This window comes from Phaseolus vulgaris, chromosome 3, assembly GCF_000499845.2.
Source record: "Phaseolus vulgaris cultivar G19833 chromosome 3, P. vulgaris v2.0, whole genome shotgun sequence".
Classification (NCBI taxonomy): Eukaryota; Viridiplantae; Streptophyta; class Magnoliopsida; order Fabales; family Fabaceae; genus Phaseolus; species Phaseolus vulgaris.
Genome location: NC_023757.2, coordinates 20,600,640 through 20,670,249, shown reverse-complemented (window position 1 = coordinate 20,670,249; position 69,610 = coordinate 20,600,640). Strand labels below are relative to the sequence as shown.

Sequence of the window (69,610 nt, the reverse complement as noted above, 5' to 3'; positions counted from 1 at the left end):
TTGTGCTTACAACATCAGCCCAAAAATATTTTGGTAAAGGGGATTCACTTAACATGGTTCTAGCAAGTTCCTCAAGAGATCTGTTTTTCCTTTCCACAACCCCATTTTGTTAGGGAGTTCTAGGAGCAGAAAAGTTATGGAAAATGCCAAATTTTTCACACCAAAAAACTGAATTTTTCATTTTGAAATTGCCCTTCATGATCATTGCGTATGGCACAAATGTCACTGCAGTTTATGTTTTGTAATCTCTTGGCATACTTTTTGAATGCAGAAAATGCATCACTCTTGGATTCCAAGAACAATGTCCATGTGAATCTAGAGAAATCATCAACTATAACAAGAGCATAGTAGTTACTGTTGAAGCTGAAGGAAGCTTCTTCCCTACCAAGACTTGATGTGTGTTTGATGAAGAAAATGGCTTGAGTGCTTTGAAGATTGTAATAGGTTTTTAGATTCATTTGTAATTAGGCTTGTAAATGTGTATGATTGTCTTTTGCTGTGTAACCTATCCTAGATGCCTAACCAAGTCTAGATCAAGCACATGATGTGGTTAAATGGTTTTTGAAAAGCTTTTTAAAATGTTTTTAACAGTTTTAAAACAGTACACAAATAAATCTGTTTTATGGAGAAAGAATCTGTTTATTTCTTCTCTGTTAAAAAGGCTTTTCTAAATTCCTGTTAAGGCACCAAGGGAAAGCTCAGTTCGTTATTTCAGTTAAGCTGAGTTGGCCTGTGTGTTATACTTTAATCTGTTTTACTATGAAAGAACAGGTTTATTCTTTGGTCTGCTGAAAGGTTTTTCACAAGTTAGTTAGGGCACCAAAGGTACCACTCAGACAGTTATTTCTGTTAAGCTGAGTTGGCAGTTTTCACAAATAAACCTGTTAAGTTCAAAAATGAATCTGTTGTTTTCTTAACTGCTTTTCAACTATTTTTTGAAAAGAAGTTAGAAACTGTTTTCTATATAAAGAAAAGTCCAGCTCACATGAATAAGTGCTGAGGAATTACGCTTTTGACAGAGATCAAACAATTACCATGTGAGAAGAAGGATTGAAAGAGTTTTTGAAAGGTTTTCCAAAGAGATTTTCAAGTGTGCTTGTTCTAGGAAACCTTTGATCTTGGTGAAGGTGCTGGTGCAGTTCTGCAGCAAATTGAACTACTGGTTTTGAGTTCTTGCATCTTCTTTTCAGGTGTAATCTTTCCTTTATTCTGTTTTGTAAAGGTGTAAGTGTTAGTCACTCCTTGATAGGGTTTCTTGGAGTGCAAGGTGTGCTGAAATAGGGTTTTTCAGCATTGTGTGTGTTGTTCTTGTAGTGTTCAAGAACTGTTGGTTTTGTAAGTGATTGGTACTGTTTTTAGTGAATTCCACCTTGGGGTAAGGTGAGACTGGATGTAGCTCTGTATGAGTGAACCAGTATAAAAACGTGTGTATCTTGTATTCTCATCCCTGCACTCTTTTCTGATTTTTTGCTTAATTCTGTCAAGAACTAAATCTGTTCTTTTTAAATTGAATCTGTTAATTCTGGGTTAAGTGAAAACTGTTCTTCCTGATTTGTTGAAGTTTTCTGATCATATACAAGGTTGCTGCATATAATGGTTTAAGTGAATTGTGAACAAACTGATCATTCATTAAAACCTAAGAAAGGATCATACTTCTTGAAATCTTGTGTTGTGTAACTTTTGATTGATTTCTAAGCATAGCTGTATCCTTCATCCTCACTATATTAAGCTGATCTGGTTCTGTCATAATTCTCTGTTGATCACAATTTTACATTGAACAAAATTCAAATTGTGCCAAGACTGCTCTGAAGAATCAATCTGTTTCATGTAAAAACAATCTGTTCTTTTTGCCTCTGGAATACTGAAAAATTGTGTGTTCTTGAGAAAATTTTATAAGCTCAATTCACCCCTCCCCTCTTGAACTTAGACACTAATAGACCCAATAATTGGTATCAAGAGTTAGGGCTTGTATTTTGCTCAAGTGTGTGTATGATGTCTGAGTTTAAAATGCCTTTTGCTGAAGGTGCATCTATTAATAGACCTCCTATGTTTGGTGGTGTTAACTATGCTTTCTGGAAAATCAGGATGAAGATCTTTATGGAATCTATTGACATGGGAATCTGGGATGCAGTGGTCAGTGGACCTTTTATACCTATGCAGGTTGTCAAAGATGAAACAATAAAGAAGCCTTGGTCTGAATGGAGTGAAACTGAGAAGAAAAAGGCCCAATATGACTCTTTAGCCAAGAATATCATCACATCTGCACTGAATATGGATGAGTTCTTTAGAGTCTCTCAATGTAACTCAGCAAAGGAGATGTGGGATGTACTAGAGGTGACTCATGAAGGAACTGATGATGTGAAACGGGCAAGGAAGCACTCACTAATTCAGGAGTATGAGCTGTTCAGAATGCAATCTGAAGAAAGTATTGCAGATGTGCAGAAACGATTTACACACATTGTAAATCACCTCACTGGCCTTGGTAAAGTCTTTGACAAGGATGAGCTTAACATAAAGGTACTAAAATGTCTTGATAGGAGCTGGCAGCCAAAGGTAACAGCAATCTCAGAATCCAGAGATTTATCCAAGATGTCCACTGCTGCACTTTTTGGAAAGCTGATAGAACATGAAATTGAGCTGAAAAGATTGAAAGAACAAGAAACAGTGGAAAAGAAGGCCAAAGGAATTGCTCTGAAAACTACCATAGAACATGATACAAGTGAGGAAGAAGGTGATCCAGAACATGATGAGACTGTGAGTCTGCTCACCAGAAAATTCAGCAGATTTCTTAGAAAGAAAAACCGTGACAGAACTCAGCAAAGAAAAAGGTATTCCAAACAACCTATTGATTCAAATTCTTCCAATTACACGTGCTTTGGATGTGGTAAACCAGGTCATATAAAAGCTGATTGTCCAAACAATCAAAGCAAAGAAAAATCAGCAAGCAAGAGGAGTGACAAAGGAAAAGGTAGAAGAGCATATATCTCATGGGAAGAAAATGATGTATCCTCATCTAGTAATTCTTCAACTGAAAGTGAAGAAGCGAATCTTTGCTTCATGGTGAATGATGAGGGATCCAACTCTGATTCAGTGAGTAATTTCTCCAATAATTCTGAAAATTATGATCAACTGCTATTAGCCTTTAAGGAAACACATGATGAAGCAAACAGGTTGGCTATAATGTGCAACAGATTGAATAGAGTAAATAGGGTACTTGAACCAAAGGTTAAAGCTCTTGAAGAAGAACTGCACAAAGCTAAAACTGAATTAATTAGTCTTGAATTGACATGTTTACATGCATCAATTAAAACTTGTGATAATTGCAAAAAGCTGGAAAAACAGGTTGAGTATTTGTTGAAAACGCTTTCAAATTTCACTAAGGGAAGAGAAAATCTTGAAACCTTATTAGGTTCACAGAATGCTGTTTTCAATAAAAATGGTTTAGGATATAATCCTGAAATGAAAGGTAATGTGAAAAAGCTGTCCAGTTTCTTTGTTCCTTCCAAAACAGGTTTTTCCTCCTTTAGTAATTCAAAAACAATGCATACTGCAACATGTTTTTATTGTATGAAATCTGGTCATGTATCTAGAACATGTAAGGCTAGGAGATATCTTGTTCCTAAAGGATTGGCCAAATGGCTTCCTAAGGAAAGGTGTTAATCATGCTGGACCCTAGACTAAAGGGGTACCATATGTGCTAAATCTGTTTTGTTGCAGAAAAACAGCAGGAGAAACCAGTGCTATCTAGACAGTGGCTGCTCAAAGCACATGACTGGTGATGTGACTCAGTTCATAAATCTGAAACTCAAAGCTGAAGGGCATGTCACATATGGAGATAACAATAGAGGAAAAATTCTTGGAAGAGGAGATGTTGGTACTAAAGACTCAACTACTATTGAGAATGTCCTATATGTTGAAGGGCTAAAACATAGTCTTCTAAGCATTAGCCAGCTGTGTGACAAGGGATACAAGGTCAATTTCGAAGCCAATACTTGTACAATTTCAAATGAAAATTCTGGTAAGGTGCTGTTCACTGGAAAAAGGGTAAACAACATTTATCTCCTTGACATTATAAAGAGTTGTTCTGAAAATGAGTGTTTGCTATCTAAAAATGATGAGTCATGGTTGTGGCATAGGAGACTAGCTCACATTCACACAAATCACTTAAATAAGCTAAAATCAAAGGAACTTGTTTCTGGTTTACCAAACATAAAGTTTCAAAATAACAGATTGTGTGATGCCTGTGTAAAGGGAAAACAGATTAGAACTTCTTTTAAATCAAAAGATATGGTTTCTTCAAATAAAGCTTTGGATGTTTTGCATATGGATTTGTTTGGACCATCTAGGACTGCTAGCTTAGCTGGAAATTACTATGCTTTGGTGATTGTTGATGACTTTTCAAGATATACATGGACTTTGTTTCTTGCTTCTAAAAATGATGCATATAAAGCCTTTAAGAAACTTGCTAAAGTTCTGCATAATGAAAATGAAAATAGGATAAAACAGATTCGTAGTGATCATGGGGGAGAATTTCAAAATGCAAAGTTTGATAAATATTGTGAAAAACATGGGATCATACATAGTTATTCTGCTCCTAGGACACCCCAACAAAATGGTGTTGTTGAAAGAAAGAATAGATCACTAGAAGAGTTAGCTAGGACTATGCTAAATGAATCTGGTTTACCTAAATATTTTTGGGCTGATGCTGTATATACTGTGATGTGATTCCAATAGCCACATAGAACAAGATTCTTGACACTTTGAGGAATCACCTTGAGCTGGAAAATGTAGAGGCACTTTCTTAGAAGTTGGATCATAGTTCTAAGATCAAGAACTCACCAAAACAAGTACCAAATCCCAAACTCATTTGGATGAACCAAATATTGTCAAATTGAATCAACAAAGGAGAAGGAAAAGAACAAACCGAACAGAATTGAACTTCAAAACAAAAGAACCGAACAGAATTTAAAAACTAAACAGAAAATAGGTGCTGGAAAATTAAAGGAACCGAAACAAAAACAACTCAAAACTCAAGGCAATAAGAACAAATTGAAGAAGAAGAAAGGAAGGAGAAGAGAATGCTCATGAAGATGGAGGAATGGTTGGATGATCACGCCACTAGAAGAATGGATGCTCCTAGATGAGTGTGGAAGCCGCCACTTGAGGAAACCATGGTCCTTCAAGATAAGACTAGAGAAGAAGCTCAAAGCTCTCCAAATGCTCACTCCAATTTTGAGTATAGTTTCTTTAGATAAAATTCAAATCTGAATTTTACAAAGGAAGCACCTCTATTTATAGCCTAAGGTGCTGAAAAATAGGTGGGAAATTTCAAATAAACTCATTTGAAATTCCCACCAAAAACAAGTCACATGGGAGGTGTGACCTTTTTCTACTATGACACCTCCCAAAAACTACACCTACACCACTCTCCTAAGTCACATGGACAATGTGACTTTATTTTACATTTTCACACACCTTTATTTAATAACCACACCTCCTAAAACTATACAAGAGTATTTCAAAGCTTGGCCTTGCCCCTCATGGGATGGACTTGGGCTCTTTGGGCTTTGGCCTTCTTGGGCTTGGGCTTGGGCTTTGGGCTTGGGCCTCATCTTTATTTTATGTCTTCTTTTAATTTTGAGAAGACTAGAAGGAAGAACTTCAAATGTGAGGGTGGATGTCCTTTTCCTCCATTAATAAAAGCCTCCTTTATTTGATTCTCATCATACTCCTCGAGTTGGAGAGAATTCGTCCACGAATTCTGAATCCCTGCATATAACAAAGTCAGTTTAGTTTTACAATTAAAAGTGGAAGAAAAATGTAAACATGACTTAGCATTTGTAAATAATGGGATTTCAAAAAAGGAGGTTCTATAAATCGACCAAGTTGGAAAAATTTGTTTGGGAATGATGTGATGTTTTGGAAAAAGACATCTTAAATGGTGACAACCATTAGGAGGTATGAACAAATCATCCCTAACATTTTGTAACCAAGATGGTGGTGAAATAGGAACCTTGGGTAATGAAAAAGATAAGGAAGGAAAACACCTTGGAGGTGAAAGGATAAGACCCATGTCAACTTGGCCTTCTTTGTCTTTTTCTTGTTTACTTGTGGTAGGTGGGTGAGTTAGGTCTTGTTTTACCTTGTTGATCTTTAAGATTTGCTTTTGTGGACAATGAAGAGCTATGTGCCCAAAACCTAAACATTTAAAACATTTGATATTTGAAGTTTTGGTAGGTGACTTAGGAGTAGAAAGATTTGTAGTAGAAACTTTGTTTGGAAACATGGTTTGTTTGGAAAAATTGGAAGGAGAAATTTTGTTTGCATCCTTCCTAGAAGAGTTGTAGAAATCATCATCATGAGTATTTTTGAAAGTTTTGTTCAAAAGATATGATTCTACCTTGATGGCTTTGCGAAACACGCTCTTTAAAGAAGAATATTCTTTTAATTCTACAAAATCTCTAATATCTCTTTTCAAACCACGTACAAACCATTTAATCTTTGACTCTTCATTAGCATGCATATTCATTTTAGTCAAAGTTGTTTCAAAATCTTTAAAGTATTCATCTACCATCCTATGTCCTTGAGGAAGCCTTTGGAACTTCAACAAGTGTTCCTTCCTAGAAGGAGGAACAAACCTCGCGCGCATACACTCTTTCAAAGCATTCCAAGAAACCACGGGAGGTTTCTTGCGATATATAATGTCCATTACAATTTTATGCCACCATTCTTTGGCATAGCCCAAAAAGGATAAAGAAACTAATCTAAGTTTTTGGTCATCTTGGACCTTATACACATGAAAATAATGGTCAACCTTAGTCTCCCATTCTAAATACACATTAGGATCACTATCACCATTAAAACTAGGGACTTTTTTACAAGCAATGTTGAACACTTGGTGATATCTTTGGTCACGATTATAGCTCTCTTCATGAGAATGATGGTGATGCCTCCTTCTTCTATGTTCTTCTTCACCAAGGACTGAAGCTTTGGAAGGAGAATGCTGTTTGTAAGATGCACCACTTGAATAGCCAGCCATTTTGCAAATAAAAAACAGCAAACACACAAAAACAACAAACAAGTTAAAAATTAGCAAAAACAGTGAGCTGTAATGAAACTGCCGAAGTGAACTAAGGCTGAAAAAGATATCACTCTCAAAGAAATAATGTTCTTGCTCCAATCTGATCTTGAGGCCTTGGAATCCTCAAATGAAATATGTCAAAGCAAGCACACCAATCTTAAGAGCAAACCACCACAAAACCAAAGAAACAATAAAGACAAACAAGAAAAGGTATAAGCAAGGAAAAGGTAATTGCAAAAGGAATACTATATGTAAGACAAACTCAAAGAGTAAGAATGAAAGACAATCAAGAAAATAAAGAACTCAATGAGAAAAGTAGGCACACAAAAGAATACCTAAGGAAAAGCACTAGAGTAGATGAAGAAAACAAAAAAATTTAGCTACTGGAAATTTTTTTTTAATGCAAACTGTGTTTGATATTCACTGATTTAACTGGAACGTTATAGAGCGAACTGGATTATGAAATTTATACCACAGAAACTTCAAGATGTTAACTCAAAAATGGCACTGGAATCAATTAAAAACAGTAAGCCAATTGAGAGAAATAAATTTTTCAAAATCGCTGCCAGATTACCGTATTTTTTTCGGCAGAAATGTACACTTTTTTTATTTTATTTATCATTTTTTGTGTACTTCATATTTTTGAATGATTCTTTTTTCTATTCTTTTCTAACACTTTGAATATCTCAAATCCAGAATTTCAGAATTTTACAGTACGTAAATCAGTTGCAATAAGGAAAAACAGTAAGCACTTTTTTCAGAAACAGAGGAATCCTAATAGGAATAAAAAACAGGATGATGAACTAGCAAAGACATAATAGAAAATGATGTAGTGGAACTTGTATAGGTCTAGAATACAAGTATGAACTCAATTCTAAAAAGAAAATGCACAAAGGATCAACATCAATTCAGAAAATTATATGACACCAAAGCAAGAAACAATCAAAACAATAAAAGTACTACTAGAAGTAATGACATATATGGAATAACATGACTAAGACACAACTTGACATGATTCAAAAATTAAAAGACACAACACAAATTGTAACAAGTGAAAGGAAGCTTAAGGTAAACTCTAGGAAGGATAATGCCATTCCAAAAGAGCAACCATACTCATAAGAATTATGAGTGCCATAAACCTTTCCACAAACACTTGGAGCAAAAGAAAAAAAAACAGCAAGAATACTCAATTAAAATTCTAAAACAGAAACTTAAATTGCAAGAAATTAAAAAGAGCTCTTGAAATAAAGTGCACACAACTCAACAATTAAACAAGAATGAACCTAAGACTCATGATACCACATGATGTGATACCACATGATGTGATTCCAATAGCCACATAGAACAAGATTCTTGACACTTTGAGGAATCACCTTGAGCTGGAAAATGTAGAGGCACTTTCTTAGAAGTTGGATCATAGTTCTAAGATCAAGAACTCACCAAAACAAGTACCAAATCCCAAACTCATTTGGATGAACCAAATATTGTCAAATTGAATCAACAAAGGAGAAGGAAAAGAACAAACCGAACAGAATTGAACTTCAAAACAAAAGAACCGAACAGAATTTAAAAACTAAACAGAAAATAGGTGCTGGAAAATTAAAGGAACCGAAACAAAAACAACTCAAAACTCAAGGCAATAAGAACAAATTGAAGAAGAAGAAAGGAAGGAGAAGAGAATGCTCATGAAGATGGAGGAATGGTTGGATGATCACGCCACTAGAAGAATGGATGCTCCTAGATGAGTGTGGAAGCCGCCACTTGAGGAAACCATGGTCCTTCAAGATAAGACTAGAGAAGAAGCTCAAAGCTCTCCAAATGCTCACTCCAATTTTGAGTATAGTTTCTTTAGATAAAATTCAAATCTGAATTTTACAAAGGAAGCACCTCTATTTATAGCCTAAGGTGCTGAAAAATAGGTGGGAAATTTCAAATAAACTCATTTGAAATTCCCACCAAAAACAAGTCACATGGGAGGTGTGACCTTTTTCTACTATGACACCTCCCAAAAACTACACCTACACCACTCTCCTAAGTCACATGGACAATGTGACTTTATTTTACATTTTCACACACCTTTATTTAATAACCACACCTCCTAAAACTATACAAGAGTATTTCAAAGCTTGGCCTTGCCCCTCATGGGATGGACTTGGGCTCTTTGGGCTTTGGCCTTCTTGGGCTTGGGCTTGGGCTTTGGGCTTGGGCCTCATCTTTATTTTATGTCTTCTTTTAATTTTGAGAAGACTAGAAGGAAGAACTTCAAATGTGAGGGTGGATGTCCTTTTCCTCCATTAATAAAAGCCTCCTTTATTTGATTCTCATCATACTGCTTCTTATGTGCTTAACAGAACATTGATTAGACCAATTCTTAAGAAAACTCCCTATGAATTGTATAAAGGTAGGAAGCCTAGCATTAGTCATCTTAGGGTGTTTGGCTACAAATGCTTTGTTTTAAATAATGGTAAAGATAATCTGGGGAAGTTTCATCCTAAATCAGATGAAGGAATACATATTGGTTATGCTATAAATGGTCATGCTTATAGAGTATATAACAAAAGATTGCTTGCTGTTGAAGAATCTATACATGTTGTGTTTGATGAAACAGATTTTTCTGTGCCCAAATCTGTTATGGATGAACCTGGTATGGATGATTTAAGAACAATTATGCAACAGAATCAATCTAGTGAGCTTGATGCTACTAATCCAAATTCTGTCAAAGAATCTACTGTGAATGCAGGACTGCCTAAAGAATGGAAGACTCCAAGGGATCTCACTCTTGACAATGTAATTGGTAAAATTGAGAAAGGAGTCTCAACAAGGAATTCACTCAATAACTTCTGCAGAACAGTAGCTTTTGTGTCACAGATTGAGCCTAAAAGCCTGGAAGAAGCACTGCAAGACAGCAATTGGATAACAGCAATGCAGGAAGAGCTGAACCAGTTTGAATACAATGAAGTGTGGACTTTGGTTCCAAGGAAGCATGAGATGAACATCATAGGAACCAAGTGGGTGTACAGGAACAAGATGGATGAACATGGAGCTATCACTAGAAATAAAGCAAGACTGGTTGCTAAAGGGTATAACCAAGAAGAAGGTATTGATTTTGGTGAAACCTATGCACCAGTAGCACGTCTTGAAGCTGTCAGACTTCTTCTAGCATTTTCCAGCATACAAGGTTTCAAGCTGTTTCAAATGGATGTCAAGAGTGCATTTCTAAATGGCTACATCAATGAAGAGGTGTTTGTATCTCAGCCTCCAGGGTTTGAAGATCACAAAAATCCAGAACATGTGTTCATGCTTAAGAAAGCCTTATATGGATTAAAGCAAGCACCTAGGCAATGGTATGAAAGGTTAAGTGAATTTCTGCTGTCTCAAGGTTATAGTCGTGGCAATTCAGATAAAACTCTCTTTCTAAAGAAGAAAAGTGAAGATATCATACTTGTGCAAGTCTATGTAGATGATATTATCTTCGGATCCACAAATGAAGAGATGTGTGAAGACTTTGTGAAAACCATGAAAAGTGAGTTTGAGATGTCAATGTTAGGGGAAATGAATTTCTTCCTTGGTCTACAAGTTAAGCAACTCAAGGATGGGACTTTCATAAGCCAAGAAAAATACTGCAAGGAACTACTCAAGAAGTTTGATATGAATCAATGCAAAGCAATCAGCACTCCTATTTCAACAAGTTGTCAGCTGGATCAAGATTCTGCAGGAAAATCAGTGGATCAAACGAAATATAGGGGTTTAATTGGTTCTTTATTATATCTAACTGCTAGCAGGCGCTGACATTATGTTTGTTGTATGTCTATGTGCTAGATATCAATCTGATCCAAAGGAATCACACTACAATGCAGCAAAGAGAATTCTGAAATATTTGCAAGGATCTAAGGATGTTGGATTGTGGTATCCTAACAAGGTATCTTTGAATTTGATTGGTTTTTCAGATTCTGATTTTGCAGGCTGCAAAGTTGATAGGAAGAGCACAAGTGGGACTTGTCACATGCTTGGATCAAGTCTAATCTCTTGGCATTGCAAGAAGCAAGCTTGTGTTGCTCTCTCCACAGCAGAAGCAGAATACATAGCTGCTGGAAGTTGTTGTGCTCAAACCTTATGGCTAAGGCAGCAGCTAAGTGATTTTGGTATTCTGTTAAATAACATATCTATAAATTGTGATAATACAAGTGCCATAAATCTGTCTAAGAATCCTGTCATGCACTCAAGGACTAAGCACATTGAAATTAGACATCACTTTCTAAGAGAACATATAGCTAATGGAACATGTGATATACAATTCATTGGTACTGAATTTCAATTAGCTGATCTGTTCACTAAACCACTTGCTAAAGACAGGTTTCACTTTCTTTTAAATGAATTGGGTATTATTAGCTTGAATTGTCCTCTGCAGTGAAAATTTCAATCTGTTGTTTTATGTTTTAACATGTTTCGTTCCATGTTTCAGAAATCACAGCTGTGACTAGGAAAGAGAAAGATTTATTTTTCTCTCTCTCACTTTATTGTTGACTGCTTTTACGGTTATTGACCAACAGATCCATGCAAATCAATGTGTGGGTATCCTAACTAATTGGATTTTGTGTAGATGCAACAGATTTGATGTACCAAAATCAGGTTCCAAGATATTCTTACGTGATTCCACACCTGAACCTGCTGCACCATTGGAATAAAATTTGTAGCATATCTGTGGGATTTGATTTTTCTTCAAAATTCATTATTTCCAAAATCTGATTACATTGCCCTGAATTAAAATATGTGCTTTTCAATTTTGGTTTAATAATCCTATATAAACCTAGCACAATTTAGCTCGTCCCTCACACCATCTCACTTGCACTATAAGCTGTCCAGGTGCACATTGCTTCACCACAGGTTTTGTTTCTGCTTTTGAATAATAATCTGTAGTGTCTTTCTTCTAGAATTGTATGGTAATATATTGATGCAGGGAAAAACAGATTAAGCATGGCATCCTCCTCACATAGAAAGAAGAAATCCAAGGAGCAATCTCAAAGCAGCCAAGGTATCCTGGAAAACTGGTTTGCTGGAGATTCAGAGGCAATGACAAGGTTCATACATGAGACTGGTAGAAAGCAAATCAATGTACCCAAACTGCTTGAGTTCTCATGGCTGAGAGAGGAGAATTTGATAGAAGCCAAAGACTTGCTCAAACATCAAAAGCTGAAAGGATTTCTGGAGATGAATGGAAATGTTTATCCAGATCTTGTGAAGGTGTTTTACTGCAACCTTGAACAAGAGGGTAAAAATCTGGTTTCCCATGTAAAAGGAGTGAAGTTGAAGATCACTAGGGAAATCTGAAGCAGTGTGGGTGGAATCAAATATTCAGGACTGAAAGTGAGCAAAGGAAACACTGCTGGAATTCAAGGATTCAACAAATTGCAATTTTATAGAAGCTGTGTGAGGAATCCCACTGAACCAGTAGCTAGGTATCATGCAGGTAGCCTAACTCTAATTCCTAGACTCTTAGCTCATATAATTGCTTGGCAGCTTACACCTAGAGGAAGTAATCATGTTGTACTTCATGAGGAAGACTTGATACTGCTGTATTGCATCATGAACCAGCTTAAGGTAAATTGGGTAAGTACTATGGTTGAACATATGCTGAAATCTGCAAGACTACCTGATTATCGTCTTCCCTATGCAATATTTGTGTCAAAACTAATTGATCACTTTAAAGTGGACACTACCAATGAGAGGAATGACTCTATTAAGGCTGCAAGTGAAATAGATAACTCCACACTCATGAAAATGGGATTTTATAAGGATGAAGATGGCTGGGTTTTTAGAAGAAATGCTGGACAAAGGGCTGAGCAAGAAGCTGCTCCTCAAGGAAATGAAGAAGAAGAAAATGCTGATGGTGTGCAACACATGGACGAATCACCAATACATTCTGCTGAACATGAAGATGTTGCTGCCACTAGTCAGAATGCAATAGTTGCATATGAGGCACCTGAGTACAGGGGTGAACCTCTGTCTATGTTTGAAAGACAGGTGCTAAGCAGGCTGGACACACTCACAGATGAGCAGAAGGCACACTATGAGATGACCTACGCCAGGTTTCAACACTTGGATGAACAACTTGAAGGAGTTCAAGTGCAGCTAGTTGAGCTCTATTACAACAACAAGTGATCCTATCTCCAAGCTTTTATCTTTCATATATTGTTGAACAATTTGGGATTAATCTGTACTGTTTCTTTTCTGCACTGGTTTTTAGTTGTTTTGTGATTTGTAATGAACCTATATGGTTTATTGGTATTATTTGAACTGTTATGTATGGCTATTATTGTTTCTGTGGTATTTTGTGCTCCCATTCTGTTTGATGAATCCAAAGGGGGAGAAGAATAGCCTAGTACAGAACAGCCTAAGAATAGCCTGGTACAGGTTCTGCAGAAGATATTCACAGTGGCTGCTGATATGATTCAGATGTTAAAACTGCAGGTATATCATTTATAAATCTGTTTGTTCTGCTTTAACACCTGTTTTCTGTGTATATAGTTCTGTACAGTTTTGGTCATGATCTTTCTTCAAAGTTGTGCAAAACAAAGGGAATTTGTCTCCATCAAACAGGGGGAGATTGTTGAAGCTGAAGGAAGCTTCTTCCCTACCAAGACTTGATGTGTGTTTGATGAAGAAAATGGCTTGAGTGCTTTGAAGATTGTAATAGGTTTTTAGATTCATTTGTAATTAGGCTTGTAAATGTGTATGATTGTCTTTTGCTGTGTAACCTATCCTAGATGCCTAACCAAGTCTAGATCAAGCACATGATGTGGTTAAATGGTTTTTGAAAAGCTTTTTAAAATGTTTTTAACAGTTTTAAAACAGTACACAAATAAATCTGTTTTATGGAGAAAGAATCTGTTTATTTCTTCTCTGTTAAAAAGGCTTTTCTAAATTCCTGTTAAGGCACCAAGGGAAAGCTCAGTTCGTTATTTCAGTTAAGCTGAGTTGGCCTGTGTGTTATACTTTAATCTGTTTTACTATGAAAGAACAGGTTTATTCTTTGGTCTGCTGAAAGGTTTTTCACAAGTTAGTTAGGGCACCAAAGGTACCACTCAGACAGTTATTTCTGTTAAGCTGAGTTGGCAGTTTTCACAAATAAACCTGTTAAGTTCAAAAATGAATCTGTTGTTTTCTTAACTGCTTTTCAACTATTTTTTGAAAAGAAGTTAGAAACTGTTTTCTATATAAAGAAAAGTCCAGCTCACATGAATAAGTGCTGAGGAATTACGCTTTTGACAGAGATCAAACAATTACCATGTGAGAAGAAGGATTGAAAGAGTTTTTGAAAGGTTTTCCAAAGAGATTTTCAAGTGTGCTTGTTCTAGGAAACCTTTGATCTTGGTGAAGGTGCTGGTGCAGTTCTGCAGCAAATTGAACTACTGGTTTTGAGTTCTTGCATCTTCTTTTCAGGTGTAATCTTTCCTTTATTCTGTTTTGTAAAGGTGTAAGTGTTAGTCACTCCTTGATAGGGTTTCTTGGAGTGCAAGGTGTGCTGAAATAGGGTTTTTCAGCATTGTGTGTGTTGTTCTTGTAGTGTTCAAGAACTGCTGGTTTTGTAAGTGATTGGTACTGTTTTTAGTGAATTCCACCTTGGGGTAAGGTGAGACTGGATGTAGCTCTGTATGAGTGAACCAGTATAAAAACGTGTGTATCTTGTATTCTCATCCCTGCACTCTTTTCTGATTTTTTGCTTAATTCTGTCAAGAACTAAATCTGTTCTTTTTAAATTGAATCTGTTAATTCTGGGTTAAGTGAAAACTGTTCTTCCTGATTTGTTGAAGTTTTCTGATCATATACAAGGTTGCTGCATATAATGGTTTAAGTGAATTGTGAACAAACTGATCATTCATTAAAACCTAAGAAAGGATCATACTTCTTGAAATCTTGTGTTGTGTAACTTTTGATTGATTTCTAAGCATAGCTGTATCCTTCATCCTCACTATATTAAGCTGATCTGGTTCTGTCATAATTCTCTGTTGATCACAATTTTACATTGAACAAAATTCAAATTGTGCCAAGACTGCTCTGAAGAATCAATTTGTTTCATGTAAAAACAATCTGTTCTTTTTGCCTCTGGAATACTGAAAAATTGTGTGTTCTTGAGAAAATTTTATAAGCTCAATTCACCCCTCCCCTCTTGAACTTAGACACTAATAGACCCAACAGTTACCACTAAGACTCATGGTTCTTGAAGGACCAAATAAATCCATGTGTAGCAGTTCAATTGGTTTTGAAGTAGAAACTACAATTTTGAGTTTTAAAGAATGTTTAATTTGCTTCCCCTTTTGACATGTTTCACATATATGGTCTTTCACAAACTTGAGTTTGGGTAAACCTACCACAATATTCTTAGAGATCAACTTATTTAGATGATGCATGTAAATATGTGTTATTCTTCTATGCCATAACCATGATTCCTCATGCTTGGTGAGAAGACAACCAATAGATGCAGAATGTGAGATATCAAGAAGATAAACATTGTTGATTGTTTTACCAATCAACAATACTTCCTGTGATTTGGGCAGCCGTATCTCACACATGTTGGGCTTGAAGGTTACTTGATAACCTTTATCACACAGCTGGCTTATGCTAAGGAGATTGTGCTTAAGTCCTTCCACAAACAGCACATCATGAATCAAGAATGAGTTCTTATCATCAATGGTTCCTCTTCCAAGAATTTTCCCTTTGTTGTTGTCACCATAAGTCACATGACCTTCATGCTTGAGGAGAAGATTGACAAATTTGGTTTTATCCCCTGACATATGCTTCGAACAATCATTGTTCAGGTACCACATGTGCTTATTTTCCATCAAGGAGCCCTGCAAGAGATAAGATCAAGTAGCAAGGATTGGTCCCCCTAACAAATTTGGGTCCATTGGCCTTAATTGGATCATTAGAAGCCTTAGGATTCTTAGGATCCCACTTCATAACACCATTAGGAACACAAAATTTTCTAATTTTACAGAATCTGACAGAATGACCATTTTTCATACAATAGAAGCATGAAACTACGGGTTGTTTCGACTTTTCAATCGGTTGTTTTTGCCTAATGGTTGAATAAGGCTTTGAAACACCACTTTTCTTACTCTGTGGCTTAAAACCCAGTTCAGATTTCCAAAAACACAATTTTGAGATGCCAGAACAGTCTTAAAGTTTGATTTTCCTTTTGAAAGCTTATCCACAGTTTTCACAAGATAGTGAACATTATTTTCAAGAGATTCACAATTTTCACAAACACTTGAGTCACATTTGCAAGAAGAGTTTTTGTAAATTGATAAGTGCCTAATTTCAGTAATGTTTCATATTAAAATATAGGCACTTATGAGGATTTATTGCTAATTTACATATAAAATAATCCCTAATTTATGAATTTATACCTTTTTACATTTTTATGATCTTTATTTGAATAAGAGTATTTTATTCCCAAATTTGGTGTTAATTGCATATTTCTAAGGAAGATTGAAGATTTGGATTTAAGATGAATGATTTGAGCTAAAAAGATAAAGATGGAAGGTCCCAAAATGGAAAAAGATGCAAAGAAAGATTAGGCCTTTTTTATGTTTTATCATTTAGCCCATTAGCGCGACACATGAAACAACCTAACCCTAGAAAACTAGGATAAATAGAAGGCTAGAGGCTCAACCCTAGTGTGCCAGATTGAGAGGAAAACACCATAGAGTGAATTGTAACCAATTGGGAGAATGAGAGGTGCTAGAAGTATGCGTAGCTAATTCTACCTTTTGGGATTAGGAGTAATCTGCTCAACTCTTATGTATTGAGGTGATATCTTATATATTAATATTCAGTTCTTGATAGCTTATTGGTATTGTTGTTTTACTTTTAACTTTCCGTGACAAATTGATAATGTTAAATCTGACCGGGAGATATTTTTAGGGTTTAGACCTAAACAACAATACTTAACATATTTGAGTGTTAGGAATAGACTTGAAATGTTAATTGCTATTAACGTCTGAGCTTCGTTCTAAGTTGTTCTTATAATTATGCGAGGGATCGATAGTTTGGGAACATTCTTAAGGATTTTATATGCGAGGAATTGATATAAATTATTTTTATACGGGCATCAATTTCAATTAAAGAACTTAATATTGACATGTTAATCAAAATACATGAGAGTGAGAGAGATGAAACCTAATCCCTATTTTTCCAATTGAAACAACTATTTCTTTGTCTGTTTTCTTATTAATCATCGCCAACACAACCACTTTCAATACACTTTTAATTGCTTTGTTCTATATTTAGCGATTATTGTACTTGATAATTCACTGTTCCTTGTGAGATCGATATCCGTCCTTAGGGACAATTATTACTTCTGACAAATGCGGTGCACTTGTCGTAAAAAGTCATCATAAATCAATTCCAAATTTTTCAAAATGATGAGTTTGAGGATGAATCATCGTTGCATGCTCTTCTTGATTATCCTTTCTTCTTATACTTCTTGTGACCCTTTTTCTCTTTGCTCTTTTTATTGGGACAATCAACTTTAATATGTCACTGTTCTCCACCTCCAAACCAGGTATATTTGTTAGAATTAAAATCATTAAGTTTCTTGCTATTTTACCCGATGGAAGATTCATTCTTGCTGCTGTTTTTCTTCAGGAATTTTCTGAATTTCCTAGTCAGCAAACTTAGAGTTTCTCCTTCACTGTCATCGCTTGAATCTTGACAGTTTTCGTGTCCAACAGCCTTTAAGGCAATGTTCCTCACAAGCTTATCCCCACTTTCTTGAACATTCAATCTGTTCATCTCTAACTCATGTTCTCTGAGCTTTCCAAACAGTGAGGCAGTAGTCACAGAGGTTAAATCCTTAGACTCAGAGATAGTAGTGACCTTGGGCTGCCATGATATGTCTAGGAACTTTAGATCCCTTTTTTCAAACATCTTCCCAAGACTCATGAGGTGATTGACAATATGAGTAAACCTCTTTTGTACCTTAGCAATTGTCTTCCTTTTATGCATCCTAAACATCTCATATTCTTGGATGAGAGCATGCTTCCTTGCTCTCTTCATATCATTTGTTCCTTCGTGAGTGACTTCTAGAGTATCCCACATTTCCTTTGTTGATTCACATTGAGACACCTTGAAAAACTTATCAGAACTTAAGGCATGTGCAATAATATTCTTTGCAATACAATCATATTGAGCCTTTTTGCTTTCATGCTCAGCCCATTGGAACCATAATTTTTCAGAAATCACTTTATCATTTTCAAGCATAGGAACAAAAGGACCATTTTTAATTGCATCCCAAATTCCTTTATCAATTGATTCTACAAAGATTTTCATTTCTACCTTCCAAAACTGGTAATGTACACCACAAAACAAAGGTGGTCTATTAATATATGCACATTCCCCAAAAGGTAGTTTATCAAGCATGAAAACAAATTTTTGGATCAAAACTTGAATGACTTTCAAGAACCTAGCTCTTGATGCCAATTGTTGGAATTGTAAACCTTAAACAAGAGGGGGTGAATTGTTTATAAACGTTTTTCACAAATATTGAAGGTAGAGTGAAGTTCACTAAAGAATCAAAGAACAAGAAACCAGATCAACCAACAAATAAAATTGTTTTAAGTTGATTCCAGAAAATCAACCGGTTGTTTATGAGAATCAACTAGTTGTTTTTTTCAGCAGTGAATAAAAAACAAGCTAAAACAGATTTAAAGGAGATAAGGGATAGAAAGATTGTTAGAATGTATGGTTTTAAACTAGAGGGGGGTGAATGGTTTAAAGAGGGTTTTCGAAAAATTTTAAGCCTTGAATGAAATTACTTCGATAATGTCTTGATTAAGAAATCAGTTTTTCTAAACACAAAGCAAAAAGCATAGCACCAGAAAAACAATCGGTTGTTTTGCAGAAACAATCGGTTGTTTATACCAGTTTACAAAAAAAAACACTGAATTTAAAGAGTTAAGGGATAGAGAAAATGCACACACAGATTTATATTGGTTCACTCTAAACCCAGAGCTACATCCATTCTTCCCAGAAACTACTGAGGAAATCCACTAAGCAATCAACCCTAGATCACTTACAACACAACCAAAGAAGTGACCTTGATCCCCTCAAGACAGACACTTCCTTTGGTCAAACACACCAACACTAAGAATGCTAATCTTGATCCCCTCAAGAACACACAACACTTCTCAGCAACACACAGAAAGTTTCTTTCAACAATACAAAGAATTAAACTTGTTACAGAATGAATCCGAAATCAATACAAGCAGAAAATCCTAGCTCACACTCTTTGATCAATCTCAATCTCTAAGCAATCTCAACTTTTTCTCTTAATCAAAAATCAGTGAAAAACCCAAATCTGTTTTTCTGTATATAATCAAAGTTGTTGTTTGTTATCAAATCTTAACAAACTATTCATTGCATTTAAAGATTGGTCAAAGCATTAAAAACTAGAGCGTAAACAGTTAGAAAATCATTTAATGCTCAGTCAAAGCACAAAATAGTTTTCTGTTATGGTATCAAAACAAACAATCGATTGTTTCCACGAATCAATCGGTTGTTTTGGTTTTGACAGCTCAACCATTTGAAAAACAGTTTTCAACCTTTTCTAAAAACACCTAAGTATAAAACAATCGGTTGTTTCGACAAAACAACAGGTTATTTTTCACTTAGTTTAAAAAACACTTTTCTTTTAAAAGGATTGAGAGTGTTTATGCTTTGGATTCAATCAAGAGTGGATTATACATTAATTCTACCCCAGAACCTATCTAAAAGACAGCTCAGCAACATCAAGCACATGTAGCCTTTCATCAACCTTCACAGGGTTTGGATTCTTCAAAGCTTGAACCCACTTGGTTCAACAATCTCCCCCTATTTGATGAAGACAAATCCCTGGTGCTTGTGTTTGATTTGATTGAATCTGAAGCAGTATCTGCAAAAATAGCATATATACAGTCCAATGCTTCTTACAGCAGCAGGTTAGATTTTCACACATTGAAAGCATATTTCCTGATAAACAATCGGTTGTTTACACGAAACAATCAGTTGTTTCTATCAGCAGCAGCAGAAAATAGTTTTATATCAGAGATTTTAACAAATTTAAACAGTTTCAGAGAAAGATACACAAGAACCAACTAATTCTCCCCCTATTTGTCTTCACAAATAGACTTTAACATCAAAACAGATTTAGGAGAGATTATTAAGATCAATGATACCTAACTCATTTCTTAGAAAGAAGAACCTCTCTTTTGGTAGTGGTTTAGTGAAGATATCAGCTAACTGCAGTTTGGTCTCCACAAATTTCACTTCACAGTTCCCATTGCTTACATGATCCCTGATGAAATGATGCCTTATCTCAATATGTTTGGTCCTTGAGTGCTAAATCTGATTTTTGGTAAGATTGATGGCACTTGTGTTATCACACATCAAAGGGACTTTGCTGATTTGTAATCCAAAGTCTGCAAGTTGTTGTTTGAGCCACAAAATCTGTGCACAATAGCTTCCAGCAGCTATATACTCAGCCTCAGCAGTAGAGAGAGCAACACATGCTTGTTTCTTGCTATGCCATGAGATTAGGCTTGAGCCAGGAAGGTGTCAAGTTCCACTTGTGCTCTTCCTATCTAGCTTGCAACCTGCAAAGTTAGAATCTGAATAACCAATTAAATGAATTGGAGAGTGAGAAGGATACCATAACCCAACAGTTGATGTTCCTTTAAGATATTTCAGAATTCTTTTTGCAGCTTTGAAGTGTGACTCTTTAGGATTTGCTTGATATCTTGCACAAAGACACACCGCAAACATGATGTCCGGCCTACTAGCGGTTAGATATAGCAAAGAGCCAATCAATCCTCTGTATTTGGTTTGATCTACTCCCTTTCCAGCAGCATCAGCATCCATGTAGCAGCTTGATGGCATTGAAGTGCTTGCTTCTTTGCAACTCTCTATTTCAAATTTCTTGAGAATCTCCTTGTAATACTTTGATTGACATAGAAAGATCCCATCCTTTGTTTGCTTAACCACTGCCTTGGAGCTTGCTTCAGTCCATACAAAGCTTTCTTCAACTTGAAGACATGGCTGGGATGTTGATGATCTTCAAAGCCCCGTGGTTGATCTATATACACTTCCTCATTGATGTAGCCATTCAAGAAAGCAATTTTGACATCCATTTGGAAGAGTTTAAAACCACTCATAGAAGCAAAATCCAGCAGCAGCCTCACAGCCTCACACCTTGCAACAAGGGCAAAGGTTTCACCATAATCTATGCCCTCCTCTTGATTGTAGCCTTTGGCAACTAACCTTGCTTTGTTCCTAGTGATCACACCATTTTCATCCAACTTGTTTCTGAACACCCACTTCGAACCTATGATGTTCATCTCAACTGTTCTAGGGACAAGAAACCATACCTCATTCCTTGCAAACTGATTCAACTCTTCATGCATAGCTTCAACCCACTTTTCATCCTTGAGAGCTTCATCAGTTTTCTTTGGTTCAATTTGTGAGACGAAAGTTGTGTGCCTGCAGAAGTTTGAGATGGAACTACATGTGGAGACACCTTCCTTTATCTGCCCTGTGATGTTTTCCACTAACAGATCTCTAGGAATCCTCCACTCTTTGGGCAGCTCACTCTGTTGCAGAATTCCAATCGGTTGTTTCTGCGAATCAACCGGTTGTTTTTCTGCATAGATTTCCAGCTTCTCCAAACTGATGCTCTGTTCATCCTCTTCAGCATTGGTCTTCGGGATTTGGATGTTTCTGTGATCTACCTCATCAAAGACAACGTGAACTGACTCTTCTACAGTCATCAACCTCTTGTTGTAGATTCTGTATGCATGACTTGTGAGAGAATACCCTATGAAGATGTCAAGATCAGCTTTCTCATCAAACTTCCCCAAGTTTTCCTTTCCATTGTTGAGAATGAAACAACTGTAACCGAAAACTCTGAGATAATTTATGTTAGGCTTCCTTCCATTGAAGATTTCATAAGGAGTCTTCTTTAGAATAGGCCTAATAAGCACTCTATTCATCACATAACAAGAGGTGCTCACTGCATCAGCCCAAAAGTACTTAGGAAGAGATGATTCACTAAGCATTGTCCTTGCTAGCTCTTCAAGAGACTTGTTCTTCCTCTCTACCACACCATTCTGTTGTGGAGTTCTTGGAGCAGAGAAATTATGCAAAATCCCCATCTTTTCACAGAACTTGCTGAACTTTTCATTTTGGAATTCTCCTCCATGATCACTTCTAATAGAGCCTATGTTGTTGTTCTTTGTATTTTGCAACCTTCTTGCTAGCTTCTTGAATGCAGAAAAGGCATCACTCTTTGATTCCAAGAAGAGAGTCCAAGTGAACCTAGAAAAGTCATCAACAATAACAAGAGCATAGTAATTTCCACCAAGGCTCATAGTTCTTGAGGGTCCCAAAGAGATCCATGTGAAGTAGCTCAAGAGGTTTTAAAGAAGAAACAACATTTTTTATTTTAAAAGAGTTTTTCACTTGTTTCCCTTTTTGGCAAGCTTCACAAATGTGATCCCTCTCAAACTTGAGCTTTGGTAGCGCAATCACAAGATCCCTTGAAATTAACTTGTTCAAGTGATTCATGTGAATATGAGCAATTCTTCTATGCCAAAGCCAAGATTCATTTTGCTTGGATAGAAGACAACCAATTGAACATGGTGAAGAGATTTCTAGAAGATAAACATTATTGATTCTCTTACCTACCAACATTACCTCTTTGGTGTTGGGTAGACAAAATTCACATGTGTTTGTCTTGAACATCACTTGATATCCCTTGTCACATAGTTGGCTAATGCTCAGCAGATTGTGCTTTAGTCCTTCTACATAGAGCACATCATGGATTACCAAGATGTCTTTGTCTCCTATGGATTCTCTCCCAAGAATCCTTCCCTTGTTGTTGTCCCCATAGGTGACATGCCCTTCTTGGTTAATGAAGATACTCAGGAACTTTGATTTGTCCCCTGTCATATGCTTGGAGCATCCACTGTCCAAGTACCATTGTTGCATGCTCTCCTCCAAGTTTTCCTACAAAGAAGATTTTCAAGTACAAAGATTTGGTCCCCTTATGAATGTGGGTCCATTTGGTTTACATTCATCAATTGAACTTTTACTGCACTTAGGAATCCACTTCATAAAGCCCCTAGGAACAGCATATTTTCTGATTTTACAGAACCTCACAAAATGGCCTCTTTTCATGTAGTAGAAGCATGTAACAATCGGTTGTTTCGATGGTCCAATCGGTTGTTTTTCTGGCATTTTCAAAAATGACTTTGAAAATCTATCTTGTTTGTTTTGTGGGTTAAAACCCAATCCAGCTTTTCCAAAAACACAGTTTTGAGATGCCAAGACATTCTCAAAGATTGTACTTTAGAAAGCTTATCCACAGTTTTAACAAGATAGTGGACCTTCTTTTCAAGATTTTCGCAATTTTCACAAACAAGAGTATCACACTTGCAAGAGAAGTTTTTGTAAACAATTTCAAGGTTTTCAAAATCTGTTTTTGAATTTTCTAATTCCTCTTCTAGTGATTTGACTCTATTTTCAAGCCAGCTATTCATTCCCTTTAATCGATTGTTCAAGAGGGCCAATCGGTTGGCTTCTTCATGCGTTTCTTGAAAGGCTTGAAGCAATTGACTATAATTTTCAGAGTTTGAGGAGTTAGATGAACTTACACTACTTGAGTCATCTTCCTTTCTGGCCATGAAGCAGAGGTTGAGGCTTTTCTTGTTTTGCCTTCTTTTCCTTCTTGCTTGACTTCTTGACCTTGTCTCCTTTGGTTCATTGATGTTTCCATGAGCAGCCTTGAGTGTGTCCCACATCTCTTTAGCAGTTTTGCATTTTGATACCCTGAAAAACTCATTAGTATCTAGTGCATTATGTTTTGAGCAGTGCAATCAAGCTTGGCCATTTTACATTCATCATTGGTCCATTGGGACCAAGGTTTTGCAATTAAAGAACCATCCTTTTTAAACTTTGGAATGAAAGGATCATTCTCAATTGAATCCCAAATTCCTTGATCAATAGATTCCACAAAGATTTTCATTTTGGCCTCCCAATACTTGTAATTCAATCCACAGAATAAAGGTGGTTTATAGATTGAAGCACCTTCCTCAAAAGATTGTTTTCCAGCCATAGAAAAAAGATTTTTGGATCAACTTGAATAACTTTCAAGAACCAAGCTCTTGATGCCAATTGTTAGAATGTATGGCTTTAAACTAGAGTGGAGGTGAATGGTTTAAAAAGGGTTTTTGAAAACTTTTAAGCCTTGAATGAAATTACTCCGAGAATGTCTTGATTAAGAAATCAGTTTTTCAAAACACAAAGCAAAAAGCACAGCACTAGAAAAAAAATCGGTTGTTTTGCAGAAACAATCGGTTGTTTATACCAGTTTACAAAAATAAAAACTGAATTTAAAGAGTTAAGGGGTAGAGAAAATGCACACACAGATTTATATTGGTTCACTCTAAACCCAGAGCTACATCCAGTCTTCTCAGAAACCACTGAGGAAATCCACTAAGCAATCAACCATAGATCACTTACAACACAACCAAAGAAGTGACCTTGATACCCTCAAGACACGCACTTCCTTTGGTCAAACACACCAACACTAAGAATGCTGATCTTGATCCCCTCAAGAACACACAACACTTCTCAACAACACACAGAAAGTTTCTTTCAACAGTACAAAGAATTACACTTGTTACAGAACGAATCTGAAATCAATACAAGCAAAAAATCCTAACTCCCACTCTTCGATCAATCTCAATCTCTAAGCAATCTCAACTTTTTCTCTTAATCAAAAATCAGTGAAAAACTCAAATCTGTTTTTCTGTATATAATCAAAGTTTTTGTTTGTTATCAAATCTTAACAAACTATTCATTGCATTTAAAGATTGGTTAAAGCATTAAAAACTTGAGCGTAAACAGTTAGAAAATCATTTAATGCTCAGTCAAAGCACAAAACAGTTTTCTGTTATGGTATCAAAACAAACAATCAGTTGTTTCCACGAATCAATCGGTTGTTTTGGTTTTGACAGCTCAACCATTTGAAAAACAGTTTTCAACCTTTTCTAAAAACACCTAAGTATAAAACAATCGGTTGTTTCGACAAAACAACAGGTTGTTTTTCACTTAGTTTAAAAAACACTTTTCTTTTAATTCTACCCCAGAACCTATCTAAAAGACAGCTCAACAACATCAAGCACATGTAGCCTTTCATCAACCTTCATAGGGTTTGGATTCTTCAAAGCTTGAACCCACTTGGTTCAACAAAGATCACACAGGAAATTTATACTACTTCACTCTTAACCAAGAGATACATCCAGTACTCAGAAACCTCTTAGCAATCCACTAAGCAATAAAAAAAAACTTGATTACAAACCACACACCAAAGAGGTGATCTTGAATCCTTAAAGTACACACACCTCCTTTAGCTAACAATACACCACATATCAGAACACCTTCTAGATCTGCACACACCAGTCTTTACAAAATTACAGAGATCAAGAGAGAAAAGGAATGATCACACTTGATACAATCAAAAGATTGAATTGAAAAATACAAAGCAATCCTATTTCACTCTTTAAAAGAATCCAAAGCTTAAAGCAATCTTGGAGAAAACTGATTTGAAAGGTATAATTTGATTTCATAACAACTAGGAGCGTATAATAGATTTTTTATACTCCAAAAAGCTGTTAAAAACATTTAATGCAAGAGCCAAATCAGTTTTGAATCATTTAAGACATATTTAACAAACTTAACAGATTCTATTAAGAATTTTTAAAAATCAATCAGTTGATTTCTCAAATCAACCGGTTGAATTGGTTTGACAACAAAGCCAAACAAAGTCAAGCTTTTCAAATCCTTTTCAAAAACCACTAAGTGTAAAACAACCGATTGAAATGAAAAAAGAACTGGTTGTTTTTCCACTTCCTTAGAAAACATTATTTTTTTCAAAAGATCTTGATTAAAACAAGTTTGGATCATAACAAAGAGTGGATTTAAAAATTCAAACTACCCAGAACACACACAAGCAACACCTAGCCCTTCAAGCAATTTTGTCATAAACAAACCTTAAAGTAGGGGTAAAATCGGTTATTGTTTAAGACCTGCGGTTGTACAACAGTACCATTCGGTTGAATTGAGAATTCTGCCTCCAACCTTTAAATCGCACTCAAGACATTATGAAAGTGACGGGAAACTGTTTCTCCAAACCGATGAAAGAAGAATGAAACACTTCGACTCTTCATATTATGTTCAATAATGTGGAGAAATTTGGAAACTTGTTCTTCCACGATTGATCAATATGCATCTTTAACAAGTCTGGTTTCCCTTATTCATTGACATAATTGAAAGAATGTTTCTTGTCTCATGCGAATAATGTCACAACAACATTCAATGTGCACCTATTACTCCATCAATTGTTGTCTGCGATGCCCTTTTTGTGGTTGGAACTTGGTAATAGAGTTCGTCGTAGTACGTATCATACATAACAAATTCAATCCAAAAACAATCATACAAAGGATCATCACTGATGCATCTTAAGTTTTTTTTTTAATTTTTTTTTGTATTTGTGCAATTAAATTCATGTTCGCAAAACTAAGATCGTTATAAATTTCAACTGTGTCCTCAAAATCTGTCATTTCTACCTCATCAAAATGTCTCGTAGAATTCATATCGTTATCCATCTAATGTTTAGCTTTTCATTGACAACCATAATTACGAGTAAGTGTCTCTACAACATTTTTCTTACAATTACAACCACAAATACGATTATCGTTTCGGTGTAAAACTACACCACTACAGTTACCCTAAAAACTAATTATAATAACTAAATAACAAATTACATAAATATTTTTAATTTAAAATTACTCCATGATTTCAATTCTATAATATAAAAAAGTCATATAAATATTTATAATTAAAAAAAATCAATATAAAAATGGATTCTGGTTAATAAAATAAAAAATAATAATTAGTCAAATTTTTTAATGTAAGTTACTCTATCGGTTCAATTATGATTAATAATAAAAATTAATATAAGTATTTATAATTTTAAAATTTGAATATTAAAATGGACTCTACCACAAACTTAATCAAATTAATCAATTGTAAAATAAATTAACTAAATTAAATACATAATAAATAAAGACATGAATAAACTCATGAATACAATAAAAATAAACATAATATAAATTTCAAACAAAAGTTACCTCTGGAAAAGAACACAAGAATATTATGGATGAAGATGAAGTTGTGCGTCAAGAATTTGCATCAACAAAAGACCTAAAAACACCTACATCAAATTAAAAAACCAAAGAAAAATTTATCAAAAAACTGAAACTGAAAAATTTGAAAAAAATAAGAACATAATTGATTATGTTTTACCTTAAAAAAAACAATATAACCGATTATTTACAATTTTCACGAGCCTAATCGACTATGTCTTGCCTTCGAAAACAAACATAATAGATTATAAAAACAATTTTAACAGCATAATCAATTATGCTCCCATTAACACTCAAAATATATGCTACAAAAAATAGAAGGTAATTGATTATGCCTTTTGCTTAATCGATTATGAATTGTTTTGTAGGACTTAATTGATTGTGTATGATGTGTTTTTACAAGGTTAATCGATTAGGGTGTGTGTAAAATGTAAAACATACCTAACCTGACTTGGAAGATGAAATTGGCACACCTCACTTAACACCATCTCCAACAATTATCACTCGCACTCTACTCACTCTCCAAACGAAAATAGTCAAGCAATAATACAAATACAAATGCAATGTTCACGATAATCTTAGGTTACATAAATAACTCGTGATATGTGTTATATTAATGAACTTCACCTAGACCTAAGCATTGCATTTAAGATAGTCAACAAGATTCTCTGTGTCAAATTTAAGAATCTTTGTATGGAATAAATTTGTGTATGCGTGCAGTGTATGATCAACCCAGGTAAGAAAAGTTGAAAGAATAAAAGGGGCACAAACTTAATAACACAAAGTGTATCCAAACTTAATATCATCCACTTTCGCGCTCTCCCATCGTTGCATACTCATTTATCCAAACAAGGTGTATCCTCACTTCCGTCTGCAACAACAGTGCACCCCTGATCCAAAAATAGTGTAATAGATGATAGGTGGTTATTACTATGTCAACACTAATTAGTCTATTTTATTTTCATCATTAGTGTATATCTTTCTCTTATCATATCTCTTATTCTAATTATTTATACTAGTGAAAACATTATGTGGTTGCTTACACAATCTTTTTATAAATAAAAGGACATATTTGTTATTACTTATAATTACTTTATGTGATTTTTTTATTATATAATGAAAAAAATAATTAAATACATTATTTATTATACATTTTATTGTATTGAAGTAATGTTGTAATATATATAAAAGTTTAATTATATAGAATCAAACATTCTAAACACGTGCCGTGTATACAAGATGTGAGTAGTCAGTTTCCGCTGTAGGTTAATTTCTTTTATATATTTACTTTTTTTTACTTCACTATGCTTTTATTTTATTTTATTTTCATAGTTTTAATTAATGTCAAATTTATATTGTGATTTAAAAATATTATTAAAGAAAAAATAGGGAAATAGTTTGTATGCACATGAAATTATACATGAATATAGAATTGTTAAGGGTAAAATAATAATAATTTGTGTACTAGAGAAATCCTCATTATATATATATTATTATAAATTATTATGGGTAAAATAAGGAAAACAATTTATGTACATTATATGGTAAAATTCCTACTTATATTTTTATAAATATAAAATTATTATGAGTAAAATAGAAAAAAATGTAAATAAAAATTAGAGAATCCCATATATATTTTTATAGACAATCTTATTTCAGCTCTTTGTCTTATATTAGTATCTACCAATGTTTTTCCTAAAGAATGGAAACAAAGTTTACCTAATATAGGCATCACACACTGAAATGAGGTAGGTCTTTCTGTCTGTAGTGTTTTCTTAAATGTTCTTTGGCCACAATAAGAGGGATTTAATAAGATGAGTTAGGTTTGCGGTCCATAAGCAATGGTGGAATGCACCTTATATAACATACTTTGACCAACTTATAAATAATAATAATTATAACAATGCATGATATCACTTTTAAGGGAGCGGCGGAAGAAACTTCCACCACCACCACCACCAAAGTGTGTCCACCTTATGCTTTGAACTTTATACTTTTATATGTATATATTAACTGATGATGATAACTGTACGTATAGGCATATATATTTTCCTAAGTGTTTTGTCAGTTTATGGAAGCTTCTGTGTTGATAATCTTTTTATATATATCAGCTCAAGATTCTTTTCTCAAGAAAACAAAGCTTCTTCCTGGTTATATATGGAGACAATGGTGTTGCATTGATTCATCATGTTTTCTTCTCCTACATTTTTTGTTAATAATATTAATTTCTAGCTAGAGTTTATAATTAAAAATATGTAATTTAAAAAAAAAATGGCACTTGTCATATATAGAAATTAGTTTACGAGAGATAATTCATTACATTCCCAAGACTGGTTTCTAGACATGATTAATTTTATATATATTTCACAAACAATTTCTGGAATGTATAAATCTTCTGGAAAATAATTTTCAAACAACACTAACTTGCATTTCGAAAATTCGTTTTTATAATACATTTGAAAAATCTAGACTTTAATAAATTGGTTAATATAAAAACATCAAAACTATCAGATGAAGAGAAGATACGGATAATTCTTTGAAACCATCAAATGGATAAGGAAAATGGTTGGCAAGGTGAAAATATGAAGATATTGACGTTGAGAGGGAAACAAAGAAGATGAATAATGCATAATTGGGAATAAAAGAGTAAGAGTGTTCCCTCAATATGAAAACAAAAATTAAGGTACAAATAAAACTCCTTTCTTCCAATAATTAATTAGACAACTCAAGTTCTTACCAAAAAAGACAACCCAAGTGAAATTTTGGGCTTGCACTTTTTCTGTATTTTTGTTGTACCTACAAACATTTTTGTCTGGGCTTTGCCATTTTCACTCTTCTTTTTTTGTTGTCAAAACAGGAGACTGCTTCTTCTTGCACCTTGATATGTTTTTCACACCCATAACGAGTATTGTCCTCCAATAAAAATAAATAAAACCATAAAGCCTCAAATAGTGTTTCACCTTCTTCCTTTTTCTATTTTGTCTATAGGGACTCCCTATATAGGGACACTCTCAAAGTCCATTTGTAAAAGGAAAAATAATTTAAAAAGATAAACAAAGCTAGATCTCAAAGATAGTTATGAGAAATCCACAATTTCTATCGCAAACATCTCTCAAGAGTAACCTGACGGTTGAACCCTAATGAGGATTGACATCAACAACAACGTCTTCTGCGGCAGAGCTCCTGGGAGGTAACCCCGCATGTACACCAACATCTCCTTCTCCACTTGCATTGCTTCACTCTCCTATCCATTCGTGGTGATTCCCACCAAAAACACTAAATAAATCAAATATCCAATTTCGAAATACCTTTCAAATGAGCCAATTTATAAGTCATATGGTACAAATTTTAATTTAAAATGTAATTCTTCACGCATTAAATAACTTTTGGATTTCTCAATCCAAAAGTCAACTTAATTACTAAATTCTTCATACCCGATTCGCATATAATCCGTATCATAATTTAGAGTTTATGTACTTTTTAGATTCGCATATTTGAAACTCAAACATTTCATATTAAATCATCTAAAACATAACATTGCATTAAATCTGAAAATACCACAGTAATCTAAAATCTTTTTCCACATCCACAAAAAAAATTTCAAATTTGCCAATAAAAAAAATACATCAACTCTAAAATATGTTACAAATTATATAATTCAAAAATTCAATTTCACAATAAAAATACAAAATATACAGAGAAATATATATCATAACCAAAACTTCAAATATTTTAATTTTTTATATATAAAGGAATATTTGTAAAATTATAAAACTTATGAGGTGTCACGAAAATATACGGGAGTGCAGAGCATTATCGTCACAGAAATATATTTTTGTTATGTAATATATAAACAAGATATATGTGTTTCTATTTATTAAACTGTGTACTGACTGTGCATAAATAAACACCATTCATACTTAATAAAATGTTTTCATTATATATAAGATACATGCATAACTGTACCAAAAAAACAACTTCGCTATCCACAGTATATAGAAGTATAATTTTGTTATTTTAAGAACTTTGAAACACAGAGAGACAAACACACTTTTGTTGTTTTTGGGGGTAAAATACAGTTGTTTTTGGGGGTAAAATACAGATAGAAAACACATTTTCGAGAGGAAAAGAAAAGTTACCTAAAAGAGAAATAAAAGTGATGGTAGATAATATTGACATAAGTAAGTAACCTTCAAAATTGAAATTGTTTATTCTAAAACTGATATAAACCGTCACAAAGCCTTTTGTTTATTCCCTTTCAATACAATATTAAGAATAACGAATTGGTAAAATGATACCTATTATATCACTGTTAATATTTTATTCTCCAAAAATAATAGTTTTAAAAGGCTATATATATCAACACACAAAAGAGTACCACTTCAACTTTCACTTACCTTATATTATTTATTACAGTATATATTTTCATATATATTTTTATTGATTAACATCATTATCAAATAAACCTTTATTAATTTTTTCTTATATTTTATAGATATATAGATTTTTTTTTATTAAAATCCACTACCTAGTTTACTAAACATAAACTGTTCTACTTCATCAATAACTCAATCAAAGATCTTCAAATTTTGGTAAGAATAATAATCATCCTATTAAGATATTTACAATTATAATAACTTGAACCCTATCAAAATTGTTATATTAGTACTGTTGTTTTAACACTATCAAAATTATATTAATACGAATACCAATATAGATTTAAGGTATCAAAATCTTAAAACCCAATAATATTTTTCCTATATTTTTGTATGGAAATAGAAAAAAAATAAAAGTCCTCACTATTGATGTTTGGATAAAGTATGAGTGAGTAGAGGTCAAATATAATAAATTTATATTTCGTAGTAAACAAATCTATAGACTACACATCTTTAATTTGATTGGATATTATATCGAGTCAGCTTAAAAATAAGTATTTTTTAAATTTAAACCATTTAATAAAATTAATTTTAATATTAATTAGTGAAAGTATTTATTAACATAATTATCTATACTTATATATATGAAGGGATTCTCTAACTATTTGGTGTACACAAATTTATTTTTATTTTATCTTTATTAATATTTTATTTTATTAATTTGTTTTGGTTATTTTGTCATTTTGTAATTTCAACAATAGTTTTTAATTTTTATTTTTATTTATTTATTGTCACTTGACTATCGTTAGATGTGGCCATGTTATTTGAAAAGTAGAAAAATTGGTAAGTTACTATTTTAGACTATTTTTTTAATTATTATTATATAGTTTTGAATTTATAAATTTTGTAATTGACTTTAAATTGATTGTTTTTAAGCTGATTGATTATGGTATAATTTTTTTTTATTACTTTTTTAATTTTTAATTTAATTTAAATTAATCACGAAATTTTGAGTTTTGACTTATTTTGGAAACTGCTTCTTTATTTTAAATTGATTTTCTTTATTTTAAAAATTAAAGATATTTATAAATTTACCATATATAACTACTGTACCGTCCGGTCATCGAGCGTTGACCGGCCTAGGGCATTGACCAAAGTCAACATGATGGGACCTCGAAGGTGGGATCCCTAAAAAGTACAACAGGATAAGAGAGTGTCTCCTTACACTCACAAGCGAGGACGACCGTGGAGGGGGCGACATAGAGGCAAGGCATGGAGGTCTCGGGTCTCGACACCTCAACAGTAAAGATAGACAAAGAAATGTGGTTTTCAAGCCACACCCCCAGTTACCAGTAGGGAGAGACCCAACTCACGAGGGATCCGTGCATGGGATGTAGGGACGCGGTAATACGCACCACCATTAAAGAGCCATTAGGACAGAGACGACCCGAGAGAGGGTCACGTCCTAGAGGGTGATCTGCATGCATGGCACGTGAGGAAGGCAGGGGACTCCCAGGACGAATGACTCAGAGATTTGGTGCATGAGTTGACACCCAAGCAGTCATCCCACGCCAGTTGCACTACGGCAGGGCAGTCTTATACACTGGACAAGCCTAAGTCTGGGTGTTAGTGTCGCTAAGACGCGCCTACAAAATGCTTAAGTCATAGCTAAACAGGAGGGCAATAACACCAAAGGTATATAAGGCTAACAACAGACATAACTAAGGTACGTTTTGACATTTTACAAAAAACACTCTACACTTTCATTAGTGAAGTTACGCATTTTTGAGAGTGAACAGGGTGAGAAAGAACACACAGTGATCTAAGAGTGATAGTTTGGTGTTCATTGCCCGAGATACTAACTTGACCGTCGGAGTGCAAACGGCCGCGAGGGCACCCTTTGTTTCTTTGTTTTCAGGTGTTTCCACCGGAGGAAGGAAACGTGGGAGCGAAGGGTTCTTGGAAGCGAAGTCAACAGAAACGCACGAAGACGTTAGGTCAACCGGCGGAAACAACTACTATGTTTCCTTCACAATATATCAGTAGGTGCACTTAGATAATTTTTGTGTCTTCTTATGTATATTTATATTTATTAAAATGTACTATAAATTTATATTATTAATATAAGTGTGCTAATAATTACATTATTTATTTAAATTTTAATATTAAATATAAATATATCTATGTTTATATATAAATGAGATTCTCCTTTTTAACTCTCTCAATTCTTTTCTTATTTTATCTTCATATCAATATTTGATTTTATTTCACTATCATGCATTGCATAATTTCTTATTTTTTCTAAAACATTTAGTATGAGCGCTTTGAATTGAAAGAGATATAAAAGAGTGGATGTTTTGAATATTTCAATCATTTTCTATTTTTTTGTCATATGTCCATCTCTCTTAAAATTTATAATTTTCATCTCTACTTATTATTTAGTTTAGTTGACATCTTTTATTAAATTTTTAATATTAGACATAATTATATATAAATGATAAAAATAAAAAATACGAATATACACACTATTTTAGTTTAATTGACATCTTTATTTTATTTTTGATATTAAATATAATTATATATAAATAATAAAAATAAAAAAATTACAAGCATAATAACGACTATATTTTCACTAATATAAATAATAAAAAAAAATATTTTTTTGGATAAACAGACATTCTCGTGACTATGTTACCGCTACTTGTTTTATAAAAGAAATCAATCCATAAATTAACTATCTAACTTAAACTTTGACCTAAATAAGTAGAATCAAAATAATTACATTTAATTTAATTCAATGTTTTACGGACTTTTATAACTGAAGCAAAAATTCATTTTAAAAGTTGTAAGTTTCAACCTAATAGAGTCCTGGTTCTTTTTTATCATTGAGATGTGTTTATTATTATTTATTGCCACATTTTTTAAGAAGACAGTTCACCCACCGGGTAAGAGTAACTGGCAGCGGCAATCTATTCCGCACGATTTACACGCGCGTGAAAACTACGCGGTCGCGAGCCGGTGACATTCTGATCCAAACTTTCCATAGGTAACCGGTAACCTGCTCTGTCATGATGTGGAACTTGGAGGGATCTTCTTCCGTTTTCGTTCTCGGATCCCAAGACCACATTACGTGCACTATCAGCACATCATGGCTATAATCTAACGGTCCCGCTCACCAGGCAATGAATCATTCTCTCACCTCTTCCTCTTCCTTCTCCTCTTCTTCCTCCACTACATCTTCGTCCTGGTTCTTCGGAATCGTTCGACCCGGTGGTTCAAGGAGTTTGAAAATGTCCACTAACTCCCCCGCCGTCGCTGCCTCCACCGAGTCCGCCGACCCTGTCGTCCGCAGAAATCAGTTCCGAGGAGTTCTTTTCAAGTACGGTCCCAAGCCTATTCAGGTCCGTTACCTTCTTGCTTCTTTTTTATGCGTATACATATGACTTTCTTTTTTATTATTTCGATTTTATCTTCTATTCAATATTATTAATATCGCACCTACTCTTCTACATTGTATTCGACCTTCGAGATCTCTGATTTCTTCGAAAGAAAGAAAAATAGTAATTATCAATGAGTGTGCTACGTAAGCGTTAGTGTTTTCGTGTCTTTCAGTATCGTGTTTTTTCCTTCGTGAATCTCGCGCCTGAGTTGCCATTGTTCAGTTTCTGTCACTGTATCTTTACTTTTCAATTCCTCTTTTGCTTTGTTTATGCTTTCTGGTTTTCTTGGAGGGCATTATGATAGTTTTTTTTTGCAGGTTGCCTTTAAGACTGGCGATTTCAAGCGGCAAGTCATTTTTATTGGTGGATTGACCGATGGTTTTCTTGCTACTTCGTACGTATCATACTGCTCGATTATTTCAAAGCTATTAAGCTGTGTTGTCTTTCATCATCTGACCTAGAATGGTTTTATAACTTATGACTGTTGGATTGGTAATTTCTTAAATTAAATATATTATGTAAAATAAAAAACATTGACTATATTCCATAGATGAGAATAGGAACAGCAGTGATTTTTCAAGCCAATGAATTCTGAGTATTAAAAGAAGAAAAAAAGCTGTGGGATTCCTTGAAATCATTTTCAAGCACGTCAATATATAGTTGTGAAAAAATACTATGCTCCAGTAGTATTAGAAGAAATACAAAATTAGCAGTCGGATACGCTTGGTAGATGAGTGGTGTCATAGAATTTTTCGAGCTTTTGAGTAGAATTGTTCAGAAATATATCTCTTCTATGTGTTGGTCTACATGATTGATGTTTGTTTCCCTCCCCTCCAATGCATTCAAATTGTTTCATTTGATCGCTCTTTCATTCTGGGCTTCAGTCTCGTTTTCCTTGGAAGTAGAATACTATTTCATCTTTTTAAATCTAATGTTTTTAAAGCCAAATTCTTCTCCCTCTAGGTTCGATTGATAATACCTAATGTTCTTTTAAGTGTTGTGTTCTGTGATCGCCTTGGGTTTCTTTGCTTAAAACCCTATCTAGTATTTCTAAGTATTTGATGACTGACATGATTGAGATAAGCGTGCTTGTGGAAAGTAAGTTCCTGCAATCGTATAAAATGAGAGCTTATTCATAAGTTTGGCTTTGAAACTTACCGAAATGAGCTTAAAAAGCTAATAGGAAATCATAATCCACTTTCATAAGATCAAACGTGCTTTTCCATTTTCCCTACAAATATAAGGGAGGAAATGGTGGAATGAATTAAAAAGCCGGTTTTAAGGAAGTGCTTGCAGATATTTATTATTACCCTTTTTCCATTTCTTTGTCATTTTCGTCTGACTGTAGTAACTTGGAAATAGCAATTTGCTAATAGCTACCAACAATTTAATTACTTTATTTAGATTTATATTTTTCTCTACCTATTTTAATGAAGAAGCTCTATAGAATAAAAAATTAATCAATTTGTATGCAGTTGTTTCTTTTGTAAATTTATTTTGTGTGGCAATTTTTCTATAATTATAAATTGGTTTCTTTAAAATAACTATTGGAGCACTTAAATATAATTCTTTATAAATTTCCAAATTTATTATTTTAATCCTATTCCATTGTGTTGCAACAACTTATTTTTAAATTGATTTATGATTTTTTTTTTCATTTAAAGATCAATGTGCTAGAAGTTGGTATTGTTATTAGTTTATCTAATAATAGAAAATTTATACTGGTCTCTACACATTTTTTTAAGATCCACCCGAAGATGCAAAGCTTAGGATAGTGTCTATCTGACATCCATTTTCTTCATCTTCTTGTAGATACTTGGAACCTTTGGCAATTGCTCTGGACCGTGAGAATTGGTCATTAGTTCAATTTCTTATGTCATCTTCTTACAGTGGATATGGCACCTCCAGTTTGCAACAAGTAATCAGTTAAAATTTTAATTCCCAGTGATGCTGTGCTGTTACAGGTTGCTGTGAAGTATTTATAACACATTCTATCAAATAGATTTTGCCTATTAATTTTACATGATTAGCTCAAAATTGTGGAAATTATCAATACAATAGTAAACCACCATATAATTCCACTAACACAAAAGACAAGAAATTGTTTTACTTTAGCAGTGAAATGCCTTTTTCCTTTGATATAGTGAGCTTAGTGTTTGCAGAAAGCATCTCCTTACAGTGAGCAATATGAATCAAGCATTGATCTTGTGAAAGAGAACTCTGTTTTTTGTTTAATAATCCAAAAGAACAAATGACAACATTATGGACTTTTTCATCAGATATTTAGAAGTAATTTATTTTACTGTTAAATTAGTGTGACCTCTGACATTACCTCACCCAACAATATCCTCAGAATTTAGTTGTTTTGTTAAATATGGCAAACTAAGGATCCTAATTCCTAGGAGTCCAGGAGCCTTAAATTTGTTACTGCAGCCTTGAATAACATATTTTAAATATATATGTACCTCAGTATTTTGCCGTTCTCAAGATATAATGTGTTTTTAAAAATATATTATATATTCATTCTTATGATGCAATGTTAATATTTCTATCTGATCGACAAGGATGGTTATCTTGATTCTTAAGCTTGTTAATTTTATGTTGTAGGATGCTAAGGAGCTGGATCAGCTCATTAATTATTTAATTAACAAAGAGGACTCTGAAGGCGTGGCATTGCTAGGGCATAGTACTGGCTGCCAGGTTATATGCTATTTCAAGTGCTAACTATACTTCTACTTCCATTGCTGCTGTTATTCATAGTGAAAATTAAATTTGTTCTTGTTCTTTTTTGACATTTTATTTAGGATATTGTGCATTACATGGGCACAAATTATGCTTGCTCCCGAGCAGTTCGTGCTGCCATCTTTCAGGTACACACTGATAGTGGGTCAGTTGTGAACTTCCTTCTTCCATTTTTTTTTTCATCTGCATGTTTTTTGTAAAATGGTAGCCTAATTTAATTTGGTGCAATTATGCCCCTCAGATGAACTTTTACAGTTAGGGGTCTTATTCTTCTAATTGTCATGTTTTCAGATGAGACTAGTGGCCCAATTAACCTGATTTAGGTTGATATCTTAACGTGCCTAAGGTCATAAGGATATATTGAAAAGGGTTTGAGTCATTTGATGGTATTTAGGAGCCTACAATCTGAAATAACTTTCCTTTTTTCTCCTAAAATCTTCAGAATATTTGTACAAAGATTAATAACATGTTTTTGAAAATGAATTATGTTTGTTACATGTTTTCATCCAAACTGAACTCTTCCATTGCCACCAGGAATTATGTTTGCATAAACTAGCAATTATTATATTTGAAGTTTTAAATACTGAAATCATTGAAAGGAAACGGCATCAATATGTTTAAGTATAAAGATAGTTATATGAATGTGAACATAAATGGTTGCTTTAGTATACTAAAATCTATGTTAACGTATTATTGAGAAACTGATATAAACCGTCGCAAAGACTTTTGTTTATTCCCTTTCACTAAACACTGTTGCATTACGATTTCCATTCACCTGTATTGTTGATGAACTGATAACTTCATCTCCTCACCTCGATTTGCATTGTATATATGATGTAACACATACATGAATGATGCTACTAACCTTTTTGTTCATTTGTATTTAACTTTAGTATGATCAGCACATCACTAGTGATTAGAAAGTTAATATTAGAACCAGCTATAGAAATATATGGGATGTTTTATAGCATATATGGGAATATTGATGTCAGCTTTCTCATTCGTATAACTAATAATCATAATGTTGATAACTACTCCAGATAATGTAATTGTTAACTAATCAACATGCCTGGACCTAATTGTGGATTTGAGCTTGAACTGGTGTAAGCTTTATTTTATCTCCAATGCTTAAGTAGTGATGCATAGAACATAACCTGCATAAGGTGGGGGGTTAACAACATAACAAATGGTTTGTAGTCATCATGTGGACTTTTTGTATTACAGTACCTGCTACATGCTTTGAGAAGTCCACCAAGGCAAATTCAACTAACTCCATTATTTTTAATGAGTATAATATGTAATGTTTAAATATATTGATATTTGATACTATTAGGTGTAAGATATATTTTAGGAACTATATAATAATTAATTACACATTAGAGTTATATCAATTATTTTGTTTTAATTTATTATTTTAATTAAATGATGATTTAATTGTTATGATTGCCTTGTAGAATTTCTAATATTTATTGAATAATGCTCTATTAACAAACATATATCTATGGATTGAAATGCCAGTTTTAAAACCAAAAGAAGAAAGTGGACGTTTTGTTTGATCAATATCAAAATAATATCATTTTATCCCATCTGTTCTTTGACTGAATGTTTAATTTTCTATATCTATTTAATTTGTTTAGGCTCCTGTCAGTGATAGGGAATATCAAGCCACACTCCCTCACACAGCTTCTATGATTGACTTGGCTGCTAAGATGATAAGCGAAGGACGAGGTTTAGAGTTAATGCCAAGGGAAGCAGATCCTAGTTCCCCGATAACTGCCTATAGGTGAGTACAGAATTATTGTCAGAGCACCACCAACACGGAGACAAACTTGATATTAGTCAATAGGTTAAGATTTACAATTAAGATTGATTCCTAAGATGCATTGTTTGGAAACTAGGATGTTATTCAATTGTAAAATAATCTTTGCCCATCAACTATCAGACCAAAGGGGTTTGTATAGAGTAATTCTTAGATTGTCATGGTCTACCACATAGTCTTTTTAGCATTTTTATCATTATTTGATGTATGCAAAGAAATGGTCATCACACTCTTGCACACGTCAATAACATTTGAATTCCTATGGTAGTAGAGCTGCTTACCAAAGAATTATTTGTTAGTATTTAAGCCTTTGAATTTTTGAAATGCCTATTATTTCATTAGTATATCAATTTCTTAATTTATGGCAGTACAAATTTATTTATATGACATTCTGATAGGAACTAAGTTTACTACGGAATTAATTGGGAAAATTATAGAGAACAGTGTTCAGGATACTTGAAGGAGTATATATGAGAAAAAGAGCTTGAGAGATCTTAATTTAGATATCTCTACTGATTTTGATTCATACACACACACACACATATATATATGTATGTATGCATGCATATGTAAGGGTCAGTGGCTTACAACCAAAGCTCAAGGAAGGAAAGAAAAATATAATAGATTTTACCCTAGGATTTTAGGTTGCAAAGAAAGAAAAAATAATAGAGTTTGCCCTAGGATTTTAGGTTGCAGATCGATACAACATAAAACAACCTCTGTTTGGAAGATAATAAACTATTCTAACAAGGATACAAAAGGAAAAGGCAATAGAGTTGAGAATACAAAAATCAAAGGAGATAAACTTCCCTGCCCTATGGCAAATCAGAGCCACCCAAACTAGCAGGTTGATTTCCTACCTACCTTTCAGTTCCTTCCTTGTCCTTGTGCTCAACCTCTAACTTTATGTCAATGCTTCCCATACTGGCCATGTACTCAAATTTGTTACAACATATGTAAATATGTTTTTGCCCTTACCCATGTTTGAGTTCCTACACATTTGATTCGTTTACTTATTTGAGGCCGATCCCTTCAAAGAATGATGTTGTGTGCATATTTATTAGGTTACCCAGAGATAAAATTGGAGTTTTTCAAAAAGAGAAAATGAATTACTTAATTAGACAAAGGAAATGGGAAAATACTTTTGTATTGTTTGTTGAATTACAAAGAATAAAGGAGAGCATTCTGCCCCCATAGGCTACCCTTCACAAAGGGTTCTACAACAAACTTGATGCTCATTTACTAAATGCTAACAAGTCTGAATGCTCAATCTACACCTCTTTTTATTTAAGCTAATTCAGTTTCTACAACTTTAGGTGTCTAACTATTTAACTAACTACTCTGGCTTCATTAGTGTCATCCCATCTTATCATCAACTATGGAATGTGGAATTGGGTTCTGATATCAGTGCACCCAAAGATCCTTTGATTCACCCTAGCTAGCTGTCATGGTTGTCCACCCCTTTTATGCCACTAGTTGCTAGTAGCCCTTGCGCCCTGCTACTCTTTTATTGCCACTTCCAAGGTCAGCAACATCTGCATTCCAAACCAGACCCTCACCCATGCCACTTCTCAAAGTTAAAACTTTCAAGTTTTCTACCCCTTAGTTGCATCCAAGTTTGATTTTCACTTTCCAAATTGCAAGTCTAACTCAACTTCAATAGCTAGCTTGGGGTTGGGGGTATTGAGGGATGAGTTTCCATGCCTTGAAAGGAACTGTGGAATCATAACTTAGACAATCATGCATATTAGTGACCCAACATGTGTGAGTTGATTTAGAAAATGCACTCATTGAGTTTTTGGTTTTTCTTGTATTAGAGTTTTGATTACAAAATATGGTGAAGACTTGGTGAGGATTGCCACTAGACACAAACTTAACCAAGTGGTTAAGTAAGTGTTAAAGTTCTCTTCAAAGAGCAAAAAGAAAAGACAGACACAAAGAACAATAGAAAACAAAATCACACATTGACGAAAGTGGAAAGGAAAGCTTATGCAATTGTAGCATTCATGCAGATGGAGTGATGGAAGGAATCACGCCACTTGGGGGAGGAAAGCTCCAAAATGAGTGAGGAAGGGAGTCGCCACTTGCAGCATTCTCTGCCAAGATAAGACTCAGAGGAATAGTCACTCAAAAATTCACTCCAACAAAGTTGTTTTACTGAGAGTCTAGTGTGATTTACCAAATAGCAAAACACTCTATTTATAGTCTAAGGTGCCATGTGATTAGCAAAAGGAGGGAATTTCAAAATTCAAACTAAGCCTACATAAGCCCCTAAATTGGCGCCACTAATTTTGGATCTAGGAGAGCACATGCTTCTCACATTTAAGCATGTGCTTAATGTGAGAAGTGTGACTTGGGCGGCACATGGGGAGCTTTTTCTAGAACCTAGGTTTAAATGTGGGCTTGGCACGAGCTCAATTTATGCTCTTTAAATCCTATTCTAATGAAATACAAAGCAGGGAAAATAACTATTGCTCAAGTCCAATAATTTGTGCTCTGCTCTTGGTAATTCTTTGAGACATAATGGTCTCTAAGTCACTGGCTATGGAATGAGTCTAACCTAGCCCTAGGTTCTTTCTCTTGCTCCTGGTCATCCTTCTATAAGGTTGGGCTACCTTAGTGGATGCTCTATAAGCCAGGGTTTCATCATGCTCTCCGGGTTAGAGAGATTTCGTCCACAAATTTGAAGCACCTACAGGAGTTAGATCCTTACATTAAAAGAATTACTCCTTAAATATGTATTAGGAAGATCTAACTCAAGCATTATCATTGATCCTTTTAATGATCTAGAAGGGACCATCACCATGGGGAAGAAGTTTAGATTTCCTTTGAGTAGAAAAACGATCCTTTTTCAAGTGAAGCCATACCAAATCCCCATGTTCAAAGATCATTTATTTACGCCCCTTATTTTAATGTTGAGCATACTTGCATACCTTCCTTTTTGGTTTGTCGCCTGACGTGTTGGTGCAAGTTTGTAATAAATGTTTCTTTTTCAAAACCATCTTTGAACAACACCTCTTCAAGCACAAGAATAGGAAGTAGGTCAAGAGGTGTAAGGGGATTGAACCCATACGCAACCTCAAAAGGGGTGTGAGAAGTAGTAAAATTAACTACTCTATTATAAGCAAACTCAATATGAGAACATAAGTCATCTTAACATTTGTGACAAAGTTCTATTGACCACTTTGTCTATTCGTCTGTTTGGGGATGACAAATAGTAGAAAACATCAGTTTAGTGTCAAGTTTGCCCCATAAAATTTTCCAAAAGTGACTCAAGAACTTAGAGTCTCTATCAGATATTATACTTCTAGGAAGTCCAATAATCAAACAATTTCCTTAAAGAAGAGATTGAAAATATTACAAGCATCATCTACTTTGTGACATGGAATAAAATGGGTCATTTTGGAAAAATGATCCACCACCACAGAGATAGAATCCATATCCTTAGATGTCTTGGAAAGCCCTAGAATAAAATCCATTGAAATATCTACCCAAGGCATGTCAGGATGGGACAACGGGTATAGACCATGGGGTTGAACCTTAGACTTAGCTTTCTTACATGCTATGCATTTATCACAAATTGTGTACAAATTTTCGCATGTTGGGTCAAAAGAATTGTTCATGCAAGGTATCTAAAGCTTTTGCTACTCCAAAATGTCCCCTTAATCCACCCTCATGTTCCTCCTTAACAGGAGATTGTCTCGAAGACCCTTGGGGCACACAAATTCTTTTTCCTTTAAAAAGAAAACCTTCATGGATGAAAAAAAGTCTTTGTGGACTCCTTTTGAGCACTATTGCAAAATGTGAGAAAAATCCTGGTAATCTTTGTAAATTTCTTTGATGTGGTCAAAACCCAGATATTGAGTGTTTAAAAAATTGACCAATGTATGTCTTCTAGAAAGAGCATTTACAACCACATTTGACTTGTCTTGCTTATGTTTGATCATAGAGAAATTGTTTAATAAACTCTACCCACTTAGCATGTCTCTTGTTAAGTTTGCTCTAGTTCTTTAAATATTTAAGAGATTCATGAACACTGTGTACCACAAACTCTTTGGGAAAAAGGTAGTGCTGCCAGTTTTGTGAAGCCCTAACAAGAGTATAAAGTCTTTGTCATAAGTGGAGTAATTGAGATAACTTCCTTTTAATTTCTCACTAAAATAAGCTATGGGGTGGCTCTCTTGAAGGAGGACAACCCCAATGCCTATATTAGAGGCATCACACTCTATTTCGAATGACTTAGTAAAGTTTGGTAGTGTTAAGATGGGGGCTTTGGTCAAATTATCTTTCAAAGTTTCAAAAGCTTTAGCTTGTTCTTGGTCCCATTTAAATACTACATCTTTCTTTACTATTTCATATAGAGGTGCAACAATAGTACTAAAATCTTTCACAAATTTTCTATAAAAATTAGTTAATCTATGAAAACTTCTCACTCTTCACTAATATTTGTGGGTGTAGGTCAATTCCTAGTTGCTGCTTTGGAGCTGACTACAAACCCTAAGAATTCAACATTGTTTATGGCAAAGACACATTTTTCAGGATTAGCATACAACAAATCTTTTCTAAGGATTTCTAGTACTTTCCTAACATGCAATTTATGGTCTTCTATGTTCAAGTTGTATATGAGGATATCATCATAGTAGATTACTACAAACTTGCCCATAAAAGATCTTAAGACATGATGCATAAGTCACATGAAGGTACTCAAAGCATTGGTTAAGCCAAAGGGCATGACTAATCACTCATAAAGTCTAAACTTGGTCTTGAAAGCGGTTTTTCATTCATCTCCAGGTTTAATTTGAATTTGATCATACCCGCCTTTAAGATCAATTTTGGTAAATACTTGAGATCCATGTATATCATCTGACAAGTCATCTAATCTAGGGATGGGATGCCTATCCTTAATGGTTATGTTGTTTATGGCTCGACGACAGTTTGTACACATATGCTAACACCCATCTTTTTTAGGGACAAGAATGATAGGCATAACACAAGGACTCATGTTGTCTTGGACCAACCCTTTTCTAATAACCTCTTGACATGTTTTTTGGATCTCTTTAGTCTCATCCAGGAATAAAATCAATTTGATGTTCAATACCTCTAAGAGGTGGTAAACCTTAGAAGGATCTTGGACCACGTCCTGGAATTCCTTTAACAACGACTCCAAACACTTAGAACTATCTTCTAGAGATGAAGAATTTAAAGATGTAGACTTTAAACATTTTTGTGGATAAACTATAAATACCAACTTTCAAGCAATCATTACCTTTTTTATTTCCTTGGGAGAGATGAGAAGGCTCGTTTTGATAACATTATGTTTCTCTCTTTTTTTTTTCATTGTCTCTCTTTTGTTTCATTTTTAGTTGGTCTTCATTTACTTCTTTTGGAGAAAGAGATTTAGTTATGACTTTATGCCCTTGGAAGTGAAAAGAAATTTTGTTAGTAAGGTCATCATGTAAAATTTTTCTATCATATTGCCAAGGCCTTCCTAAAAAAACATGTGTTGCTTCCACGGGCACAACATCACATAATACCTCATCTTTATAGTTTCCAATGGAAAAAAGCTACAAGGACTTGTTTGTTAACAATCAATTCACTCTTTTTACTAAACCATTGCAATTTATAGGGCTTTGTATGAGAGATAGTGGGTAATCCAAGTTTCTCCACTACTTTTGTACTTGCCACTTTTGTACAACTACCCTCATCAACTATCATGAAATATAAGTTGTTATTGATAAGGCACTGAATATGAAAAATATTTTCCCTTTGAGTTTCATCAAATGGTTTTTGAACATGACCTAACATGCGCCTTACCACTAACAAGTCACTTTCACATGGTATTTCACATTCTTCCCCACTTGGGTATTTTTGAAGAGGAAGGAGAGCTAGATCTAGAGGATTGAGAACTATGGTCACTCACTACTACCCCTTTTTTAACCATCATTGTTCTTTTTTTAGGGCAATTTGGAGCAATGTGCCCAAAACCTAGACATTTGAAACACTTTCTATTTGAGGTTTTGGTAGGAGATTTAGGAGTAGAAGTAGAAGAGGTGTCTTTAGAAATTCTATGTTATGAAGTGGGTTCCCTTGAAAAATTGGAAGGAGAAGCTTTGTTTTGAAATTTATTTTTATCCTTCCAAAATTATTTGTAAAGGTCATCATTATAAGTATTTTTTTGAAAGAGTTTTTCTTTAAAATTTGTGATTCAAACTTGATGGCTAGGTGAATCAATTTTCTCAAAGAGGTATACTCTTATAGTTCTACAACATCTTGTATTTCTCTTCTTAACCTACTTACAAACCTAGCTATCTTTGACTCATCACTTTCATGTATATTAACCTTAGTCAAAGTAATTTTACATGTTGATCTCTTTTTACATCATAGACACTAAAAATCTGTTCTACCTTAGCTTCCCATCCTAGTATACATTAGGATAACAGTCCCCATTAAAAGATGGTAATTTAACATGACATAGACTTCTTGGGTTGATGATGATGGCGTCTTGCTTCATAATTTTGCACTCTCCAATCTTCCTCATCTTCTTCTTGACTTTCATAGTGTATATGGTATCTTGTTGCTCTTCTAGGCTCCCATCTCCTCTCCCGGTTTTCCCTATCTTGTGACTCTTCTAATCTTTGCAACCTCTCCATCATTTGCCTCATTATCTTCCTTTTGAGCCAAACTTCTCTTGGTCTCTTCAAGCTCAACCATAAGACTTGCCTTTTGAGGAGAAGGCGACTTGGATGATTCCCTTACAAGTGAGACATATTTGCACAAACAAGTTCAAACAATTAGTTCAATACAAAGTTTTAAGCACTCTTCTCACGTGTATCACCCGACCTTTTAGAAAAAAGATGAAGGAAGGAAGGTGGTTAATTTCACTCTTCACTCAACAAATTACCAAGATAGGTCTATTATCCAAAGAGTCCACACTTGAAAAGAATTGCTTCAAATGAAAGATGACACAACTCCTATCAACTCACTCAAGAAGGACTAAACAAAACTTAAGAAATTTAAAGACAAGCAAGAAAAGTATAAAGTGAAGCTAAACTAAATTTGGAAATAAGATGAAGACAAAACATTAACAAGACAAGCAATAAAATAACTTTTAAGACTCAAAGAAAACTTACTCAAATTTAATTTTGAATTTTAATAGAATGCACTAAAAAAAGAAGCATGAAACTCCACTAAATATGAACACAAATTTGCGATACATCAAGAATCCTTTTTAAAGTATATCGCTTGAATGGTGAAAGCATATATTTTTCACTTTTCACTTGTTTTCTTTGTCTTGATTCAAATTCTACTTTGTTCATTTCATTCACTTTTTCTTTTCAAATTGCACTCACTTATAAACTATGAAATGTCCTAATCTCTAGTCGATGTGGGATCTCCAACACATCCCCCTCATGCTGAGACTACCAACTTGTGCGTGAGACTATATACATATAGTCACTCAGAAATTCACTCCAACATAGTTTCTTCTCAAAATCTAGTATGATTTACAAGAGAGCAAGGCACTTTATTTTTATAGCCTAAGGTGTCGTGTGATTAGCAAAGGGAGGAAATTTCAAAATTCAAACTAAGCCTACTAATGGAATGCAAATCAAATAACAGAGACAATCAGCAAGAAAATGGATATCTCCTTTAGGATTCCTGAATCAGGTAACTAATACCGTGTATCTCAGCAGGAAAAATAAGGAAATAACAATCTAACAGTAATTGGTAGCAAGCTACCAATCCAGAGCCACAGGGCCTCTACAATTCACGTTTACAGTGAATCCACTTCTAACAGAATCCTCGATACTCTTTCTCTCCTCTAACCACCTATATATATTACTAATGCTTATACCCCTTATATCCTCCATACATATCAAGCCTGATTCAGGGCCACGTCATTCCTCTTGGCCCCTCTCTTATTCTTCCTCTCATACACTCTCCAAATCTTGGGCTTAGGACCATATTCCTGGCCCAGTTGTACCTCAACATTTCTATCAATGCCACCCGCATCAGAAATGACCTTGTCCTCAAGGTTAAATTCTGGAAATTGACCCCTCAACACAGCATTTTCCTCCCATGTGACATCATCAATAGATTTATTCTTCCATTGGATCAAACTTTGAGGAATGGAAACTCCTTCCTGAACTGTTACTCTGAAGCCCAAAACCTTGGATATACCTCTTCTTCAGCAACAACCTCTAATTCTTTAGGCAATTCTCCCAGGATATGGTAGTTCCCAACTGCCTTCTTTAATAAGGATATGTGAAAAACAGGATGGATTTTGGAGTAGTCAGGTAGTTGAAGCTTATAAGCAACTTCTCCAACCTTCTCAATGATCTTGAAAGGACCATAAAAACGTGCTGCAAGTTTCTGATTTATCCTTCGGACAACTGATTGTTGCCTATGGGGCCTCAATTTTAAAAACACCCATTCACCAATCTCGAACTGCAAATCCCTCCTCTTCTTATTGGCATACACTGTCATTTGCTGCTGGGCTTTGAACAAGTGCTTCTTAAGTTGATCCAAAGCCTCATCTCTGTCTTTTAACTCCAAAGCAACTGCAGCTACCTTTGTTTCATTGCTCAAGTATCGCAGCAATTTAGGAGGTTGTCTCCCGTAGACAACTTCAAAAGGGGACTTACCTATAGACACAAGATAAGTAGTGTTGTACCAATATTCAGCCCATGGCACCCAATAGGCCCAAGTCTTGGGTTGATCAGCCGCAAAACACCGAAGATAGCTTTCAAGACACCTATTGATAACCTCGGTTTGCCCATCTGTTTCAGGATGATAGGCGGAGCTCATTTTGAGTGTCGTACCCTGCAATTTGAACAATTCCCTCCAGAAATGGCTCACAAACAAGGGATCTCTATCACTTACAATGGAACTAGGAATTCCATGAAGTCGCACCACCTCCTTAACAAAGACTTCTGCCACAGACTTGGCAGTATAAGGATGCTTCAATAAGATAAAATGACTATACTTGGATAGTTTGTCTACCACCACAAAAACCGCTTCAAAACCTCTGGATTTAGGCAAGCCAGTCACAAAGTCCATGGAAATATCCTCCCATACAGCATTGGGAATAGGTAGAGGTTGTAAAAAACCCCCTGGAGTAGTTGCATCATATTTCTGTCTTTGGCACACATCACATGCTCGTACATAATCCCGGATGGATTTCTACATTCCCACCCAGTAAAGATTCTCTGCAATACGCCTATAAGTCCTCAAAAATCCAGAATGGCCACCCATAGGAGTTTCATGAAATTCTTTCAACAATGAAGGAATAGAGGGAGATTTAGCACCCAATACCAAACGGCCCTGGTACAATAAAACCCCTTGCTGCACACTATAACCCGGTTTAGCCATAGGATCTTTTATCACCTCCGCCATTACCTTCTGAACAGATTCATCATTCCTCACTTCTTGTAGTAGCTGATTACTCCCTAACCATATAGGAGTGTGCACCAGTGCAGAAAATGCACCCTCATCATAGCAACGAGACAAGGCATCGGCAGCTTTGTTTTCGAAACCCGGTTTATAACGCACTTCAAATTGATAGCCTAACAACTTTGCCAACCAGCACTGTTGGTTGGTCAGGAGAGGAAATCCGCTGCTGTAAAAAATGCTTCAAACTCCTATGATCAGTGTACACAACAAACTCCTTGCCCAATAAATAATGCCTCCAATGTTGAATGGCAAGGACTAAAGCCATCAACTCCTTTTCATAAGCAGTTTTCATCAAGTTGTTGTCAGACAAAGCTTTGCTAAAATAAGCAATTGGTTGTCTGTTTTGCATCAACACAGCACCTACTCCTCTCCTTGCAGCATCGCATTCAATTTCAAAGGGCACAGAGAAATTAGGCAGCAAAAGAACAGGAGATGTTGTCATAATTTTCTTTAACCTCTCAAAAGCTTCCTTAGCAGCCATACCCCAATTGAAACCATCTTTCTTTGTCAATTCGGTCAGAGGTTTGGCAATCTTGCCATAATCCTTGACGAACTTCCTGTAGTATCCAGTCAAACCCAAAAACCCACGCACTCCTTTAACATTCTTAGGTTCAGGCCACTCCAAGATGCATCTAACCTTTTCTGGATTCACAGAAACCCCTGCACCAGAAATTATATGACCCAAGTAATCTACTTGCAAACATCCAAATTTACACTTAGCCATGTTAGCAACAAAACACTGATCCACTAACACCTGTAGCACTTGTTGAAGTTGCTGTATGTGCTCCTTTTCATCCTTGCTGTACACCAATATGTCATCGAAAAATACCAACACAAACTTTCTAAGAAATGGCCTAAAAATGTCGTTCATTGTGGCCTGAAAAGTGGCTGGTGCGTTCATCAATCCGAAAGGCATCACAAGATATTCGTAATGACCATTGTGAGTCCTAAACGCAGTTTTGTGCACATCATTCTCATGCACACGTATCTGATGATACCCTGATTTTAAATCAATCTTCGAAAAAATTGTTGACCCATGTAATTCATCCAACAATTCATCCACTATGGGTATAGGGTATTTATCCGGGATAGTTACTTTATTGAGAGCTCTATAATCCACACACATCCGCCATGTTTGATCCTTCTTCTTGACCAAAATGACGGGGCTAGAGAAAGCGCTCATACTGGGCTGAACAACCCCTGCCTGCAACAGCTCCGCTACTTGTCTCTCAATTTCAGATTTTTGGTGGTGAGGGTATTTGTATGGCCGCACATTGACTGGACCATAATTAGGTAACAAATTGATTCTATGCACCTGATCTCTTACTGGAGGTAGTGTTAACTTGTCTGTAAACACTGCAGGAAACCGCTCCAATACTTCCCGCACACTGTTTTGACCCAATTCCATTGCATGCTGCTTCTCTTCCAATTGAGTCCACCACCCTTCACCATTCCAGTCCCGCTCTTGGCCTGTCAAGAAGGAATTGAGACAGCCATGTCGAACCTGTCCTTTTCCTTGACCCTGTAATGTTACCAGCTCCCCATTATGCCAAAACTGCATAGATAAATTTTTCCAGTCCATTACCACTTTCCCCAATGTGCTCAACCATGATATACCGAGAACCACATCTAACCCTCCTAATTCCAACACCAGAGCATCTATTACAAAGAGCCTAGACCCCAGAAAAAGCTTAATTCCTTTACACGTGCCTTCGGACATAACCCGATGGCCATCCCCAAGCTTGATTCTCTTAACAGTAGTAGGGCTTACTGGTAGTCCCAAGGCGGAGGTCAATTCAGGTGAAATAAAATTGTGGCTAGCTCCACTATCGACCAACACCTCCACAACCACATCAGCTAATTGTGCCTCCAACTTCATGGTATTATATTCTCCCATCTTTCCCAGAACCCCAATAATTTTGAACTCCGCCTCTGGTTCTTCCTCCTCCTCGGCATCTTCTACCTCCAACGCTACTATTTCTCCGTCTTCATTCACTGTTTCTCCTTCCCCCAATATCAACACACGTAGGGAGCGTTCAGGACATTTGTGCAAGGTTGGGTGATACTTACCACCGCACTTAAAACAAAGCCCCTTTGCTCGCCGTTCCTCCATCTCCTCACTTCGCACTCCCCGCCACCGTTCCGAAGCTCTACCGCGGCAGTCGCCGTCGCTCTTCCGTCCCGTCGAGCTCAGCGATGAAGTTGGGTTCGCGTTCGACCCAAAAGAGCTCCCTGTTTTTGCCGGGTTGGGCCAACTTAAGTTTCCGGGTCTATTCATGTCCTTCTGGGTCGGGTTAAACCCACTACTGAACTTAAGCCCACTTTCTTCTCTTCGGCCCACAAACCTTTTCCCCACAGCTTTTTCACCCTCGGCATCGTCTTCCTTAATCTCCTCCTCAACATCCTTAGCCATCCTCATCATCTGCATCCGATTAGAAGGATTCAGAGTTCTCACCCTTCGCCGGATCGGAGGTTTCAACCCACTCATGAAGTATCCTAAGTATTGCTCCTCCGACAATCGACCCACCTGCGAGGAAAGCAATTCAAATGCTTCAACAAACTCTTCAACTCTTCCAGTTTGACGGAGCGTGGATAATTCTTCAAACGGGTTTTCCAATCTCCGGCCACCATAACGTGCGATCAATGCCCTTTTGAGTTTTTCCCATGATAGCTGATCTTCCGTCTCCATCAGTAAATTGAACCAATGGATCGTGGGACCTTCCATGCTCAAACGTGAAAGCTTCACCCGCATATCCTCCGGTGTGTTCTGGACATCGAAATATATTTCCGCACGAGTTATCCAAGCCACTGGATCTTCGCCATCGAACAGTGGAAGCTTCACCTTCTTCCCGGCGAGTCGAGACTCACTCGAAGGCGAATCACCACCCGAGTTTCCACTCGATGCCTCTCCTTCTCTATTTCCCTCCTTCAGTTTGCTTAGTTTCGCGAGAACTAGACTCTGCTGCTGCATCTGTTCGGACTGGAGCTGCATTTGTCGAACCAATGCGTCGAGCGTGGAGGTAACATGTCCCACTTGGGTCTCCAAAGCGTCAATCCGATCACCCATCTTAGGCGTAGGTGGCTTCCTTGGCATCGACGGTCTTCTCCGGGCTGGGTCTTTATCCGGCAGGTCGGACCAATTTAATGGAATGCAGATCAAATAACAGAGACAATCAGCAAGAAAATGGATATCTCCTTTAGGATTCTTGAATCAGGTAACTAATACCGTGTATCTCAGCAGGAAAAATAAGGAAATAACAATCTAACAGTAATTGGTAGCAAGCTACCAATCCAGAGCCACAGGGCCTCTACAATTCACGTTTACAGTGAATCCACTTCTAACAGAATCCTCGATACTCTCTCTCTCCTCTAACCACCTATATATATTACTAATGCTTATACCCCTTATATCCTCCATACATATCAAGCCTGATTCAGGGCCACGTCATTCCTCTTGACCCCTCTCTTATTCTTCCTCTCATACACTCTCCAAATCTTGGGCTTAGGACCATATTCCTGGCCCAGTTGTACCTCAGCATTTCTATCACCTACTTAAGCCCCTAAATTGGCGCCACTAATTGTGGATCTAGGTGAGCACATGCTTCTCACATTTAAGCATGTGCATAATGTGAGAAGTGTAACTTGGGCGACACACGGGGAGCTCTTTCTAGAAGCTAGGTTTAAATGTGGGCTTGACACAAGTCCAATTTATGCTATTTAAATTCTATTCTTCCAAAATACAAAGCAGGAAAAATAGTGGGTTCTCAAGTCTAATAATTTGTGCTCTTCTCCTGGTAATCCTCCAAGGCATAATGGACTGTGAGTCACTGATTATGAAATGAGTCTAACCTAGTCCTTGATCCTGTGTCATGCTCCTAGTTATCCTTCTAAAAGGTGCTAACTCAGTGGATGCTCTATCAGTCATCATAACGTCTAGATTGGATAGGATCTATTGCTATATTATAAATTTTTTGACCCTAACTCAAGTTTACAAGCTAACTATGGTCAAGGTTTGCAAGTCTATTCTCAATTCAGGTGAGACATCATAACAGTGCTGAAAACATATTTTTCTAAGGTAAAACTATATAATTAATCCATATAGTTGTCCCCATTGTAAGTTGTAAGTCAGTACAAGAAAACTATAATTTTAGTTTCTCTACATCTATATACTTTGGTCCTTGTTGAGAATAACAAAAAAGACTTTTTTATGGTAAAAATACTACTAGAAAAACTTTCTGATGGTGATAAATTGCCAAAAAAGCTGTATAGGGACTAAAACTTATCGTTTTTTCGTACAGGGATTGAGTGAGTAATTAAACAAATATGTATGTTAGAGATGTAACGATGATTAAAGATGTGACCAGATTAATATATAAATGATTGTAAACATCATCTTACAAATCAGTTTTACAAGTTAGAATTAAATTTAATTCCACTTTCAAATAATGCTAGTCCACTTTTCTTTCCTAATGACCCTCTCTGCTGTTATTTTGAGTTTTCACGTATTTAGTGAATAACGCAGCCCATTTTTTTGAAAATCCCATTGTGCTCTTTCCTTTTAATACTCCTTTCCTTTCCCGACTCTTGATGCTTTTGGTTTCTGCTTGTCTCCATTGTCCATGGGGCATGTGTAGCTGTTCTGGCAGTAGCAACATATCCTGCATGCTTGTGCCAGTGTTATTAGTGAGCTGATCTGACTTGTCCGAATTCATTGTTTTATAACCATTGTTGGGGCACTGGCTACCCATGCTGGACCCTTGTGCCACCCTCTCTTTCACCCAGATGTGACTGTATTGTCTCCCCATCATGGGACCCTTAGCGTGGTTTTTGTGCACACAAAAAGTTAACTCTCTATATCCAGACGAATCCTATGATTTATGCCTCTACCTCTTTTCCTAGTCCATTGAACTGTTCCTCTTCTGGTGCTTAATCCAGCAATATATTGGTTGCTCCATTTAAGGTTCCTTCTCTGGTTAAGCCTCTACATCTCTGCTTTTCCAACCCAATACTCTACAAGTTCCTGAGTTATAACTTCATCCTCCAACTTGATGCCTTGTTTCTGTATCCATCTCTCAATCAGTTGCTTGATATATTGTGTTTTATTTCCAAAAGTTGACCCGTGTGTGTTGGCCTTGGCCACCTTCATCAGAATTTCCACTAAATTCTCCAACTTTTCCAATTGTGATTCTGTCTACCCCAATCTTGAATTGTCAGGTCAGACTAGATTTTTTGGAATCCAGAAGAACCTATAAATGGATTCTGGATTTATGATAGTCACACAGAAAAAGGAAAAAAAGCAGAGAAAGTAAGGGAAATCATACTTTTGTAGTGTATATTCACTATTGAATTGAATTACTAAGAACAAAAGAAAGAATTCTCCTTTCATGAGGTCCCTTTTCTACATAGCTGATGCTCAGTTCCCAAATGATAACTAGTCAGAATGGCCACTTCTCCCACCCTCTACTGTTTTGGCTGTATCAATGTGATTTGCAAAGTGCCAAGTTTGGCTCATGACAGGATTCCTCTACTGTTGTTTTGATGACAGACTTCCAAAGTTAGTGCTATACTGTATATTTGTAAAAGGCTTAGTTAGTTTTGGATTTATCAATGTCATTTCTGAAAGTCCAAGTTTTGTTCATGCTGAAATTCCTCTACTATTGTTTTGATGACAAGCTTCCAATTAAGTTAGCGATATACTACATATCTGTAAATGATTTTAAGTTGTTTGATATTGATTTTGAGCTAGGCTTATCAGATGTCAAATACACAACTTGTCACGTATCAAGTAATATCTGTTTTGAAGACATTATTTACTTTTTTATTCCTGTTTTTCCATCCTTAAGTACCTTTCTCTCCATAATGTAGCAATACCATATACACAACATGTTAGCATGCTAGAAAAGTTAACTTCTTGCAAAAGTTGATAATGATTATACGGCAAGTTTGTTGTCTCATAATCCCATGCTTTTGTTCCTGTCCTAAAAAGAGATTAATTTTGTAGGTATCACTCCCTATGTTCATACAATGGCGATGATGACATGTTCAGTTCTGACCTGAGTGAAGACCAACTGAGGATGAGGCTGGGGCATATGTCTAGCACACATTGTCAGGTGACCATATATCTGTTTAACATAACTTTTTATTTTCCTTTTTTGTACAACCTTTTGGGCTGATGTTGAGAATCCGTAGAGAGAAATATTGAGAGGAAATGGATACAAATTTTGTTGATTAAATCTCGTTTGCACTAAATACAGATTCCGATTTTTAGGCTTCAGAGACAGTTTGAAATTAGAATCCCTAACTGCTTCAGTTTACTAAACAAATTTATGATAGAATACAGTTTGGTAACTTACACCAAGCTAACCAATCAATTTTTATGCTGCGGTTTATGCTTCAATATTTTAAGAGAGCAGAAGTTTACTTGCTTCTTTTTCATCCAAACTAAGTTTATTCAACTAATTTATGACAAAATACAATTGTGGTAGCTGACACCTTTCTAATCAATTGCTATGCTACGGTTTTATGCTTCAATATGTTAGTCATAATAGCAAAAGTTTTCTTGCTTCTTTTTTCATTTCTGTAGAAGGTATACGATATTTTTCTTTTGAAATGTAATTTGCCAGTTTAAGAAGGCATATATAGTAAAAGTAAAATGCACTGGGGATTGGGAAGCTGTGTTGAGGTTATAGCTAAGTTTATAACATGCTAGAGTGCTAGTGCTCCCAATTACTGAAAAAAGAAGGCTTAAAATTTTTCACTGTCAAACTATCAACTATAGCTCTCAATATTAGCCTTAGCCTGAATGTCGAGCAACAGTGTCGATGATGTTACTTTCATAAATCTGCTGCCATTTTCAACCATACAGTATAAGTGCTACTAGTAAATGTGCAAATGTTATTCTATTAGAGACGAAGACAGAAAACTTGAGATCTACCTATAATTCTTGAGGAGGAAGCTTGTCATTATGGAATGCCTTGGTTTTTTGGCAGGTTATATTTTCAATGGGGGACGAATATGTGCCAGATTACGTTGATAAGAAAGCTCTTGTTGAGCGGTAAAACCTCTATCCTATCTGGTGTCAGTTTTTGTTATTCAATAAGTGCAATTTGAGAGGATTGAGATATATGATTGCCGATCCTATGGTCAAGGGGTACATTTTGAATCCATGCAGGTTATGCAGAGCAATGGGAGGAGCAGAGAAAGTAGAGATCGAATATGGAAATCACTCCCTCTCCAACAGAGTTGAAGAAGCTGTTAATTCTATTATTGACTTCTTAAAAAGAGAGGGCCCTAAGGGCTGGGATGATCCATGGAGTTAATTGGATGTCTCTATCAGTTTTCCATGCCCTTTTTTATTGTGATGATAGTTTCGATTCTCTTTTGTCAATCTTTCTTTTTTACTCCCATATATCTTTTTTGGGGTGGAGGGTTTGAATTTGTTGGGGTTGTTATTTTCAGCCTTAGTTTTTGTTGATATAACAGATGTTAATATTTATTATCTCAAAGGAAAAGTGGTATATCTGTTTTTTGAATTAATTATTTTTTACTCAGGGAACATTTCTACATTTTTAGGCAATTCTGATGTTTCCACCGGCAGAGGCAGATAAGAGGTTGTCAGGATTTCCTCAGTGTGTGATGTAGACATGTAGTGGAATAAAACCTCGTGTTATTTTAGTTGCTTGTTTTCGTGCCGAAATAATTTCCCAACTACAAGACCCACATGAGAATTGATCATCTTTTTCTGTGAAAATATATAATCATGTTAACATTTTTATTGCCTTACACTCGTCAGATTCTGTCAATGTTAATAGTGGTAATATGTTCAGTTACCTTCGTTCCTTTGCTTCCATTGTTTATACGTTACATACCGTTAAGTTGGAGTTTACAGTAATGTGAAGTCTACTCCAAAAGTAAGAGTTTACCTTGAGTCTCCACAAATCGAAGTGATTGATTTGAGGTGGTTGGTGATGGTTTGGTGAAGTTGGTGACGTCTGAGCAGCTGGCCAAATTTTCGTTCATGGAGGCTATATTTTTAGTCAACATTTGCCCTTTTTTAGAAGTACTGCATGCACCAGACAATATCATTGTTTAATGTCCCGGCACAACTAAGAGTAGTTGTATACAATTCTGGCACAACTAAAGAGTATACAACTCTTGAAGGGATGAATTTTAAATATAAATATATATAATAAATAGAATTTTAAATATAAATATATATAATAAATGGTAAATTTATAATTGAATGATATAAAAAAATATTAAAATGACATTGGAGTTCTAACGTAGCTGTATGAAAAGGTGGATTATTAATGTATTATTAGCCTTAATGTCTTCCATTTTATCACCTGCTTTGGTAACCATACGACAACTGGTTCTACCAAATATTCGTTAGTGCCTACTTGTTATAGCCCCATGACCACGACTTCTAACACATTTACAGGCGTGAGATAATACTCAATTCTTCAGGCTTTATTTGAATTTACATAAGCAATTATGTTTTTGTAATTTGTGTTATATTTTGTATTGGTAAGGTTTGCACGACCAACACCACAATTTGGAATCAATTATGTTTAAGCAGAATTAGTGAGGTTGATTAACAATTAAGAGTTAGTTAATGCATTCCTCACCCAAGTTGGTCTAATAAGAAAGGTTCACCAAAATAATATAAATAACACAGATTCCAAGAATCAGGTATGTCATTATATAGTATTCAAAATATTGAGTGTCGAATACAAAATTTGACTTTAGCGTCGAAGTGCCTTCTATAGATATTATTCGAGTCTGGATTATGAAGACTGAGGAGTAAAGTGAGTAGATGAGAGTAAGGAGCTTGTTTGGAGAGGAAGTGAAGTGCTATTCGACTGATCGATCGAGAAAGCAGAAGAATAATCTCTATAGTTTTCTAGGTCCCAACTCCGTTCGATGGTATCGATCCAAAGCATGGCTAGCGAAAGAATGTCTGAAGCTGAGTAGATGACATTGTTGATGTCTCTGCATAGATGGATGAGATGAAAAGAAGGAATGAGGAGATCTCTCGAAAGAATGAGGAGAGATCCTAGCTCTCCAAAAGGAGAATGAAGAGATGAAAAGGAAGTTTGTGGAGGGGGACCATCGTCGGATCGACCAATCTCGTCGGTAGGTCCTTCACCACCCCCACCGGCCCTAAGACTTTTAAGGAGTCGAAAGACAAGATCCAACCTAAGAGGTGGACTGATGGAAGATGCCCAAGCTCAAACCCAAGTTCAGGACCAACAATTAGGTCCATGGCAAAGAGGATTCAAAAGGATTGGGACTCTGCTACTGATAACAGAGAAACTTTTTTCTACATGTTCAAAGACCACTCAGAGGATCACAAGGAGTAGAGCCTAAGCCATGGGAGCTGAGCATCAATTAGTTTCTTTGATTGTAATTTCAGCAGAATAGTGTATATGTAGCATAATAGGAGGGGTGTATTTATCATTTTGGTTAGGGAATGTATTTATCATTTTGACTTGTGTCTAGACCTTTTAGGGTAGGAATGTAGTCCTACCTTTTAGAAACCTAGCCAAGGGGTGGCATTGACCTAGGTTAACACCCTAGGTCACCCCTTTTACGTCTCTTTTCTACCTCTACCTTTTTGTCTTCAAGACACTTGCACCTATATATAGGGGCGCTTGACTCATGTTATGTAAGATCAATTTTACAAGTAAAATGCTGCCAAATATTGCAAGCTACTACTCCCTTATCTAATCTCTCTAGGTTAGACACTTTGATCTTCACCTTTCTCCAGATATGGTCTAATCATTCACTCTCCATACCTTTCATGCACATACAAGAAACCCATAACTCTATATGATCCCTCCTTAATCCATAACTCTATATTGCTTCTGCCACCCTTTTCAAATCTCCAAGAAGAACAACCAGTCATGAAGTGCAAACCCATCATTTGGTATCAAGAGCTTTGATTCTTCAAGAGATAAGTGTTTTTCTCTTCATTTAATTTTTATGTTTTATTCATTTCTGTATTGTCATATGTTGTCTTGAATGTCTTGTTGTTTTTAGTTACATTTTGAAGTTGTGTTATTGTTTGGAAAATTCCAATCGGTGCATTTGGTTCAACTTGATCTTGAACTTATGTTTTCAAACTGTTTTTAGGTTTCATTGTGTTGGTTGTTTTGTTTTTGTTTTATTTAAGTCTTGTGATTTTAATCAGTGCAAAGTGTTTGTAGTTGAGTCATTTTGATTTTTGAATTCATACAAATTTTGTCAAAGTCATGTTCATCCTACAATGTCATCAATTCTAAAGAGACAAAGCAAGGGACAACAAACAACCACTTCTAAAAGCATACACAAATATACACAAGGGAGCTACAAGTAAAAGAGTGCATAGAATATGATTTTAATTTTGTGCATCCAAATTTGTTGACCTAATTTCTTTGTATTTTTTCGAGTTGTAATTTGCAATACTCTTATTAATTAGTGGATCAATGCGCTTTAGTCGGTGAGTGTGTCTTCAAGGTTCAAAGTGCCTTCTAGTTTACAAGCTTTCTAGTTAGTAATTTCTTTCAATTGCTTTATTGCTTTGCATAGTTTTCTTACATAAAATTTTTGTTTTCATCTTTAATTGTGCTCTAAGTAAATTGCTTAGAAAAAGGTTTGTGAAAGTGTTGTGGGATAATATCCGACTAAGGAAAGGCTTGGTACTTAAGTGATCCAAGTGATCCACCTCCCTTTTCTGGGAAATTACCTACTTCACTCTACCTATCTTCTTTTTGAAAATTACTTTTATCACGTAACCTTAAACATATGAAAGTGATAGACAATCCACAAAATCTCTTTTGAAACAATTGGCTAAAGATTTTCAATCACTATCACTTAGACAATTGCAACATGAGACTCAAATTTTGGAAGATAAAAAAGAAAGAGATGCCCATCTTGCCGTTTTGGAAGAGGAGTTAAAGATTGTAAGAGAAAAAAGATGAATACATTAGAAAATTAAAAAAAAATCACATACATCACATGCATCTAGTTCTAGGTCGAGTGACTCGCATGCTGAGGGGAGTCTGAAAGTTAATGATTATTATCAACCTCCACCTAGAAGAACTAGAATAAAAGGGAACACCCAAAGGAAACTAGGATAGACTTGCCTCATTTTTATGGGAAGAAAAGTGTTGAAACCTATCTAGATTGGGAGATAAAGGTAGAATAACTTTTTGCTCGTCATCATATTAGTGAAGAGAGGAAAGTACCCCTAGCCACCTTAAGTTTCCAAGGAAATGCTATGTATTGGTGGAAAACCCTAGAGAGAGATAGGCGCTTCCACAAGGACCCTCCCATAGAAAATTGGAATGACCTTAAGGGAGCCTTGAGACGCCACCATATTCCTTTATACTACAATAGGAGTTAATGGACAAGCTCCAAAGACTCCAACAAAAGAACATAAGTGCAGAGGAGTATAAACAAAAAATGGAGTTGTACATTATTAGAGTCTCTATTTAGGAGGAAGAAACCACCACCATAGCTAGGTTCCTAAGTGGTCTCAATCTTGAATGACTTGATCCAACTTTGTATAAAACTTTCTAAAGTTTGTGAGCTACCTCCTCAAGTCCAAAAACTTTTAAAAGAATTTGGTGATGTATTCCCTAAGGAAGGACCCATTGGACTTCCACCTGTTAGAGGTATAGAAAACTAAATAGATTTAGTTCCGGGAGCTAGTCTACCAAATAGACTAGCTTATAAAACTAATCCTGAGGAGACTAAGGAGATAGAGTCACAAGTTCAGGAATTGTTGGAGAAAGGCTAGGTTCAAAAGAGTCTAAGTCCTTGTGAAGTACCTGTTTTGTTGGTGCCAAAGAAAGATGGCAAGTGGAGAATGTGTTGTGATTGTAGGGCCATCAACAATATCACCATAAAATACAGGAATCCAATTCCTAGACTTAATGATATGCTTGGTGAATTTCATGGATCGATTATATTCTCTAAAATTGATCTCAAAAGCGGATAATATGGGTGGTTAATGATGCTTTTTGGACTCATTAATACACATAGCACTTTCATGAGGCTTATGAATCATGTCTTTAGGGATTGCATAGGTAAATATGTAATAATTTATTTTGATGATATATTAGTATATAGTCAAAGCCTAGAGTTCCACCTAAGTCACCTTAGGGAGGTTCTTTTAGTGCTTAGGAAAAATAGTTTGTTTGCTAATATAGATAAGTGCATTTTTTGTGTAGATAGTGTAGTGTTTTTAGGTTTTATAGTAAACAAAAAATGGGGTACATGTTGATCTTGAGAAAATCAAAGCCATCAAAGAGTGGCTAGTCCCATAAAATGTAGGAGATATTAGGAGCTTTCATTGATGGATTGTGCCTTCATGACCGAATTGATTTCTTGAATTTTAGAGGATTTGCGGAAGCTTCAATGGAAGAAACGTGCAAGGATGGCTCTCATGGAGCTATGGATTCCTTGAAGGTGTATGATAGGTAGGGAGAGTGATTGGTTGGGCTATATCACTTGAGCTAGGTGAAGAAGAAGGTTAAAGTGTCTATCCTAGAGAGGCAAGACAAGAGAGTAAGATGACTAGCCATTTTGGCAGAAATTCACTCATTCATTAATCTTACAAAAACATGAGCCAAGCACCTCAATTTATAGGAGAGAGGGTTGAACATTTTGGAGTCAAAATTTAAAAATTCAAAATAAAACTCTTCAATGAGAAGGTGCCATGTGGAGTCATGCTTTCCATGTTGAGCTCACACCTGCCATGCTAGATCCCCTAGGTTGCCATGTGGATGTCCATGTGCTCCATGCCAATGTGATTTTCGTTCTCCAATATACCCTAGATCTTTTAGGGTTATATTGGACTCAAAGAAGCCCAATTGTTACTCAAACTAGTCACTTTTAACCCTAACTAGACCTATTTTACTATTGACCACAAATACAAGCCCAAAAACCTATGTTACTTGGCCCAAATATTTGGTCCAATTATTTTAAGCTTCTAGGACCAATGCATGGCCCATGAAATCATAAACAACTTTATACAATTTATTTAAGCTAAAGCTTGGCCAACAAATAATGTTGACTAGTCATTAGAAATTCAGTCTTCTTGTGTTCTCTTGGCCAAAGCTCTAGTTTATGTTTTGATGAGTTGGAGGTCTTCTTGGATATGTTTGTAAATTCCTTCACCCTAAAGTTGTCCTCTTTATTAGCCATACAAAAATAAACAAAAGTCCAATTAGACCCATATTTGCAATTAAATCAATAAACAACCTCTAGGTCTTCATTCTCCTTATTATGTGATTGTGTATGGCTAGAGGCTCTGCTATCATCCCCTCCTTCTTGAGAGGATTTGTCCTTATATCTATAGGGGATCTCGAACAACAACCTTATTCCTTCTTTTGGAAACTATGCTCATCCTCCAGGATCAAATGTGCATTTGTTGGAGTCATCAAACAAATCAAATGGGTTAGTTTCAACGTTGTATAGAGATCAGTCTTATTAAGTTGCCATTCCTCATGTTTTTCTATTGTTTTTAGCAAATTTTCACAAGGTTTCTTTAGAGAGAAGTACATAATTTTCTCTTCTTTCAAAAACTCAAAAGTTTTATCAACTCCAAAATGACTTATGAATCCTCCTTCATGTGATTCTTTTACAATGAGTTTTCTATGTGTTATTAGGGGTATGCAAAGTTTTCCTTCTTTAAATAATTACCCCTCATGAACATAAAACCCTCTATGTTGGTACTTAGCAAAAGTGGGTGCAAAATCCTGATCTTCTTTATAAAGTTTAGGTATGTTTTCAAATCCAAGAATTTGAGCGCATCCGCCACAATATTTGTGTTGCCTTTCTGGCATTTGATAACATATGGAAATTGCTCAAGAAATTCCATCCACTTTGCATGTCTTTTGTTTAACTTGGGTTGACCCTTCAAATATTTTAAAGACTCATGCAGGGCCCTCACAAGTGCATAGAACTCTTGTTATAGATGGGGTAGTTGAGGGCTGCACCATGAAGTTTTTCACTAAAATATGCAATGGATGCCCACCTTGCAACAACACAACACATATTCCTATTTCCGATGCATCACACTCTAGTTTAAAAGTTTTTGAAAAGTTTGGTAAAGCTAGAATGGGTGCATTGAGCTTTAAACCTTTGAAAGGCTTGCTCATGCTTCTTCATCCAACAAAATGAAGTGCCTTTCTTCACTAGCTCATTGAGTGAGAAAGCTAGACTTGAGACGTTAAGAACAAATATTTTATAGAAACTTGTTGTATCATGAAAACTCTTAACATCTCCAACATTTTGTGGGGTTGGCCACTCTTAGCTGGCTTTGATTTTCTCGAGGCCAACATGTACCCAATTTTTCTTGAATATGAATCTCAAAAACACTACACTATCAACACAAAAAGTACTTTTATTTATATTAGCAAACAAACTATTTTGTCTAAGCACTAAAAGAACCTCCATAAGGTGACTTAGGTGGGAATCTAGGCTTTGACTATAAACTAATATCTCATCAAAATAAACTACTACATATTTATCTATGAAATCCCTAAGGACATGATTCAAAAGCCTCATGAAAGTGCTAGGTTCATTAGTGAGTCTAAAAGGCATCACTAACCACTCATATAGTCCAAATTTGGTTTTAAAAGTAGTTTTCCACTCATCACCCTCTTTGATTCTTATTTGGTGATATCCAATTTTAAGATTAATCTTGAAAAATATAGTGGACCCGTGCAAGTCATCAAGCATATCATCAAGTCTAGGAATTTGATGCCTATATTTGATGGTGTTGTTATTGATGACTTTGTAATCACAACACACTTTCCCCTTGCCATCTTTCTTAGCCATCAACAAAATAGGTACACCATAAGAACTTAGACTCTTTTGAACCCAACCCTTCTCCAACAATTCCTGAACTTGTGATTCTATCTCCTTAGTCTCCTCAAGACTAGTTCTATAAGTCGGTCTATTTGGTATACTAGCTCCCGAAACTAAATCTATTTGAAGTTCTGTACCCTAAAAGATGGAAGTCCAATGGGTCCTTCCTTAGGGAATACATCACCAAATTCTTTTCAAAGTCTTTTGATTTGAGGAGGTAGTTCACAAAATTTAGCAAGTGTGCCAGTGCATGTAAGTGTTCCTTTATAAAGAAAGAGGCCTGAAGGTTGTTCAGATAGAAGAATCTTTTTAATTTTATTTTTAAATTTTTCTTTTTTTTGAATGATCTTGTGGGAAGGAACTCTCTTCTCCCACGCCTTAGCTTGGTCCCTAAGGAATTTCTCTTTATTTTCTATTTTTTTCTCTTTTTTCTCATTTTCTTCACTCTCACTAGTTTCTTCTTCTTGGCTATTATATTAATCTTTGTCCCTTAAGATCATAGTTCTTTCATTGAGACATTGAGATGATAAATGACCCTTACCAAGACATTTAAAACACTTAATTTATCTAGCTCGAGTGTGAGATATGCTCATATTTGAATAGGTTTTGGGAAGGTTTTAGAGATGTTTCTTTTATATGCTATTCCCCTTTTTGGAACTCATCTTTGTCATAAGATACAGAGTATGAACTTTGTTTGTGACTTGATTATTTTCTCAAAATTTGTTTTTAAACTTTAATGCTAAGTTGAATCAAGTCATTTAAATCTTTATAAGGTAAAAGTTTAACTTTGTTTTTTATCTCAAGTCCACTTAAGAACCTTGATATGGTGGTATTTTTTTTTAATACCTGCCCTTATTATATATAACTCCATCTTTTGCCAATATTGATGGCATTGAGCTATTCTCTTTTGTGGTTTTTGGGTGGTTTGCGGAAGCTTAGTGGTTTGTGTTGAAGCAAGTGGTGTTCAAGCTTTGAAGAATCCAAACCCTTTGAAGGATGTTGAAGCCTTGGCTGTGCTTGCTGTTGCTGTGCTGGTTTAGTATAGTTCTGGGGTAGTTTGAGTGTTGTAATCCACCCCTTGATCGAATCTAAAGCATAGGCATTCTCAATCTTTGTGAAAGTAAAATGTTTTCAAACTAAGTTAAAACAACCGATTGTTTTGTCGAAACAACCGATTGTTTATACTTAGATGTTTTAAGAAAAGATTGAAAACTGTTTTTCAAATGGTTGAACTGTTAGAACCAAAACAACCGATTGATTCGAGGAAACAACCGATTTAACTGCTTACACTCCAATCATTAAATGCTTTGACCAATCTTTTAATGCAATTTAAGAGTTTGTTAAGATTTGATAACAAACTACATCTTTGAATATATTCAGAAAAACAGATTTGAGAATTAATCTTTGACAAGTTTTTTGCTAAGAGTTTTTGAGTTTTTCAAAGAGCTGAGATTGCTGAAAGTTTGTGATTGATCAAAGTTTGTGGAATAGGATTTTGCTTGTATTGATTTCAGATTATCATCTGTAACAAGTGTAATCATTGTACTATGTGAAACAAGTTTTCGTTTCTGTGTTTGCTGAGATTGGCTGTGTGTTCTTGAGGGGATCAAGATCAGCAATCTTAGTGTTGTTGTGTTGGCCAAGAAGAGTGTGTGTCTTGAGGTGTTCAAAGTCACTTTCTTGGTTGTGGTGTAAGTGATCAAGGTGTGATTGCTTAGTGGATTTCCTCAGGGTTTCTGAGAAGACTGGATGTAGCACTGGATTTGGAGTGAACCAGTATAAACATCTGTGTGCAATCTCTCTATCCCTAACTCTTTAAATTCAGTTTTGTTTGTTGGTTGCTGGTATAAACAACCGATTGTTTTTCTGGTACTGTTGTTTTTGATTGCTGTTTTGGCAAACTGAATTTTTTATCAATTGTTTCTTGAGATAATTTCATTCTTGTTTAAAAGTTTGCGAAAACCCTCTTTAAACAATTCACCCCCCTCTAGTTTAAAGCCATCCATCCTAACAGTTTGTTGATGGATCAAGGCCCTCCTAGGAGGTGAGGCTGCCTTGGAGGTGCATGAGAGTAAGGAAATTGAGGGAGGTTCGGCCAGCTCCCTTTGGTAGGTGAAAGGATTGAAGATTAAGACCTAAATCTTAGGCAAGGGAGTAAAGTATGACTCAAGTTTGGCAGCATAACAATACTCAATTTAATCTTACAAAATGAGAGCCAAGCACCTCCTTATATAGGATTGGAGGGCTGGAATTTGAAGAGCCAAATACAAATGAAATGCTAGCCAAATTACATGCAAGTGTGAGCACATGGAAGCACAAGGAGCACATGGCACATGGGAGCACATGGGTGAGGTGGCGCCTAAATGGAGGTAAATTCTGGAAGTATTCCTTGTGTGTTTGGTCTAGAATTTATGCCCATTAGGTCTAGCTAATTGGGCCAGTCCTAAGTTTAATTAGAAATGGTTATTTCTAATTAAACTTAGGTTTAGCCTTTTAAGTACCACTTTTCATGTTTCATCACATTTACAAAAAGATTTAAACTATGCTACTTTAACTAGAAAAGGAAGAAGAACTATCTCACACTACAGTCTATGACATGTAAAAATGTCCCATTGACCCCTCTTTGACTATGACTCTAGTGATTGCCTTAAATGTAGCATTTTGATGGCCTTTGATAGGATTGGTGCTGGGGCCTCTTCCATCAAATATTCTTCTACACTTAGATTTTTTTTTATGAAGTCTTTGGAGCTTGTCCATCAACTTCCTATTGTAGTATGAGGGAATATAGTGACATCTCAAGGCTCCCCTAAGGTCATTCCAATATGTAATGGGAGGGTTCTTGTGGAGATGCCTCTCTTTTTTTAGGGCAATCCACCAATACATAGCATTCCCTTGGAAACTTATGGTAGCTAGGGGTACTTTCCTCTCCTCACTAACATGGTGGCAAGCAAAATGTTTTTCTACCCTCATCTCCCATTCTAGATATGTTTCAACATTTTCTTTTCCATAGAAATGAGATAAATTTACCCTAGTCTCCTTTGGGTTTTCTCTTCTAGTTCTCCTAGGTTGAGGTTGATAGTATTTATTCATTCTAAGTCTGTTCTCAGCATAAGTCACTCAACCTAGAACTTGATGCATGTGAAGATATTTTTGTTTTTTTTATGTATTCATCATTTTCTTTCACAGTTTTCAACTCCTTTTCTAAAATAGCAAGATGGGCATACCTTTTTTTTTTTTATCTTCTATGATTTGGGCCTCATGTTGCAATTGTCTATGTGATAGTGATTGAAATGTTGGGTTTAATAATGTCAAAGTTCAAGAGGGAGGGTGAATTGACCTTTTAAAAGCTTCTCGCAAAAACAGTATTTAACAGTTTACAGAAAATAAATCGATTTATATGGAAATGAACAGATTTATTTTAGCACTGTTTGTGTGTTTGAAAAGTGTTTATGCAGCAAGGTTAATCACAAGATCTGCAGATATATTTTCCAGATGCTCACACACTGATATTAGAACGAAAAACAGTGAATCACCAAAACAACAACCTTCAATTTCAAGCAAGTGATTAAGGTTCAATTAATGGCTTGACAGTTTATTGAGTGATCTATTACAATCAACCTGTTCTAATGGCTTTTAACAGATTATAAGTGTTCTTATTGAAATCAACTAGTTTTCCAGAAATTAAGAACAATATGAACAGTGCCCAGACAGAACAGATTTATTTTTAATTGAACCAATTTATTTCTTTGCTGTTTTATCAATTATGCAGAAACTTAGTTGCAGAGATTGAGAGAGAATGAACACAGGGCAGTTATACTGGTTCATTCAACTGAGCTACATCCAGTCTTCACCTAAACCAAGGTGAAATTCACTAAATCACAATACAAACAAACACAATTCCCACTGTTCTTGAAACCTACAAGAACTTAGGTACTCTTGCTGAAAAAACCTATTTCAGCTCACACACACTCTTCAAGAAAACCTATCAAGAAGAGTGTTCAACCAAATTATTACAAGGAATGAAAAGTGAAACGACTACACCTGATTGAGGATACAAAGATCTGCCTTAAACCAGTAGGCAAGATTGCTAGAACAGTAGCAACACCTCACACCAAGCTTTTGGAACCAAACCAAGAACAAGCACTTTGTGATTTTCGAAATCTTTGAAGAACAAATGCTAATTCTTTGTAAACTCTTAATTCTCTGCTGTAAAACTTGTTTTTACAAATGTATGAACGATGTTTAAACTCAGAAACAAGTTTTCATTTTATAGAAAACCAACTTATAACAGACTTTTAAAAAACAGTTAAAGCTGTTATAAAATGAACAGATTGAAAATAAAATGAATAGATTTATTTTCAAAAACAGTTAGAGAATTTGTGATGTGAGGAGACTTAGTCAGCCATTCTGGTGCAGGGACAAAACTGAAAACCGTTTAAGATAGCCGTGGCACCAGAGTAAAAAAGAATCTATTCATTTACAGATGAACAGATTTATTTTTCAAAACGAAAACAGAGAAAGTTTAACTATTTAAAACTCAGTCGTTTTGAAAGGTAGAAGACTTAGTCAAAATACTTGATGCACAAAATCTAATTTTCACAAGACTTAGCCAAGGCATCAGATTAAAAAAGAATCTGTTTATTTAGAAAAGAACAGATTTATTTTTATGCAGTAAACGTGTTTTTTGTAAAACATGTGAAAAACAGTTTAAGAAACCTTATGCTTGTTCTTATCACATGGCCAGTGGTTATGAGGTGAGTTACTCAGCAAAAAGCCCACTCTTAAACAACCTCTAAGCACAACCTAAGACACACTTAAAGCAAAGTAAAATACACATGAAAAACACATATAAGTCTTCATCAAACACATGTCTTGAAGGGGCAGCAACCATCTTCAACATGAAAGTCTCTGGCTAATTGTTTTAAAATAGATTTTATAGACTTTCTATCACTTTCACGTGGACTAGAAGAATGTGAAGACATGTTGAAAGTTGTGTTAGAAGCAATTTACGAAAAGAAAGATAGGTGGAGTATTGTAGGTAGATTCCCAGGAAAGGGAGGTGGATCACTTGGATCACTTAAGTACCAAGCCTTTCCTAGCCAGATTCTATTGCACAATACTTTCACAAACCCTTCTCTAAGTAATTCACTTAGAGCACAATGAAAGATGAAAACAAAGTTTTATGCAATGCAATAAACATAAACCCAATTGAAAATATTTCTATCTAGAAAGCTTTAAACTAGGCGTATCCTAAGGTGAGGCTTCTAGGCACTTAGAACCATTGAAGACACACTCATCGTTTAATCCACTAATTGTTCAAGTTCTTGCAAGATACAACTTAAAGAAATTACAATGAAAATTGAAACAACAAATTTTGACACCTAGTCTATGCACTCCTTTTCTTTGTAATTCCTTTGTGTATATTTTTATGCTAGCTTGTTGTTGTTCCCTTGTTATACCTTTATAGGATATTCAACTTTAAGCATTCAAATCTGCACCTCTTTATGATATAGCTCTCACCAAAAATTTCAGCTTCACTATTCACCAAGGCACTTTCTGAATTTCTTCCACCACGAAAGAGATCAAACAAGTTTAAAGCAACA

General features: G+C 35.3%; 2 protein-coding genes across 2 annotated transcripts; one reads left to right on the top strand and one right to left on the bottom strand.

Annotated features, from left to right (window-relative positions):
* Positions 1-15,261: 15,261 nt before the first annotated feature.
* LOC137839323 (uncharacterized) lies at positions 15,262-18,412 on the bottom strand. The gene is made up of 3 exons (XM_068648444.1): positions 17,691-18,412; positions 15,974-16,079; positions 15,262-15,930 (listed from the first exon to the last, which is right to left on the bottom strand). The coding sequence occupies exons 1-3, from the start codon at positions 18,410-18,412 to the stop codon at positions 15,262-15,264; spliced, it is 1,497 nt and encodes a 498-aa protein (XP_068504545.1).
* A 16,193-nt stretch (positions 18,413-34,605) lies between these two features.
* LOC137806838 (UPF0613 protein PB24D3.06c) lies at positions 34,606-56,684 on the top strand. Its single transcript, XM_068607150.1, has 9 exons — positions 34,606-35,098; positions 35,455-35,531; positions 36,950-37,055; positions 37,745-37,837; positions 37,942-38,007; positions 39,517-39,662; positions 55,150-55,258; positions 56,138-56,202; positions 56,320-56,684. The coding sequence occupies exons 1-9, from the start codon at positions 34,880-34,882 to the stop codon at positions 56,465-56,467; spliced, it is 1,029 nt and encodes a 342-aa protein (XP_068463251.1). The 5' UTR covers positions 34,606-34,879; the 3' UTR covers positions 56,468-56,684.
* The last annotated feature ends 12,926 nt before the right edge of the window (positions 56,685-69,610 follow it).

What these genes read in the sequence shown, in the direction of transcription:
- LOC137806838 (XM_068607150.1), top strand. Translation starts at nt 34,880, where the DNA reads ATGAATCATTCTCTCACCTCTTCCTCTTCCTTCTCCTCTTCTTCCTCC. An exon ending in GCACCTCCAGTTTGCAACAA is followed by an intron (nt 37,056 to 37,744) that starts GTAATCAGTTAA and finishes TTTATGTTGTAG; the next exon opens with GATGCTAAGGAGCTGGATCA. An exon ending in TCCCCGATAACTGCCTATAG is followed by an intron (nt 39,663 to 55,149) that starts GTGAGTACAGAA and finishes TTAATTTTGTAG; the next exon opens with GTATCACTCCCTATGTTCAT.
- LOC137839323 (XM_068648444.1), bottom strand. Translation starts at nt 18,412, where the DNA reads ATGAAAATCTTTGTAGAATCAATTGATAAAGGAATTTGGGATGCAATT. An exon ending in AAGAATGAATCTTCCATCGG is followed by an intron (nt 16,080 to 17,690) that starts GTAAAATAGCAA and finishes TCATTCTGTCAG; the next exon opens with ATTCTGTAAAATTAGAAAAT. An exon ending in AGGCCAATGGACCCAAATTT is followed by an intron (nt 15,931 to 15,973) that starts GTTAGGGGGACC and finishes TATCTCTTGCAG; the next exon opens with GGCTCCTTGATGGAAAATAA.